This window comes from Ahaetulla prasina, chromosome 4 (genome assembly GCF_028640845.1).
Source record: "Ahaetulla prasina isolate Xishuangbanna chromosome 4, ASM2864084v1, whole genome shotgun sequence".
Lineage (NCBI taxonomy): Eukaryota > Metazoa > Chordata > Lepidosauria > Squamata > Colubridae > Ahaetulla > Ahaetulla prasina.
In genome coordinates this window covers 114210282-114282370 of record NC_080542.1, presented here as the reverse complement: position 1 = coordinate 114282370, position 72089 = coordinate 114210282, and the positions used below count along the sequence as shown (strand labels likewise).

The following is a 72089-nucleotide window of genomic DNA, read 5'->3' as shown; positions in this document are numbered from 1 at the left end:
CAAGTGAAATGTTGGCGATGTAATTGTGATGATGCTACATATTTTCATATTTGGTGGACTTGTAAGAACATTAAGGCTTTTTGGATAAGGATTTGGTGGATTATACAAAATGTTTTGAAAAAGAAGATAAAGTTCCTACCACAATTTTTCTTATTGGGAATTATTACGGATTGTACAGTAATTGAGACTCAGCTGATTTTAAACTTAATAACAGTGGCAAGACTATTGATAGGACAATACTGGAAGAAAAAAGTGTTACCTACAATACAAAAATGGATATTGAAAGTTGCTAATTTGGCTGAGATGGCTAAAATCTCAGCCTTTTTGAAAGACAGTACACAAGAAAAATATTTAACTGAATGGAAAAAATGGATTGAATATACGCAAAATAGATATCAGATTAAGAGAGATTGCCTTTGAATGATTAGGATGTATTTATCTCTGACTTGTATGGGGGAAGTTAGGATTTGAGAAAAAGGGGAGGATTATAATTTGTGTTAGGGAAAATTTAGCGTATGATTGTTTTTTCTTTTGAACTATACCTTGTGTTTGTTCTGGGAAGTCGGGGGGGGGAGGGAGGAGGGTGGTTTTGGAGGGAAGTGGATGGAGTGGGGGAGGGGGGGAAAAGGGGTGAAAATTTTTGTAAAAACTTTTTCAATAAAAAAAAAGGTGGAAAATGAGATCAGTGGCTTGCTATTTAGTGAAATCATTGACATACCAATCATGTTTTTACACATGTACTCTGTAAATGAAGAAATAAGCTTAAGAAATTTTGGCATTTCTGTTCTAGCTGATGACATGCTAAAATATAGATAGCAAACCAGATAGGAAAGTAAGCCGCTCAAAAAAAATAAAGGGAACACTTAAACAACAAAATGTACAGTAGTTGAATGTGCTGACAACACAATCACATAAAAATTATCAATGGAGATCAAATTGAGCAACCCATGGAGGTCTGGATTTGGAGTTACACTCAAAATTAAAATGGCAAACAACACTACAGGCTTATCCAACTTTGATGTAATGTTCTTAAAACAAGTCAAAATGAGGCTCAGTAGTGTGTGTGGCCTCCACGTGCCTATATGACCTCCCTACAACGCCTGGGCATGCTCCTGATGAGGTGGTGGATGGTCTCCTGAGGGATCTCCTCCCACACCTGGACTAAAGCATCCCCCAACTCCTGGACAGTCTGTGGTGCAACATGGCGTTGGTGGATGGAGAGAGACATGATGTCCCAGATGTGCTCAATTGGATTCAGGTCTGGGGAACGGGCGGGCCAGTCCATAGCATCAATGCCTTCATCTTGCAGGAACTGCTGACACACTCTAGCCACATGAGGTCTAGCATTAGGAGGAACCGAGGGCCAACTGCACCAGCATATGGTTTCACAAGGGGTCTGAGGATCTCATCCCAGTACCTAATGGCAGTCAGGCTACCTCTGACGAGCACATTGAGGGCTGTGTGGCCCCCTAAAGAAATGCCACCCCACACTGACCCACTGCCAAACCGGTCATGCTGGAGGATGTTGCAGGCAGCAGAATGTTCTCCATGGTGTCTCCAGACCCTGTCACGTCTGTCACATGTGCTCAGTGTGAACCTGCTTTCATCTGTGAAGAGCACAGGGCACCAGTGGTGAAGTTGACAGTCTTGGTGTTCTCTGGCAAATGCCAAACATCCTGCACAGTATTGGGCTGTAAGCACAATCCCCACCTGTTGACGTCGGGTCCTCATACCACCCTCATGGAGTCTGTTTCTGACTGTTTGAGCAGCCACATGAATATTTGTGGTCTGCTGGAGATCATTTTGCAGGGCTCTGGCAGTGCTCCTCCTGTCCCTCCTTGCACAAAGGCAGAGGTAGCGGGCCTGCTGCTGGGTTGTTGCCCTCCTATGGCCTCTTCCATGTCTCCTGATGTAGTGTCTCCTGGTAGCACTTCCATGCTCTGGACACTATGCTGACAGACACAGCAAACTTCCTTGCCACAGCTCGCAATGATGTGCCATCCTGGATGAGCTGCGCTACCTGAGCCACTTGTGTGGGTTGTAGACTCTGTCTCATGCTACTGCTAGAGTGACAGCACTGCCAGCATTCAAAAGTGACCAAACCATCAGCCAGAAAGCATAGGAACTGAGAAGTGGTCTGTGGTCACCACCTGCAGAACCACTCCTTTATTGAGGATGTCTTGCTAACTGCCTATGCTTTCCACCTGTTTATTTATTTATTTATTATTTAAATTTTTATACCGCCCTTCTCCCGAAGGACTCAGGGCGGTTTACAGCCAGATAAAATAAACAGTACTATTACAAAATAAATACTATTAAAATACCACTAAAAACTTATTCAATTTGGCATAATTAAAATTTAGCAAATAATAAAACCCATTAAAACCCATTAAAAACCCATTTAAAACCCCTTAAAAACCCACGAATTTAAAAACTAATCCAGTCCTGCGCAGATGAATAAATGTGTTTTAAGCTCGCGACGGAAGGTTCGGAGGTCCGGAAGTTGACGAAGTCCTGGGGGGAGTTCGTTCCAGAGGGTGGGAGCCCCCACAGAGAAGGCCCTTCCCCTGGGTGTCGCCAGACGACACTGTCTCGCTGACGGCACCCTGAGGAGTCCCTCTCTGTGAGAGCGCACGGGTCGGTGAGAGGTATCCGGTAGCAGTAGGCGGTCCCGTAAGTAACCCGGCCCTATGCCATGGAGCGCTTTGAAGATGTTCACCAAAACCTTGAAGTGCACCCGGAAGGCCACAGGCAGCCAGTGCAGTCTGCGCAGGATAGGTGTCACACGGGAGCCACGAGGGGCTCCCTCTATCACCCGCGCAGCTGTTGTCTATTCCATGTGCGCAACGGCATGTAGAATTGATTGTCAATCGGTGTTGCTATCAAAGTGGACAGTTTGATTTCACAGAGGCGTGATTGACTTGGAGTTACATTGTGTTGTTTAAGTGTTCCCTTTATTTTTTGGAGCAGTGCATATCAATTTCTCAGCCCGGCTACTGCTTACAGCAATTTATTTATTTTTATCATTTTATTTTATTATTTATTATTTTATTAGTTATTTAGTTATTCAAAGTATATAGCTACCCATAGGGCAACAAATGATGATTAAGATAGAACATATGCATATACAATATATTCAGGAAAATCAATTAAACCATATTGTATACATTGTTACATTGCTGCATCCTTAGTTCTTCTTAGGTCTGACTCGCTCCTGGCTTGCTTTTTGATGTTGACTATTGGATCAACTGATATATCCTAACTACCAGCTCACCTGAGATTGTTGCTCTTAACTCATCCTTGAGAAAAGGAAAATCTCTGTTTCAGTTGGACCCAAGGCAGCATAACTCTGGTTGAATACTGATTTCTTGTTCTCAGTAGCCAGTCTATTTTTAAATATTTTGGCTGATTTTTAGTTGCTTGCTACAGATATCACTGCTGCTTCAACTTCACTGAAAGCTACGTTATGAATAGAAGGTGTGTGTGTGTGTGTGTGTGTGTGTGTGTGTGAGAGAGAGAGAGAGAGAGAGAGAGAAAACAAAAGGGGAGGGGGAAGAGACAGGAGAGAGAAAGAAGCAGAAAGGGGGAGAAAGTGTGGAAAGATAGAAAGAGGCAGAGGGGGGAAGAGGATTGGGGGACAGATAGAATTATTAGATCTTTGCTTTCCAAGGCCCATCCTGTCTTTTTGTCTGTTTTCATTATGGTGATTGGGATTGGAATTTCTGTTATGTAAAGCAGTTGTAAATGCAATGTCACATGACTGTATTGCATAGTGACAGCAATCACAGCAACTTCCCACCATTTTCTGACAAGAAAAACAATGGCAAAAACGGTCAAGAGTTCCCAGTCATGACAAGCCTTTCCTTAGGCAGCTCATAAGCAGGCCAGCAGGTGGGTGAGTGGTCCTGTGCAGTGGAAGGCAGCGTTGCAGCATGGTGTGAGTGCGGCAATGCTGGGAAGGCAGCATAAGTGCAATCAAGCTGATGTCTACCTGCCTATCTGTGGCCTGCACTTGTTCTGCCACCTGGAGGCTCCTCAAGAGAAAAAGTGACAGGAGTAGGAGCAACTTTCCAGAATGATTTGCGAACTTTTCTGTTGGCTTCCACATTGAGTTTGCTAACGGTAATCACATGACTACAAGATGCTGCAAAAAGTAATAAATGTGAGCTGGTTTCCAAGCACCCATATCACAGTTATGTGACTGCTGGGTTGCTGGGATGGCTGTAACTTTGAGAGCCAGGTAGACAGTAAGTACTAGTTGTTCCGCACTGTCGTAACTTTGAATGTCTGTAGAAATTCTCAGTCATCCAGGTCATGGTTATCCCAAAGGTGCTTTTTCAGGAGGCAACTGGACTTTTTAGTTTTTTTTTTCTTTAAAGACATTTTGCTTCTCATCCAAGAAGCTTCTTCAGCTCTGACAGGATAGTAGGGAATGGAAGGATTTATATTCCTTGCAGACAACTGGTCATTGGCACCCTTTTAGAGGTTCATTGAAGCACTTAGGGGGTTTATCTGTGTCCTCAGGGTCACCTGAGTAGTGCTCCTGGTTGCAGACTATAGGAACCTGTCTATTATTTGTATAACTTCATGTTATGTGCTGATTTTGTCACTTAGGCCCTGGTCCTCTCTCTCCTAGATATTACAATGTGCTCTACTTGGGGCTTCCCTTAAAGAATATTTGGAAGCTACAGTTGGTGCAGAATGGAGCTACATGGACAGTCCTTCAGGGCCTTACAGTGGCCCATGTAACACCATTGTTGGGGGAGCTGCACTGATTGCTTCTGGGTCCAATTCAGATGTTGGTTACTACCTTTAAAACCCTTTATGGCAACGTCCAGGTTACCTGAGGAACTGTCTTATCCCAGTGGGATGCCCCCTCCCCCCATGCTGACAGATTTAGTCAAGGAACCAACTGATGGGGTCCAGGAGAAGAGCCTTTCCAGCTGTTGTTCCCCATCCCATGGAACTTCTGGCCCTCAAGATGAGATTGGCCCCAATCCTTTTGGCCTTCCAGAAGAGCGTGAAAACTGTTTCTGCCAATTGGGCTGGGCCCTCAATGGAGGAGTCTCATATTGGAGATGATTAATCGACTAAGAGAAAATTCTACCTCCAACTTGTTTGTACCTTGTTTGTACCCTTTGCCATTTTTGTTAATTGTAATGTTAATATTTATTATCTTAATGTTTTATCTCACTTATATTTTGTTGAAAGTCACAAGGCAAGATGGGCAGCAAATACATTTAATAAATAAACATAACATAACATAACAACAGAGTTGGAAGGGACCTTGGAGGCCTTCTAGTCCAACCCCCTGCCTAGGCAGGAACCCTACACCATCTCAGTCAGATGGTTATCCAACATTTTCTTAAAAAGAAAATATTTCTTATAAAGAAATAGAGAAACACAGATTCAGAGGCTTGTTCATTAAATCAATCACTGCATATTAAAAAAAATATGCAGAATGAAATGCAGGAACAACTACAAGCAGTCCTTGACTTACAATAGTTCATTTACAACAGCACTGAAAAAAGTGACTTATGACTGTTTTTTACAATTACAACCATTGCAGCATCCCTACAATCGTGATCAAAATTCAGATGCTTAGCAACTGACTCATATTTATGATAGTTATAGTGTCCCAGGGTCCTGTGATCACCTTTTATAAACTTCTGACAAGCAAAGTCAATAAGGAGCCCATATTCACTTAACAATTGTGTTATTAATTTAACAATTGTGGAGATTCATTTAACAACTGTTTTGCTTAGCAACAGAAATGTTGGGTTCAGTTGTGTTGTAAATTGAGACAATGTATACTGTTGAAAGAATGAAGTAGAGCATTTAATTTGGCATTAAATCAAAATATATGTCTGTGTCCCACATAGGTTAGGTTTCTGCCACAGAAGAAACCTTGGACTTGTTTTCAGAAAGTGATTCTAGAACATGCTGAGGTATCCCTACAACTCTGAGCATCTGCACTTTAACAGGGAGTTGCAGACATGCGGATATTTTCACTCCAGTATGTTCCAAGCACTTTTTAGGAATAACATCTGAAGAGCTGCACAGCTTGAACATATCAGGAGTGGAAAAAATATTAACCTTATAGGAACTAGGCTGTGGAATGTATTTTGGGGGAACTGCACATATCCTACATTCATCATCAACATCACTATCACCAATATCATTGAAATGTTTAGACTTCCCACCCACCCCTGCAAGGTGACTTTGTACAGTTTAAACTCTTCCATCAGAAAAATAGTTCAGACACCTCTTTCATGGGCTAAATTAATATTTTCATCGATTTTAATTTATGCTTGATTATACGTTTTATTTTCACTTCACATTTTCATTTCATTAATTGCTAGTCACTTTTGTGCTCTGATTGGCAGACTCAAATAAATAAATAAATATCCAGCTCTGAATATGTCTAATAGTACATTTTCAGGCTAATTTCTAATATTTGGCTATCGTAGATTAACATAGCTCTCCTCCTACAACGGTTTATAAAGTGTAACTGGAGATTATGTTAATGACTGTGACTGCATTACTAAAAAGGTACTTTTTTCTTAGGGAGATCAGCAGCATACTCACAATAGCTGAATCTTCTTCAGGTTTTCTCAAAGATTGAACGATGACCTTTCCCCCCTCAATCTTAGCTAAAGGCAATGTAATTGGATGTAATTGAAATGCAATTTTTCAGGGAAACTCAGAGCTTGTAGGGGGTCTTTGTGTAAGCAGTCAGTATTTGGATCTGTTGGTTTGGCGTTATCTGATGTGCACTAATAGATTTGACTGATAAGATTTTGCCTCTGTTTATTTTAATCTGGGTTTTTATAAACAATTAATTAATTAATCAATTGGTTAAGACCACAACATGACATAAGTGTTTAGCATCTTCTTTCCAAAGGAATCATAACTAAATACTATGTTTCTTTTTATTCCACCATTGACATTCCACCACTGACAAACCAGTGTATGTGTGTGTAATAGGAAACATAGATACACATTTAAGGTAAAGGTAAAGGTTCCCCTCACACATACATGTTAGTCGTTCCCGACTCTAGGGGGCGGTACACATCTCCATTTCTAAGCCAAAGAGTCAGCACTGTCCCATAACAATTCCGTGGTCGTGTGGCTGGCATGACTAAACACCACGGAACACTGTTACCTTCCCGCCAAAGGTGGTCCCTATTTTTCTACTTGCATTTTTTTATGTGCTAAGTTGACAGAAGCTGGGAAAAGTAATGGGAGCTCACTCCATTATGTGGCACTAGGATTCAAACTGCCAAACTGCTGACCTTTCTGTTTGACATGCTCAGTGTCTTAGCCATTGAGCCACTGCATCCCAATACACATTTAGAAAAGTATATAAAAATAAAAAAATAAATAAACATTAGTTATATGAATAGTTGATTCAGAGATTAAGGCAATTTAGTTAGATGCTGTATTTAATTCTGTGAGATGATTAGAACATTTGAATTGGTGAAGCCAACAGGATACCTCAAAATCAATTCTGACAACATTGTGCTTGCACAGATATTATTTTGTCTTAATCAAATCCAACAAAACAGGGCCAATTCAGTTCAAATGTTCAAACTGGATTGGACCAATTTTCCAAATCAACTGACATTTAGGTTAAAGTACATGATTTATACCGGGCCTCATAGATCATGTAAAGGCAAAGATAGATTCATATCCTATGCTTCAGCAGTGTGCTTCAAATAATTTAACAACCGGTTCTTCCTATTGACCAGCTGAAGGGTGTGTGTCATGTGACTCAATGGGCGTGGTCAAATCTAAGTCACTTACATGGGTGTTGCCTATGTGGGCCAAGAGGAAAGAAAGATCCAGTCTCACTCTCTCTCACTCTCTGTATGTGTGTGTGTGTGTGTGTGTGTGTGTGTGTGTGTGTGTGAGAGAGAGAGAGAGAGAGAGAGAGAGATAAAAAAGAGATGAGGGAGGGAGAGAGAGAGAGAGAGAGGGAGAGAGAGGGAGAGACAGAGACTGAGACAGAGTCAGAGACAGAGAGACAGAGAGGTGTTAGTTTTTTAAAAAGCCCAGAGGAGGGAAAAAGGAAAGAAAAGGAATCCTTGCTCTGAAAAAGGAGTATTCTCCCAAGAATGCAAACAAGCCCTTTGCGTGCAGGAGGCAGTGCGTGCTAACGTGTCAGGGAAGCTGTGCACCTTTTCCTTTGCAAGCATTTAGTGCCCTTTCCAAGCAAGTTATTTAGTGACCTAAAGAACTGAGAGAAGCGGGCTCACCAAATGGTGGGATTCAAGTAATTTAACAGCCGTTCTCTGCCCTAATGACTTCTTCCAACAACCAGTTTGCCAAACTGCTCAGAAAGTTAACAACCAGTTCTCCCGAAGTGATGTGAACTGGCTGAATCCCACCACTGCCTGCACAGCTTCTCTGAAGATTACTTACGAGCCAGCTGCCAAGCCTTTCCTTAGAGAGGATCTCCTGGAGATCTGCTCAGTGAGGGATCTGGTTAAGTTGCTAGATCAGGGTTGAGTTGGAGGCTGGAGTGGCCGTGAATGTGTGGTGGTCTGGAGGGTTGCAGCCACACACACCCCAGTTGCATCGCCAAGTGGTGGCCCAAGTGGGCTTCCCCTCCTGCCTCACCAGCTGCCAGTGGGCATTGCCAGGAATCCAATCGGTGAGCTTGTTCACTCCGTTGATGGCAAACAAAAGGCCCAGCAGCATGTGGAGGCCAGAGAAGAGCAGTGCCATCATCATCTTCACGGTTTCTCCCGCCTTTCCCGCCTGTTGGTGGGCAGCTAGAGGAGGTGGAACTGGGGGTGGAGAAAGGAGGAAGGAGCTGGAAAAGCAAAAGTCGCCGCGAGTAGGCACCTCTCTCTTGCCCCCCTGCTTGCCTGCTAACCATCCAAGCAACCCTAGGCTGCTTAGTGGGACAAAAGAGAGCACTCCTCCACATGTGCAGAGAGCTGCAGGGTGATGCCCAAGCTCCAAAAGAGATATCAGAGCTGGTGTGCTTTTTCTGCTTCTATTGCAGCCATCTTGGGCAAGTGAAAATTGCCCATGAAGAAGAGACAGCGTCTGACAACAAAGCCAGAGTTTTAATGCTTTGGAGAAGCTAGAAGGATAGGCAGCGACCCCCGAACCCTTCTGTGGCTGGTGACAGAGAGGAAGGCAAGTCAGGGCTGAGCCATCACTGCTCGGCTCCATCCCAGCCCTCCCGTCCTCTGCCCAGATTCTCCGCAGCTGCTGGGCCTCACCCGCCAGTGGGCAAGGGGGCAACCACAGAGCACAAGGCTACACCACCCACATCACCCCTCTTCCAGCCGTCCCTTGGCTGCCTTTCAGGCCCTGCTGTGGGCTGCGCTCTGCTCATCCTCCCCTCTGTTCAGGTCCTGCATCCAGCCTGCAACAAGGGGACATGCCACTTCCATGTCAGCCCGGCTGGCAGATGGAGAGGTGGCAGCCCTCAAGAGAGGCATTTTCTCTCAGGCCTCCCATCTGGAGGTCCTGCTGGGCCTGAAAGGCAGCCAAGCCTTGCCATGTCCCCCCTACATCGAGACACCCCTTCAGTTGAGTGCAGCAAGCCCAGAACAGATCTTCCTTCCCTGCCATCAGCCTTACCTTCCAGCCTATGGGCCTTGCATTATTGTCACAGCAACGGCCTGCACTTGGCTGGCAGAGGGGCAATGTGTGTGGCATAGCCCCATGCTCCCTGGTTTTCCCCCACACCATTCTCACAGCAGCGGCCCATGCTTGGTCAAAGCACGCAGGCCGGCAATGGAAGGGGTGCAGTGGCTGGTAGAAGAGGTGATGAGGGCTTCATGCTTTCTGGTTGTGACACTGGCAGGGAGGCGCAGCAGCTGCAGAGAATCTGGCTGGGGGTTGAGATTACTGACCGGTGGGAAGCCAATTGGTGATGACTCAGATGTGTCTTGGCTTCTCTTCTGCCACCAGCCCCGGGAGAAAGAGGAGCGGGGAGAGCAAGTAAGGGGTCTCTGAAGGAGGGAAAACAAAGTGGAGGTAAACAAGATGATTCAGCAAGGGGTTAGAGACTGTGGTGGAAACATGTGGAAGCAAGTGAGGCAATGGGGGAAGGTGTCCCTTTATAAAGGCAGGAACTGGCACATCCCTGACCCAAGGCACCCACCTGTAGGCCCTGGGGAAAGCCAGAGACAGGAATTGGTTCATCCCCCCAACCCACAGTGAAGGGCGAACATGCAGGTGGAAGGATGGTGAGAGCCAGGCCTGAAAGATGGCCAAGCCTCGCCATGTCCATGCTGAGGTGGCTTACCTTCGCAGGCAGCCATGGTGAGCACAGTGGGTGAGGTGCAGAGATCAAATGGGCTGCATGGTCAGCGTGGTAGGCTGTGGCAAAGGAAGGCAAATGGGCAAGGTGTGGTGATCAGCTGGGCCACATGATCTGGGCAAGCAAGTGAGTGAAGGAGTCAGAGAGTAGCAGGGTGCGGGCGTGACTCTAGCCAGTGGCCAAGGCGGTGAGGCAAGATAGGGTGGGGTGAGGTGGGTTAGTGTGGGCATTGCCAGCCAGTGGTGGAATTTGCCAGGTGTGCAAAATCTTAACAACAGGTTCGCCCAAACCCATCCTAACCAGCTGAAGCCCACCTCTGCTATGCTTGGATCATAGATAATACAATTGATTTACAGATTGTAAACGAAGTTATGGTTCAGCACATATGGAAGAATAGTAGAACAGGACTGGATCAAACTAGCATAACTGCAGGTATGTTTATCAGGGTATCGATTAAAAAAACCAAGATGGTCACCAGAATGCTGTTATGAAAAGCCCTGTTTCTTTTTTTATATACATCACATATACAGCACACATAAAAAAGAAGTGAGGCTTTAATTATACAGTTCCAGATACCATATTTAATTTTTGACACATACCCACAACGCATGGATATTCCTTATAGCAGTCATTCTGCTCTCCCAGAGGCAACTCAAAATCTGGTAAGTCTTCACTAGGATTTATGGTAGGTCTCTGTCACCTGCATTCTCCAGCAGTCAACATCAAGAGGAATATTTGATTGGGTCCTGGAGATTGTTGATTATTAATAGTGTCATCCTACATGCATTTGCTTATCTTGTTTAAAGCTATCACTATGATTTATAATAATTAATTCCATAGTGCTGGGTGAAGAAGTCCTTTCTTTTATCTCTGGGGAATCAGTTACTATTCAGCTTCATTTATTTTAGAAAGGGTTGGAATCAGCTTTTGTGTTTTATTACTTCATTCATTTGCTATTATTAATATGTAAGATTTAAGCAAGCAAATATTGTATTTAGAGAATGGTTTAAAATGTGAACGGGAAGTTTAGAACTAGCAGAAAAGACATCAGAATCTACCCAGTTACATTTGAGTTTTCCCTAACAATGAAACTATAAAGCAGTATTACCTATGCATGGTCAAAATGTAATTTGATTGTTGAATATATCCAATATATGTATTTTGTAATCTTGCTGATTTTTCTGCCATTCTTACTGAAAACTCTTCATGGTCAAAGGTACAACATAGTGGGTGGGACTTATAATTATATCACCAAATACAGTGACGTAATTTCTCATTATACTTAAAAGTAAAAGAAGAAAAAGCTAGAAAGTAAACAGCAAGAGACACTGATTGGTGCCTTATGTGTTTTCCTCATGTTTTGAGATTTATTTATATAAAAATAATATAATGGTAATAACGGATCATTATTTTGGAAAGACTACAGAGAATTCTGATACAAAATGTGCAGCTCCACTGGTATATTTCATGGCTGCAATTTGAGTGGAGATCTTGCTTGTAACTGCAATAGCACTAGCAGCCAGGGAAATGTGAGGCAAAGAGACCCTTCAAAGTTAGCTTCACTCTGATTCCTTTACCAATGGCATTCCAAAAGCTGAAGAACAAAGGAGGAATGTGTGTATGTGTATGTATGTACTGAGCTGGTGAACATGGCCTCTTGATATTTTAGTGCTGAATGGCTGTATTGTAACTGGGGGAATGAAAAAATAAATAAAAAGTTTTTGCAGCCTAGTTGTCATATTTATGGATATGTGCAGTTATATTTGAGGCAAAAATGTGAGGGGATATGAACTCTCATGTCATTTTTGCAAGAATATATTGTTTTTACAAAGTCCCAACATGCAGAATTTGATAAAGAGGCTTTTATACGGTGGTACCTGGAAATATTTATTTATTTATTTATTTATTATTCACATTTTTATACCGCCCTTCTCCGAAGACTCAGGGCGGTGTACAGCAAATAAAATGACAATAATACAAAAAACCATTTAAAATACCATAACAAAGTTAAAAATCTAATTAAACTGCTGTATACTTAAAATATTAGATAAAAATACAAAGATAAAACCCCTGTTAAAAGCCCACTAAAATCCCCAATTATTAAAATCAATCAATCGGGCCAGCCCCGCTTGATGAAAAAAGAAAGTCTTGAGCTCGCGTTTAAAGGTCCGAAGATCAGGGAGAAGACGGAGTCCCACCAGCAGCTCGTTCCACAGAGCCGGGCCCCCCACAGAGAACGCTCTTCCCCTGGGGGCCGCCAGCCGACATTGGTTGGCTGACAGCACCCTAAGAAGGCCCTCCCTGTGAGAGCACACTGGACACACCGGACAATGGGAGGGAACTGGCGGCAGCAGGCGGTCCCGTAAATATCCCGGTCCGATGCCATGGAGCGCTTTAAAGGTGATAACCAACACCTTGAAGCGCACCCGGAAGACCACAAATATAGAACTCTCTCCCAGCTTCATTCAGAAGATTCTTCAAAATATTGGCCTTCATATGTACTTCTAGACTGGTTGGATGAAGGTAATGATGCCTTGCTCCTGATGACAGATTTTGACTTTAAATAAACTGGTGGCTTTTTAATGATGAAGGGAGATCATTTGGTCTTCCAATTCTAATTTCAGTCCCATTTCATTAGTAATATTTTAACTATAAAGGTAGGTCTCACAGAATTCTTGTCTGATGTTGCAAGCTCTGAAAACTAGTTTTTAGTAAGAATTTGGTACATTAGACAAGAGAATAGGATCTGTACCAAAAGTCAAGAATCAGAAACATCAAATGAAGTGATTATTTACATCCTATAAAGACTTTCATGCCATACCTCATTCACACATTACAGCTACTATATCAGGGTTGTAAAAATTCAAACAACCATTAGAGAGCAGCAAAACATTATTGTCCTGTGTCTTTTTGTTGCTATGTTAAGTGATCTTAAGAGTTTTGAGCCCAGATACTATAGCCCTGCATTACATATTTTATTCAGTAAAGCCCTATTCAGCAGTTACACTCACTGAACTAGAAATAGGTTGGATTTGTAACGCATACTAAATTATGCAAAACTCAACATGAACTAAAATTGAACAAGAACTAAGCTTAGTATATGATACAAGTGCATATGCTAAATCTATTCTTCTGGTTAAACATTTAATGTGAACCAGCTGGTATAAGGTTCGGTTCCTACAACTTATTTATTTTATTTTTTATTTATTTATTTATTTTGTCGCAACAGTATATATAAGCATAAGCATGAAAGTAACTATATAATATATAAGCATATATATATAAGCATAAGAATGCAATAACTATATTAATTGGATATAATGAAAAAAAGCAATAGGATAGGAATGGTAGGCACGTTTGTGCTCTTATGCACGCCCCTTACAGACCTCTTAGGAATGGGGTGAGGTCAATAGTAGACAGTTTTTGGTTAAAAAACTTATGGTTAAAAAACTTACGGATATGACATCTCAGAATGTATTAAAAAGACTTCAGAACACCTCAGTCAGTACTAAAGTTGACATGATAGTAGTCTTCCAATATTTGAGAGGCTGTCACAAAGGAGAGGGGGGACAACCTATTCCCCAAAACCTCTGAGGGCAAGATAAGGAGTAACTGATGGAAACTTATCAAAGAGAGATCCAAGAACTAAGGAGAAATTACCTGACAGTGAAAACAAATAATGAGTTGAATAGCTTGCCTTCAGAAGTTGTGTGATTCATCACTGGAAGTTTTTAAGAAGAGATTGGGCAGCCATTTGTCCAGAGTGGTATAGACTCACCTGCTTGGTCAAGGGAGTTGGACTAGAAAACTTCCAAGGTCCCTTCTAACTCTATTATTTTGTATTCTATGAATTCAGATGGATTTTTTTCTTCTGGTGACAACTGGTTGTAACACTGAGCCTGGGAACACAAAGTTGTATCATGAGGATAGAATTTCCCTGGGCCCATGTTTTTACAAGTTCTCCATAAGGAAGAGGGACAAACTGTAAACTGAAGTGTTGAACCATATATTGACTGTTCCAGTATGTGTTGTCATCCATGAAACAAAGCAGCATGGGGCAAACTCTCTCAGCAAATAGTATCATGTATTTTATTCAATGTACCATAGTAATGTATTTTTAGCTATCCAGCTTTAATTATTACACAGCAGACGGGGTACATTTGGGATTATATGTTCCCTTTCTACTATGAAACTTACTGGGTGGCCTTGGGAAAATCATTTTTTTTCTGCCTGACCTACTATGAAGTGAGGGGTGGGGAAAATAGACAAAATTTGAGCTGCAATGTCATTTTAGACCAGCCGACCTCAACATTCTCCAGATGTGCAGGAGAATAGTTCCCAAGATTTCTAGGCAATATTGGACCAATGAACTTCTGACCAAGAAATGGTAGTTGGGGTCCCTGTCCCCTATGTTGGGGAGACACTAGTCTGAGGGAAGTGGCATGGTTGATTGAAAGATAGAGGAGAAATATTCCAGAATCAGAATTGTGCCAAGATGTTTTTACTTCTCTCTTGCTGTAATAAAGTCATGTTGCCATAATTCTGCATCTTCACCTTCTAATTTAGAGAAGCATGATGGGCAGGGTTTGATTTCCTGGGTAAAATTGTCAAAGTATTCATATTTTTATTACCATGTGCCAAAAGTATGGCTAAAACCTTCGAACCTGAAGCCAAGGGAGGAAGAAGTTCTTGACGTTTAGGAAACATATGCCTAAAGATCTGGATTCAGAAACCTAGCCTGAACATCTTCTTCAGTGGTGATGTTCAATCTATTTTTGTACTTTTCAGCATGGTTTTGCTTTGACTCTCCTGAGGTTATATGGGTGGTTACAATACTGGCAGAGTTACACAAATACTGTGTTCATAGCTCAGCAATCTTTGGATCCGCATTTGGAGTTCAAGGTGGGTGGCATGTCAGCAAATGCCAATAGAGAGGCTACAGCAAGGTTGCTACAGAGACTTGGTGACTCAGTATAGACCCTATGCAAACTCTCAATTAAAGGGCCAGAAGTCTTTTCTAATTACTAAAAAATGATGGGCAAATCTCAGTTCAAGGCAATTACACTAAATGACTATTTTTATCTACAACTCATCATCCACATATTCAGAAATAAATGCCAACCAAAGATGCCTTATGCACAGATTTTTTTTAAAAAAAAGAGTATTTTTTCCTTGTAAAATTGCAAAATTGTAGCTGAACATAATGTAAAGATTAATATGATCTGAAGAAAACAAGAGTATAAATGGAAGGAGGAAATCCATGACCAGGATAGAAAAGATGGAATGAAATATCACTTACTGATTGTACTGATAACAAATATCCTTTAAGCCTTAGGACTTAGAAAAGACTATACAGGCTATATATGGCTTCCCACTAGCTCAAAAATTGGTTCAAAATGGCTGTTTTTCAGACTGCAGTTTCACCATCTTTTCCTTCAAATAAGGTGAGAATAGAGATTCTAGAAGACAATAGCAAGAGCACTTAAACTTATACACTGCTTCATAGCCTTTTTATAGCACTCTCCAAGTGGTTTACAGAGTCAGCATATTCCCTCCAACAATCTGGGTCCTCATTTTATCGACCTCGGAAGGATCAGAGGCTGACTCAATCTTGAGCCAGTCAGGATCAAACTCCTCGAAGTGGGCAGAATTTGCCTGCAATACTACATTCTAACCACTGTGCCACCTTGGAAACAAGTCACTCCCATTTCCTTCCTTAAATGCCTCTCTCACTCCTGGTCCCAAATTGCAGCGCTAAAACGAAGCTCATTCCCCTAAGAAATTTTAGTGACATGATTTCAGGATTTTTTCAGTATTTTAAGAAATTTTAATTGTATAAATAGAGGAGATTTTCGTTTTAGAGGCTTCTGGCTCCCATTTCATTCACATCCTTTAAAAATCCATAAAACAGAGGTAGTAGTAGTGGAAAGACAGACAGATAACTTCCTTTTATTGAGTTCATTGCATCATCTGACTTTATCTCACTTTATCTTTCAACTTTTTGCAGGCTTACATATTTCAAAGAGTGAAACTGGGCTCTTTTACATGCAGAGTATATAATCTACCACTAAATATTTTCCATCTTGGGAGATGGTGACTAGTTGACATATGCAGAGCTAGACTCACCCACCTAGATTCCATCTCTGCCCATTTTTGGGCTTTGCATCTCTTTGCTGTGAGTGGATAAACTAGCAAGTTATTCAAAGAGAATGTAATTTATAATATTAATAAAAGATCTTACTATCAGTCTTCCTTTAAGGATCCTCCAGATGTAGTGCTTCAATTTCCACATTGCCCAACCTATCTGATTTGCAATCATGCTGGTTTATAGGTTATGGAAATTGTATGACACATCTGAAGAATACCAGGTTGGCAACTTTCTTAATTATGGTATAGGGAGAGCAGGCAGAGGTTTTTAAGCAATGTCAAACAATGCTGAAGAGCATTTAGGAAGTTTCAGTGAAAAAGGATGAAATAAGATTGGAAAGACTTACTGTATCTACAAATTCCAGCTATAGCCATGGAATTTTAATGGACAAGTGACTTTTTGGGCCAGTGACTATTTCCCCATCTAACCTATCTTACACTGTTTTTTATTGGTACATAGTGAGGAATGCTTGCAGGAAGGTCAAAAAAGTCAAGATGATGTCCACAATTATGCAAATAGTCTGCTGCTAAATTATGTGCATCAAAATGAGGCTTTGATTGTGTGGTTGTAGCCACGATCTTGATTCTTTTGAGTTTCCCTGCGATCACCCAATAGATGGCCTTGAGTTCCTGGAAAGAAGGCAAGGTAAAAATCTAAAGATTAAAAAAAATATGGCAGGTATTAGCAAGCTTCAACTTGACCATCATTAATGATCTTGTTTCCATTTATGTATCTTTTCTGATTGTTATATGAAAAGGAAGAAGGAAAAGAGTATGACCTATGTTAGAGAACTTCTTTGAAAGCAAAAAAGCTAACTCTTCCAGTTCCTTTTTGCCATAAATCCGATTGCCAAAACTGAAGCAGCCACACAGAGAGGTAAGGAAAACATAAAAATTTAGAAATGGGGGGGGGAAAGTAAACAAAATAATAGTACAGTTCTTTACTGAGAGCAGTGATCCTGCCAAAACAGTCCCATAACTTGCAGTTAAACATCCCTCACTGAATGTGTGTTTAATTAAAACAAGAAACCGGGCAATGAGCTTTCTTTTAATTTTGTTAAATGCAGGTTACTGCCGAATTTAATTTAAAGTCAGCCTTCTAGGCTAAAACTCTGTAACTATAAGCAATCAAAACTTTTATTCTATGAGTGCTTCACCTGGAGGTTAATCCTGATTTATACAGAGGGGCTTCATTTCTGAATAAACATGAATAAGGCAGCCTTTCCTTCCCTAGTGGTTCCCCTTATGTCCTGGACTACCCCTTTCCTAAATGATAACAGTGGCTGGGAGTAATGGGAACCGTAGTCCTACTCTTCTGGCCTGGTGCCAGGTTGAGGAAAATTGGAATTTCCCCATCTAAAGCAAACAGAGATGGGTTAACTGAGGTGAGAGGGATTGGATTTTGCTGTCAAGATGTTCTCAATGTACAAAGGATAAAAGAAAATTCTTGGGCCTTGAGGAGAACCACATATTTGAAGGCAAATATAATTTCTTCAGATTATATTGCTTACTACATTTTGCTGCAAAGAGAAAGGAATATCCACTGTTAAAAAAGAAGTGGGAACAGAAAAAAATGTATCATAGAGCCCTTCCTTTTTAGAATTTCAGCTCTCCCATTTCTTTACTACTATACAACTGTCAATGAAGATTCTATGGTTGTTGAAGATGCTTAATACTAACTAAGCTATTGGGGAAATGTTCTCTCTGAAGAGTTTATTCATTATCCTGAAAGAGTCTTTAACCTTACAGTAAATAAACCATCAAGCTAACACTTCCTGGTTCTCATGAACAAAACTGTTTTCAATACATTCCCCGAACTGAGATCTGTATTAACATATAACAGAGGCCATCCAAGAAACTTGTTACTAGAGATCAAATAGCAAATATATAAAATAGGCTGCATTCCTAGAAATAAATAGCATTAGCTTTAAAGAAACTTCTACCTTTAATTTAGTAGACAGAGCAAACCCAGTCTACAAAACCACGCTAGTTCTTTAGTTTTCTCTATCCATAGGATGAAAGTGATAGTCCTCCTAAACACACACACACACACACACACACACACACACACACACACACACACACAATTGAAGAGCAGAAATAAATAGTTGCTAAGATAAGGTAGGGAAATATGGCTGTTGAGAAGAAATTCTGAACATTGGCCATGCTTTCTCAGCTAATATAGATGGTATGTTTCTTCATTTGAGGTTTCTACATAATTTGGCCAGTATGGTGTTCTGTCTCTTTGTCCATCCGTTCTTCTATCCTTCTATCCATCCATCTCTTCATCTGCATTTACTCTGAAAAGAAAAATAAATAACATGTATATCTCTTTAGAGGCTATATAACAATACTGTATGCACTATGGTTGACAAAACTTATGTAATAATAAACTAATTAGCCATCAAAGTTTCTTGTTATTTTTTTCGTTAAAAGACTACCATGACAACAGCTCTGAAAATAGGGACAGTTTGATCCTGTCTACTATTGGTACGAAACATTTGAGGAATAATTGAAGACACTTCTCTTTGACTGATGTCTCTTATTTTAAGATTTCCTAAAGAATATTGGGGACTTGTATTTCAAGGGCATGTTAGTACCATGTACCCTCTAGATGGGGTAGAGGGTGAATTGGCTTGCAAAGTAGTTTCTGGATTAGCTTGCACTGAATAGCATGATTGTGCTTGGGATAAAACTGGGATTTGGTTGTGCTTCTGGTACAATGACCAAAATGCACCCAAGCTGTCCAATACTGTTCTTATTGTTAGCAAGGAATACTGAATGTGGCATGGGTTCAGTTAAGACTGATAATCTTTCTTAGGCACACTGGGCAACATATTCTGAAGAGTAAAGGGATAAAAGAGTAAAGCACAGCCTGTAGAATGCCAATGATGCTAGTCCAGCCTCGAAATCCTAGGGCCAAATACAAGTCAAGATGCCAACTCTGAATGTTGGCCTCACTAGCTTCTCTGTTCAACTTGATTTGCCTCTTATCTGTTCAGGAACCAATTGTTCCTTAATTGAGATGGCATCTCTGCACGAAGACAATATTTTTAATGCCTACTCTGCTGGGTAATTGATCAGTGAGTATATTGCCTTCCATTTCACTCTCTTCCACACTGGAATTAGTCTAATTTATCTTTGGACTTGTTTTCTTTGAAGGTTTGAAATAGCATTGTCATTCAAGCTATCAGTTGGATGGATTGTTAAGAATGAAAGAAAAAAAAAGTTCTTAGTTAAGAACTGGTTTCTCAATACAATCAGCCATGGAGAGTGAAATGCCTTTTAAACAGAGCTGGTATTCAGCCGCTTCAGACCGGTTCAGGCGAACTGATAATTGAAATTTTGAGTAGTTTGGAGAACTGGCAAATTGCACCACCAGCTGGCTCTACCCACCCTTCCCACCACACTCCACCCTATATATCTTGCCTTTGCCACGTGGCCCAGCTAATCTCCGTGCTTCGCCTCCACGCTTCACTCACTCTGCTCACCAAAGGTAAGCATGCCACCTGCTCCCCTTTCACCTTTGGTCAGGGCCTGGGGACACACCATTCCCTGGCTCTGGCATTGTCCAAGAGCCTCCACCCACTCACTGTTCACCTCAGCTGGGTTGGGGAATGTGCCATTCCCCAGTTCCATCCTTGCCTGAGTCTCCATCCACTCACCATTTGCCTCAGCTGGATCAGGGAACACACCATTCCCTGGCTCCGGCCTCGCCCCTGAGTCTCCGCCCTCTCGTCATTCGCCTCGGCTGTGTCTACGGCCCCCTGGGCTAAAGCAATTTATTTGGCCTGTGGCCTATGACCTTAGGCTGGAGGGCCATGGTGGGGGGCAGCCTGGGCATAGGAAAGCCAAAGCTGTTTGGGAATGGACTGGACGGTTCTTACCTGCAAAAAGTCCCATTCGGAAAGTGCTGCAGTGGAGATCTTGCAGCCGTTTCTTCCGTCCCTTGCTGAGCCTCGGTTGCTCAATGAGACACTCCATGCACTCTCTGGGTCAGCAGCTGCTTCTGTTTACTGCTGCTCTTGCTGGGAGAGCATCTTGTACAATTTAGTAGCTGTGAGCTGCTGCTTTCCTCTAAGTTCCATCTGGAAAGCACTGTGGCTGAGAAACAGCATTCAACATGGCTGTTGCTTCTCTGTGCTTAGAGGAAAGCAGTAGCTCACAGCTGCTAAATTGCACAGGACACTCTCCTAGCAGTGCCGAGAGGAGTAGCTGCTGCTGAGAGCAGAGGTGGACGGGAGCAGGCCCCGAAAGGCTGCTCCGTTGAGCCTCACCACGTGGTGGAAGCCGTGCTCACATTTTCAGCGAACCGGTGGTGAAATTATTTGCTCCACTGATTCTTGCTAAGCATGATCAGAATATGGAAAACAATCCCTACCAACATTTTTCTCAAAAAAGGGGAAGGAAACAGCCTAGAATATAGGCTCTAGATCAATGATGTATTGTATGTTTTAGATGCAGAAGATTTGAGGTTTAATTTCAGGCATTGCCAAATAAAGCTGGGAAATTCCCTGCTTAAAATCTTGAGGAGCCTCTGCAAGTCATGATACAGTATTCTACTAGATGGTTTGATTTAGAAGACGGCAGCTTCCTGCGTTCCAATATTGCTTGTTTATATATACAAGCACCATCTGTTTGTGAATAACTTGAATTATCTGCCAATAAGGGAGAAATGTATCTGATTCAAACAAAAGCTTCAGGAAAACAAACCAGTTACTTGTACTTTGAACTTTGCTTGACATTATGTGTCCTTGGCAGTAACAGGATTCAGACGCACAACTAAAAAGGTCTTTCAGAGGAAAAGGTAAATTTCCAACAGCCTCTGGAAATAAAGAGCTTCTTTTTCCTTTCAAACAAATCTATGCAACTGATCAAATACAGAGACTTAAAATATTTTTTAAATCAACCTACAACTGGTTTGGAGCGAAATAGTTACAAACAGTACTTGTTTGGCATGATGCTGGGGTACATTCTGTGTTGCAATTTTGTGTGATACTTCCCTCTTGAAATAGGATTCCATCGTCTCCAACAGAAAAAAAGTATTGTGTGATATCTAAGAATGTTAATATCAAGTTCATCCACACTGATTTTTTTTTACTTGCCAAGTGATATGCTTTTCTGTGTCAAAGTAATAAACTGTAATAAACTAAAATGCATGATGGAATAACATAGCATGTGCCCTGATCCTGCACAATGGTGTATGAAGTTAAAGAAAAAATGATACTGCTTTCCATTACATTTACAGAAGCCAACTGGACTGTTTCTTGAATTTTGCTTCACCATTACACTACAATAAGATCCTATCCTGACAGCAGCAGATAACTGAGGATTACAAGAGAATGTGTGTGATATCATTGTGTCCAAGAGAGAGGAAATGTTAATTAGTTACTTGTTATTTGAACCAGTTGCTTTACTGCCAATAATATAATCAATTCTACCATTAGTCAAAAATCCGCTATTATAAAGTGACCTCCCCCCCAAAAGCTCATGGTTTCTCTACATGAGACGTTTTTGCTGATCTAACATTGGTACTGACTTAGCTTGTATATTTTCACAGCATTAGTATTCTCTTCAGTCAATTAGCTTAACTTCCAGCATTAGAGTATAGTTTTGCAATATTAATGCTGGAACTGAAATATGGGCTGCTTCTTATCAGCAAGAACTCTTAATTTCATCCCACTTCCCTGCTGTGAAAGCAGCCACTTTGATATTTTACCATGCTTTTTAAAAAAATAAGTGTTTCTTAATTTTGCTTTTTAAAATTAAATGACCCCTTTGTTTCTCCTTCCTTAAAAAAAATGGCACAACAAAGCAGGTCTACAACAACTCACCATGGACAACTCACTGTGGGACAAGAGTTACATTAATATCAAAGAAATAGTTGAATAGAATCATTAAAGCAAGGATGCCAAAGGAGGGACAAAATAAAATGTAAAGGACAAAAATTAAAATATTTTTAAAATTATTTTAAATAATTAAATTGAATTGTTGAATTGGCTCTGGCGAGTTGGCTCAGGTGAGTTGGCTCTGGTGAGTTGGATGAGGTGAGTTGTCCCATTTTGCAACAAAGCATTGATAAACATGAAACTAGGGTAATGCTACATGCCAAATTTGGCACTCTTCTGTTGGTCAATTGGAAGGATTGGGGGTTGATTGAAGGGAAGGAATGATCATTGCAAAAAAGTATTAATGAAGACAGATGCTTCAGAGTTTGCAGATTTCGGGGAGTTAGAATGCCTCTTTGGAAGTGTCCGCTATCCAATAAAGCTTAGAAACATAATTTTTTATATAGGATGACAAATCACTATGTAAATTTAAGATTCATTTCTGGGAAAATGTGTTAAGTATACCTTATTGAGCTCCTGGAGGAAAGATGAAATGTAAACCTACAAAAAAAAATCAGAGAAATAAATAAATAAACTAAATAACAAAATATATGCTGACAAAAACTGAATTTAGATATAACTTTTATTTCAATCATATGATTTTCAGCATTATACTCAGGCTTGCTGACTCTCAAAATATGTGTGAGTTGCACTATTAAAGAAATGACTCAAAATGTATTTAAAGCCACAGAGGTCAAGTCAGGGCTATATATGGGAGGTGACCAGAAACCAAGAGTTCTATAGCAGCAATGTGGTGATCAGAAATAGGTCAGGTCCAGCTTTCTACCTATCCCAAAAAGTAAATAAACAAAACGTAAATACAGAAATATCTGCTGTATGGAAATGCAGTACCAGCATTCTGTAATGTTCCTTAGCATCCTAACAGAAGCACTGTTCTTCATTCTGGGAGTACAGTAATTTCCCTATGAGTGAGTTCTGAAATTTTCTACCATGTACGGTATAGATATTTTGTAGCAGCTATACGAGGAAACAGTGAGATAACTGCTTCCTAAAACCAAGTACTGTTAAAAACAGTAGAATGGCTCTAAAAATGTTCTTTGTTTAGGTTTGACAAAGCTGGGAGAAGGTATTCTCCTGCCCCCAAGTGGCTGCACTGTATAATCCACTTTTGCCATAAACTCATGTATTTCAGGCTTAATTCTGATGAGACGTAGATAGACAGATAATACTAATTTCAGTCAGTGATCAGATGAAACAAAAGTAATTTATATAAATTAAATATAGCTAAAAAGAAAACCAACCAACCAACTATCCATATAACCATCAAAGATTTCAAAAATGGAAAAGATAGATATCTGTATGAATCTACTCTGAGTTCTAATTAGTCAAAACTATTCGAGATTCTAATATTCTAAAACATTTGAATAATTGGAGTTTGCATTTCATTCCCATGACTCAAATAGATATTTGCTTCAAGTGAGGAACCTAACCCACTGAAAAGGCAATGTTAGGTAACAGCCTTTAATGTTTATCCTTTGATGGGACACAAAACACTATTTGCATTAAACACATCAACCTTAGCTCCAGACATTATCTAAATAGCCAGCTTATCATTAAATAAAATAATGTTAAGTGTCTGTGGTATAAAGGAAACCATATATATGTGGCACATAATACATTTCTAATATTTTATTTCATAGTATTAAGTCTATACAGTGTACCCTACTTATTCTCCTGCTTCCATTTTTTCAAAGATATCCCATCTCTTATTTGATTTTTATCTTTTATCTTTTATCCAATTCATTGGGCAGTCAATCAATCTGAGCGACAGATATAAAAGTCCTTTTTCTCCTTCTCCCTCCCTCTTCCCCCACCTTCAATTCAATTCAGAGGAGAATACGGCAGTGCTGGAGTGACAGGAAACACCAAGAATTCAAAGGCTGTAAAAAGATGACACTTTTTCAAAGGAGGAAGGAAAGGCAGAGAATACCATTTATGAAATGATGGGATCAAGTAATTTTAGATACCAGACCAGAGGGCTCTTATGCCTTTCTAGCCATAACTTTGACAGGTGAATAAGCACAATTTTGTTGCAGACAAGAATAATCAAAAGTCAAAACTAAAACATGAACATTATATGGCCCAGATTATAAAATGCTTTTAAAAGAAAGCTTGTATTGTGACAAGGATTTGGCAGCCTTTCTCGATCAGCCTCTTATTGACATCCCACCCGTTTATTTTTTTTTTATTTTTTTTGTCACACAGTATATATAAGCATAAGCATGAAATAACTATACAATATATAAGCATATACATAAGTATGAGTATGTAATAACTATATTAATTGGATATAACGAAAGGAAACAATAGGACAGGAACGGTAGGCACGCTTGTGCTCTTATGTACGCCCCTTTTTTGCCCCCACCAGCTTCTAGGTGAGCTTCTAGGAGAGTATTTGCTCTTCTCATTTTTTGCGGGGGCCTGGCTTTTTGCTCACAGGTCGTGTCCCACGCGAGGGTCGGGATGCAGGAGCAGAGATCTCCTCCAAACAATCAACGTCGTGCGTGTCCCGCTGCCTTTAACACGGAGTTTAACTTTTTCACGGCGTTGCCATCTATTTTGAGAGCTTAACAGAGGCTACAGGTCTGAGCTATGAACCTCGCGTGTAACCGTGCGTGTATTGCCCACGCGGTGTACGGTTCCGCCAGGCCTTGAAAGGACAGCAGTTATCCTGGACCCCGGCTAAGAGACGGTGGGCCGGCCCTTGCAGTCTTGGGCGAATAAGGCAGAGGTCTTCAAATTGGCAGCTTTAAGACTTGTGGACTTCAACTCCCAGAATTCTCCAGCCAGCCAGCTATGCTATGCTATGCTACGCTGGCTGGAGAATTCTGGGAGTTGAAGTCCACAAGTTTTAAAGCTGCCAAATTTGAAGACCTCTTGAATTAGGGAACGCGAGTTTCCCCTCTGCAGATTATTTTCTCGGCAGGTTTAGCTTTTTCGCGGGGACGAGCCGCTAAGCCGGAGAAATAGCTTTGTCCATCTATTTAAGTTTTCCCAAGCAGCGAGCCCCAAAGGAAGAAGACACCAGCCTAGGGCAGAACACGGCGCGGCCTTCCGGTGCTGTGGGCTAAACCCGCCCATGTCCAGCGCTCCGCAGTTTGTCGCCTGGCGGCCACCGTCTCCTCCATTCTAGGCAGCCCCCCCGCCCACTTCAACCGGGCGGAGATTAAGGAACGCTCGGGGAGTCGAATGTCATCTTCTCGGTCGCAACGTCAGGTAGCCGAGCAGCGCAGCTCTCGATCTGTAGAACAGCCCTCCCTTTGTCGCCTGGGCAACGAGCAGTGAACTTCGCCGGGCAGAGTTTGATGGGGCCGATGGGGCCTTGGGGACATTCATTCTGCAGTGGCGAGGTGATAGGTAGATAAATAGATAGATAGACAGACAGACAGATATAGTCTGACATAGATCGATTGATCGATAGATATAGACATAGATATGTTGATAGATATAGACTATTTATTTATTTATTTATTTATTTTGTCACAGTATATATAAGCATAAGCATGTAATAACTATACAATATATAAGCCAGGGGTGAAATCCAGCAGGTTCTGACAGGTTCTGGAGAACTGGTGGCGGAAATAGGGCCTCTGGTGGCTCAACAGGCTAATGCAGCCTGTTATTAACAGCAACTGCTTGCAATATTGCAGGTTCAAGTCCCACCAGGCCCAAGGTTGACTCAGCCTTCCATCCTTTATAAGGTAGGTAAAATGAGGACCCAGGTTGTTGGGGGGCAATAAGTTAACTTTGTATATAGTATACAAAATGGATGAAGACTATTGCCTAACATAGTGTAAGCCGCCCTGAGTCTTTGGAGAAGGGCGGGATATAAATGCAAATAAAATAAATAAAATAAAAAATAAAAATAAATTTTGAGCAGTTCGGAGAACCGGTAGTGGAAATTTTGAGTAGTTCAGAGAACCAGCAAATAGCACTTCTGGCTGGCCCCAGAGTGGGCTGGGAATGGAGATTTTGCAATATCCTTCCCCCCATGAGTGGGGTGGGAATGGAGATTTTGCAGGATCCTTCCCCTGCCATGCCCACCAAGCCACACCACACCCACCACAGAACCGGTAGTAAAAAAAATTGGATTTCACCACTGATATAAGCATATATATAAGTATGAATATGTACTAACTATATTAATTGGATATATATATATACATAGGCAGACAGATATATTCAGACATAGATCGATAAATCAATTGATAGATATAGACAGATATAGATAGATATAGACAAGATATCGATATATTCAGACATAGATCAATAAATCGATAGATATAGACAGACTTAGAGCGATTGATCAATAGATATCTGTTGATAGATTGATATATGTAGACAAACAGACATAGATCGATTGATCGATAGATACAGACATAGATATCTATGTTGATAGATAAATAGATAGATAGATAGATAGATAGATAGATAGATAGATAGATAGATAGATAGATATAGACAGACAGACAGACAGACAAAAAGACAGATATAGCCAGGCATAGAGCGATAAATCGATCAATAGATATAGACAGACATAGATTGATCAATAAATAAATATAGACATAGATATCTAGGTAGATAGACAGACAGACAGACATAGACAGATATAGACAGATATAGATCGATAAATCGATCAATAGATATAGACAGATCAGTTGATCAATATATATCTATGTTGATAGATGGATGGATGGAGGGATAGATGGATATAGACAGACATAGACAGACAGATATATTCAGACATAGATTGATAACTCAATAGATAAATATAGACAGTCAGACATAAATCGATTGATCAATATAGACATAGATATCTATGTTGATAGATTGATAGATAGATATAGACAAACATAGACACAGATACATAGGTAGATAGATAGTGTTAGGGATAGGTAGGTAGGTAGTCTCTCTCTGAGTGAGCATGCATGTGTGTTTTCTGTGTCTATATGTGATTATGTGTCACCAAGTAGTTTTATATCCTAGTAATCATATAGATTTTCTCCATGCTGATGTGCCCCTAATCTGTTCTTTCAAGCCTCCCAATGACGTAACCATTGTAACTGAATGGTGTAACAATGTAACTGAATCCATCCACCTTCCTGCTGATCATTCTCTTCCTCTGTTTCTACTTTTCACAGCGTTGGAGTCTTTTCTTTTTTTCTTTTTTTTTATTGAAAAAGTTTTACAACAACAATTAAATTTTTCCCCTCCCCCCTCCCCCACCTTCCCCCCTCCCTCCAAAACCCCCCTCCCCCCCTCCCGACTTCCCGGAGCAAACACAAGATAGTTCAATAAACAAACAGTCATACATTAAATTTTTAAAATCTAACACAATTATAATCCTTCTCTCTCACATAACCTGACTTCTTCCATTAAAATCAAAAACAACGTCCTTCATTCAAAGGCAATCTGAAATTTCTTAATCTGATATCTATTTTGAATATAATCAATCCAATTCTTCCCTTCATTTAAATATTTTTCTTGAGTACTGTCTTTCAAGAAGGCTGAGATTTTAGCCATCTCAGCCAAATTGGAAACTTTCAATATCCATTCTTCTATTGTGGGTAATTTTTTTTCTTCCAATATTGTCCAATCAACAGTCTTGCTGCTGTTATTAAGTTCAAAATCAGTTTAGTCTCAATCACTGTACATTCTGTTGTTATTCCCAAAAGGAAAAATTGTGGTAGGAACTTTGTCTTCTTCTTCAAAACATTCTGCATAATCCACCAAATTCTTATCCAGAAAGAGTTAATTTTCTTACAAGTCCACCATACATGAAAATATGTAGCATCATCGCAATTACATCTCCAACTTTTCGCTTGCATATCTGGATACATACATGATAATTTCTTAGGATCTAAATTCCATCTATAAAACATCTTATAAAAATTTTCCCTTAAATTCTGTGCTTGCGTAAATTTAATATTTCTAACCCAAATTTTTTCCCATGTTTCCAACATTATTGGTTCCTGAATATTCTGTGCCCATTTTATCATACAATCCTTTATTAAATCTCTTTTAGAATCTATTTCTATCAACACATTATACAATCTCTTTATATGTCCCTGGATTTGATTTTTAATTTGTTTAACCAAATTTTCTTCATTTTGAATAATACCAATTTTTTGATCTTCTTTCCATCTAGCCTTTAACTGTCCATATTGAAACCAAGTATAATTCCTCCCTTCTTCTTTTAATGTATCCAAAGATTTTAGTTGTAAATTTCCCCTCTCATTATATAAAAGATCTTTATAAGTAATCATTTCTTGTTCCTGTTCTATATTTATATTCTGTACTGCGTGCCAAGGACTTGCCCATATAGGAATTTTATAATTTAACTTATAATAATATTTTTTCCAGACACGCAGAAGATAAATTCTTAACACATGATTCTTAAAAGCTTTATCTACTTTCTTATCATATAATAAATATGCATGCCAACCATATAAAAATCATAACCTTCTATATTCAAAATCCTTTCCTTCGTCAAATTAAACCAATCACTTATTACCGAAAGAACAACTGCTTCATAATACAGTTTTAAATTAGGCATTTTAATCCTCCTCTTTCCGTGTATCTTGCATTATTTTCATTTTGACTCTCGCTTTTTCCTTCCCATATAAATTTATTAATTCCAATCTGCCATTCATCCAAATTTTGTCTTTCTTAATTATTGGTATCATCTGAAACAAGAACAAGAATTTAGGCAAAACATTCATTTTATAGCTGCTATTCTCCCAACAAAGATAATTGTAATTTTTTTCCAAGTATTCATTTCCTTCTGAATTTTTTTCCATAACACATCATAATTATTCTTATACAATTTTACATTTGATGAAGTAAGAAAGACTCCTAAATATTTAACCTTTTTTACAATTTCAAATCCTGTTATTTCCTCTAGTTTTTCTTTCTGGTTCTTAATCATATTTTTGGTTAACACTTTTGTTTTATTTTGATTCACTTTAAACCCTGAGACCCTTCCATATTGATTAATTACTTCCAACAAATATACACTCGAATTTATAGGCTGAGTCAACATAACAACCAAATCATCTGCAAATGCTCTGACTTTGTATTCATGTCTTCTAATTCTAATACCCTCTATCTCCCTTAACTCTCTTATCTTATCCAATAAAGGTTCCAAAGATAAAATAAACAATAAAGGTGATAAAGGACACCCCTGCCTTGTTCCTTTCGCAATTTTAAAACTATCTGTCAAACTACCATTAATTATTATCTGAGCTGTTTGCTCTCCATAAATTGCCCTAAGTATTCGTATAAAACCATTTCCAAATTGCATTTTGTCTGTTAATTTAAATAAAAATTCCCAATGCAAATGATCAAAAGCTTTCTCTGCATCCAAAAGTATAAACGCTGCCGGAATCTGATTTTTCTTTTCCAAATATTCCAATAAATTCACTATCTGCCTAACATTATTCCTCATTTGTCTCCCTTTTATAAAACCAGACTGGTCAGTATGAATCCTTTGTTGTACAATTTCCATTAACCTATTTGCCATTATTTTCGCAAAAAACTTATAATCATTATTCAAGAATGAAATCGGTTTATAATTCCCAGGCTTAGTACAATCCTGATCCTCTTTTGGTATCAATGAAATAAAAGTAGTCCTCCATGATGGTGGCACTCCTCCTCCCATCCGTATCTGATTAAATAACTCCATAAGTGGACCAACTATCTCATCCTGTAACTTTTTATAATATTGCTGTAAGTCCATCTATACCTGGGGATTTCCCTATTTTCCTTTATTATCAAAATAATTTCCTCAGAAGTTATAGGCCAATTCAACTCTTCCCTTTGTTCATTAGTTAAACCTTTAACCTTATATTCTTTCAAATATTTATCAATATCCACATTCAATATTGTATCTCTGGCATATAAATTTGTATAATATTCCAAGAAAGCTTTTTTAATTTTATCCTGTTGAAATCTCACTTTACCCTTGTATTCAATTCTTTCAGTAGTACGTACTTCTGTCTTTTCCTTAACATATAAGCCAACCACCTCCCTGATTTATTGGCATTACAAAAAGTATTATGTTTAGCATATTGTATATTGGTTGCCACCTAATCTGCCATTAACATACTAAATTGACTCTGTAATATCTTTATCGCCTCATTAATTTTTAAATCATGTGGATTATATACCAGTAATTGTTGTTTCCTCTGAATTTCCTCTTCTAAATCCCTACGCTGTTTTTGTAATTTTCTCCTCTGTCTACTATTAATATATATCAAATTTCCTCTCATAAAGGCCTTGCTAGCGTCCACACCATTTCTATCGAAGTTCCCTTATTCAAATTATAATCAAAAAATTCTTTCATTTGTTTTTTACATTGATTTACATTATCCTCATATCTAAACAAATTTTCATTTATTCTCCATGATCTTCTTCCTCCTTCATATTGCAACTCCATCCATACCGGACTATGATCAGTTAAACACCTTGGAAATACCCTAGAAAGCAAGTCATTGGTAATTAATATAAAATCAATACGTGAAAAAGATTGATGCCTGTCCGAAAAATAAGTATAGTCTCTATCATCAAAATTCTGCCTTCTCCATATATCTTTCAATTCAAAATCTTCCATCAAATCAAAAAAAGATTTAGGCAGTTTTGCATGCGTAGGAATTTTCTTAGAAAGAGTTCTTTTATCTTTTCTAATATCCATTAAACCATTCCAATCCCCTAATATAATAAATGTTTTATAGTCCCAAAGAGTCAATTTTTCATGTAACAGTTTATAAAAATTTTCTTGTTGTTGATTAGGTGCATATATGCCAATCACAAGTGTCTTTTTTCCTTCTAAAGTCAATTCAATAGCAATATATCTTCCTTGAATGTCCGTTTCAATTAATTTAGCTGATATATTTTTCTTCAAATATATAACTATACCATTTTTCTTATTCAGAGTAGAAGAAACAAAATGTTTACCTAATTTTGAATTAATCAAATATTTCTGATCTGATAATTTTATATGTGTCTCTTGCAAACATATCACATCGTTTTTAAATTGTTTGAAGTAATAGAATATTTTTTTTCTTTTCTGTGCTGAATTCAAACCATTAACATTCCATGTCAAAAATTTATTTGCCATCACTAGTCTCTTGAAGCTTCTGAGCAATTGGCTGAAGACTCTCACTCTTCGGCTTGGCTCCTCCTACAGCTTCAATAGTAGAATCCTGTTCCTGTCTTTGAAGTCGTTCCTCTATCTCCTTATGCCTAATAGCTCCCCTTGTCACTCTTTGTTCTTGAGGTTCTGACATCACAGGTGCAGTTTCAACTTCCCCACTCTGTTTCTCTTGAAGACACTTATCCACTGTTTCTACATCCACTTTCAATACATTAAAAAGAAAATCTTTTCCTTTCAACTCAGTATCAATTCGATATCTCCTGCCTTGAAAAAATACTGTTAAGCCAATTGGAACCTCCCATCTATATTGAATCTGATGCTTCTTAAGCTCTTGTGTAAAAAACCTAAAGTCCCTTCTATCCTTTAACATTTTAGCAGGGATCTCTTTCAAAACCAACACCTCCTGTTCTCCTATTTGCAATTTCTTTTGGTATGTAGCTTGCAAAATCTGATTTCTTATTGTAGAAGTCAAAAAATAAATTACAATGTTTCTTGGGAGCTTTTTCTGCCTCGCTACCCAAGAATTAACCCTGTATGCCTTATCAATTTGAAAATCAACTTCTTGAGGGTCCATTCCAAACATTTCAGCTAAAGCTTCTGATATAACTTTTTCAAGATCTTCTTCCTTCTGATCCTGGAGACCCCCAATTCTCAAAGCCTTCTCCAACATTCTATATTGCAATACCATCACATGGTCCTCATTTTTATCCACTTTATTTTGGAGCTCTCTGACTTTATTATCCAAATACTGATTTTCTTGACTAATTACTTCCACTTTATCCTCCATTACTTCCAATTTTTTTGCCAAACCTTGAAAAGCCATCAATAAATCTTCTCTAATTTTTTTATTAGTCTCTTTAATTTTCTCCCTAAGTTGATCCTTCACACCATGAATATTATTCATAAGTTCTTTAAATCTTTCTTCAGAATCTCTGTTCTGTTCCTTTAACATATCTTCTAAGTTAGTTTCAGACCCCCTTCTCGTCATAGGAACTTTTGGTGGTTTAAAAGCCATTTTAATTTAAGTAAAGTTTCTAATTAGAATTGTAAAATCTCAAAGTCTCAAAAAGTCTCAAATTAAAGTTGTAGAATAAAAACTTTCACCTTGCCTCCTATGGAGAGCTTCTATTCAGCTAAAATCCACAAAGACGAACTTCGCTTTCTCTCACAAGCAGCCTCCAATCCACTTCCTCTCAGATGCCATTTTTTCCTTCACTAATTTAAAGTGAGAAAAAGTTTTCCCCTTTTTTAAAAGTAGAAGTCAGCTCTCTTCTTGCTTGTAATCAATGTAATCAATCAATCTTGTAATCAATCACTTGTATTTGTCCCGTCTGCTTCTAGTATTCAAAACGGAATCAATTGAGCAGAGGTGGGCGTCTTCCTCCCTTCCTGCCTAATTAGCAGGATCGAGCTGAGTCTGGAGTAGGGCTGGGTTAGGCAGGCACCCCTCCGAGACTCTGCATAACAAAGCAGAGTCCCTGGGGCAATCTTCTGCTCTCCAGCTACTCTTCGCTATTCTCTTTCACCCAGAGAAAAGCTTTGAAGCTGGCTAACAGCTGTTCTCCGCTGTTTCACCAGCTTTTATAGGATCTCGGTTCGGGACGCCATTCCAGACGTCCTCCGGGGAAGACGGAAGCCACCGGAAGTCTGGAGTCTTTTCCAAAGAGCTGGGTCTTCCTATTATTTGTAAATAGTAAAAAGCTGTTTCTGGGCATTTGCTCTTCGGATGAGAATTCTGGATTGATTTGTTCTATGATCCATTTGTTTGTTTTCTTGGCTGTCCGGGGTACTCTCAGGAATCTTCTCCAACTATATTTATACATATGTGTGAATGGATAGGTGGACAGATGGGATGAATGGATTGATGGATGGATGTGTATATCTGTATATGCGTGTGTATGAATTTTGTGTGAGAGAGAAAGGGCTATGAAACTCTGGCCACCTTACATAGTGAGATTTCTCATTTCAGTTTAGATACAAATATCCATGAGATCAATGCAACTTGCAGGCAGATGCCAAATACTTCATTGTTGGCCTGAGTCATATTACTCATAAAGTCATAATGTGGTTTCCTTGGTTACTGTAGGAATAAACCCAGCCATTGGGAATGGTGATCAGGATGTTGTATGCTCTTAGCCAGTTTATTCAAGATCTAAAAATCACGACTTAACAACCATTTGTTTAGTGACCATTCAAAGTTATAACAGCACTGAAAAATGTGACTTATTACTTGTTTTCACCCTTATGATCATTGCAGCAGCATGATTACGTGATCACACTTGGCAACTGGTATGTATTTATGACAGCTGCACTCTTCCAGGATAATGTGATCTCTATTTGTAGTCTTCCCAGCCAGCTTCTGACAAGCATACAATGGAAGAAGGAGAGTGCAAAAATTGGCTTGAAACTCAACATTAAGAAAATTAAGATCATGGCATCTGGCCCTCTCAATTCCTGGCAAATAGATGGGGAAGAAATGGAGGTAGTGACAGATTTTATTTTCCTGGGTTCCAAGATCACCACAGATGGGGCTGCAGCCAAGAAATTAAAAGACACTTGCTCCTGCGGAGGAAAGCTATGGCAAATCTAGACATCATACTAAAAAGCAGAGACATCACCCTGCCAACAAAAGTGCGTATAGTCAAGGCTATGGTTTTCCCAGTTGCAATGTATGGCTGTGAAAGTTGAACCATAAGAAAGGCTAAGCGCCAAAGAATTGAGGCCTTTGAACTATGGTGCTAGAGAAGACTCCTGTGAGTCCCTTGGTCTGCAAGGTGATCAAATCGGTCAGTCCTAGAGGAGATCAACCCTGACTGCTCTTTAGAAGGTCAGATCCTGAAGATGAAACTCAAATACTTTGGCCACCTAATGAGAAGGAAGGACTCACTGGAGAAGAGCCTAATGCTGAGAAAGATTGAGGGCAAAAGACAGAGAATGAGGTGGCTGGATGGAGTCACTGAAGCAGTAGTTATGAATTTAAATTGTTTCCAAAGGATGGTAGAGGACAGGAAAGCCTGGAGGAACGTTGTCCATGGGGTCGCAATGGGTCGGACATGACTTCAAAACTAACATCAACAAATGCTATTTTACATGTTGTATTATGACATAAATAAGCAGTTCACACCAAAATTTAGTTGTTTTAAACATCAGTAATATAATAGCATCTATAACAATCCAGGCTACTCTCTCACTTGAAAATGATAGCTGTAAACATTCAAAATGTCAATGGAACATTAACCATGATGCATAAAAGCATATTCACCCGAACTGAATGAGATTGGCCAATTTACTAAGCAACAGCAACTGGTAGTAATTTAGCTGATGTTTCACCCTACTGTCATCTGATTGTACTCCAGTATTCTGGTGTTCCAGTATTCAAATTTGGGCATCTTGAATGTTTCTAGAACTGTACAGAAATGACTGAATTCTCAACCTTGTGTCATCGCAACATAATAGACATATGCCTTCATTTCTTTATATAGATCTTCCATCATGCTGGATGAAAATTCCCAACAAAATTCTGACTTATCTAGAAGACTTCAGTTTGGAAAGCACTTTCCAATGCTGCATTTTAGATCAATGTGCAATTTAGGAGGCTGCCTCCATGTTGACATTGATCAAAATTTGAGAAGTGTAGTGCAAATTTATGCCAGGCAGGGAGTTTACAGACTAGACTTTTGTCTTAGCAGAAAATATGAGAAATATAAGAATGTAGAAGAAAAATTTGTTGATATAAAGCAGAGTCCCGAACTCCTGGGCTGCAGTCCTGTATCGGATTATGGCCCATTGGGAATTGGGCCAAGCAAACTGTGGGATCGTACATGAAGCTTCATTAGCGCATGCATGGGATTTAAGTTGCATGTGAAACCATCCCCTCCTACCGCCACTGACCTCTGCTACTTCTGCCAGTCCATGGAGCTAGAAAGGTTGGGGACTGCTGATTTAGAGAATGCATATGATACAAGTGCATAGATTTGAGTGATTGAATATTTTGTATGAGTATGAAATACAATAGGATAGTTTTTAAGTGTAGTAAAGGCAGTATATGATGAAAGTAAAGCATGCATGTGAATAAATGGAATGCTAAGTAAATTGTTCAGGGACTAGAAGAACAAAACATTATGTTCCATTCATTATTTAAGATTTTTTTTATGGATAAAAATTATGAAGAATATTTGTGATGAAGTTAGGAGAATGTTCATTATATGTGTGGAAAGCATCATCAAAGTCCCACACATACCCTGCTTCATCTATTTTACACCCATTGCATAAGGGTGTCTGTCCAACTTACTTATTTTTAAATTGCTTCCTTAGAACAAATACTGAAGCAAGCAGCAACAGCATAGTCCAGTGCTCTTTCTTGAACATTATGCCAGGCAATATACACTATCATGTGTCCCAAGTAAGGACGCTGTACAAAAAGATCCTTCAGCTTCATCGTGTGTTGCCACTGGAACTGAAAGCCTTGGGAGATCAATATGTGAAAGATGAATTCAGACGACACAAATCCATCAGTCTTCAGGAGGCCCAGCACTTCCTACAGGAGTGGGAGGCAAGTGATTTCTTCTATACTTGGAGTTACCTTGCTTTAATTTTGGTGCTTCAGATTAGTGTCAGATAGAGTGTGTCTAACCTTCATCATTTGCACCCCAAAGGCCACATGCAATTCTCCCAGATACTCTTGATCTCCTTAAAAAGTTGATATTGAATTGAAATGCTTAATATGACATCAGTAGAAAATTGTTAAGTGCTCAGCAAATAAACATGCTACTGTATTTAATAATTAAAATAATTTTAAGGAAATTTAAAAGAAAAAGAAATCAGATGATGTAGTTTTTCTCCTGAGTTTACCACCTTATTTATTTTGGCTATTTGGACTTTTACTACATCTTTTTATATTTTACTTAGGTTTAAATGTGGCCCTTTATCCAAATAAAATTTGAACTTTATCTTACTGTGCAGTCTTTCTGGTAATCTTAAATTAAAACAATGTCAAACGCTTTTTGCTTGTTCCATAAATGCAAATGTATGTTGCAGGGCACCAACTTCATTTGTTTTGTTTTTTTAATAATTAGAACGAGGGGGTACAATAGCCCAGGGGTTAAAAACGCTGAGTTTTGTTAGTAGAAAGCTGACAGCCCGGGTTCAAGACCCAAGTGCTGTGCCATGTGACAGGGCTTTGTGGAATTTACAGATGATTCTTTTGAAACCCTGATTAATACTGGAATGGGGAAATCACTGGGGGTTAGATGTTTGAACAACTGCTGTTATTCGCAATGACCCTTTGGTTCTATGATAATGAAATGCCTTGGCAAATGGCTGGATCATAGAGAGAAACCAGAGTTCAAGCAAACTGAACAGGTTGGATCTCTTCTTTATTGTACAATTGTACTATTTTAAATGGATATGCAGATTTACATAAATTTATTTCATTCTCAACTGCTTCAAATGGGCTGAAAAAATGGAGCTTGGATTTTTGGGATCTGAGCTCTGTTTTCTCCACCTGGCCAAAGGAATTCAGCCCCCCCCCGCCCCCCTTGGCAGACAGGTCTTTCAGGCAGTCACAGCCAAGGCCAATCACATGATTACGGGGCACTTGGCAACTGGCAGTAAGTGTGAAAAGGTTGCCAAGCATCCAGATCATGATTACTGTGACTAGAACTGCTTCAGGGGGCCATGAAATACTCTTTCTGAAGGAATAACTTTGAACAGTCATTAAATGACTGGTTGTAAATCAAGGACTACATGTAATATGCCAGCTTTAAGGTTTATACTGCAGCTTCATCTATTTCTTATTTTAAAGTGATGGGAAACTGTTTTTGTTTGTTTGTTTGTTTTAGCAATTGTGGGATTCCGTGGTTGCAAATTCTTTTTTTGGATCACATGATGTCCTAGTTTCAAATGATCTAACTTTATTTTACATCAAGGGAGGAAAACTTATTTTCTGAAAGCCACATCACCACATAGATAGTTCGTTGAAAATTGTATATGGTTGACACTAGAGCCAAAAGTAGATGGAGAAATAAACATCCTCTCTCTGAAATCTTTTCTTTTGTCTCCCAAACAGAAGGGAATTGCAGATATTTCTTACTAGAGACTGAGATTGGCTTTTTGAAAGAACTTTTGAAATTTAGCCTAACAGCTGTTTGAAAATAGACTGGAAATTATAAGATACACGTCCATTTTACAGCTCTTCATGTTGCATAAATCATGTTTAAAGTTATGTAAGCTGTAAGATAGATGTAATCAAGAAGCAGTTCTCCCAAAGAGAGCTGCTTTGATTAATCAGTGAATCTGACCTGGAAATATTTATGGGATTGCAGAATATTATTGGTATCCCGTCCCCTTTGATCTTGATGCTATAGGGATGTCTTATTAAGCCAAGATACACAAACCTTTGGACGGAATATCAGCCTCTTCTCTCTTTCTTTTGATGTGAATCGTAACTAAACTAAGAAATCTTTGATTAAGAAACTAAGAAGTTTCTTTTGTCTAAATCAGGAAACTAAGGTTATATGCTTTGGATCTATGATGTGAGGTAATATTTTGCTTATTCTAAAGCTTATAACTAGAGCTTTAGTTTCTAAAGGAAATGGGAAAATATAGTTAATTAACAGCTTCCCAGTTTCATTACAGCTTTTTATTTAGATAAATAATTGAAATCTTGATATTTTGGCTTCATTAAAAAGTTATTATTGTCAATACCAGATCATTTTTTTGTACTTCCTCCCCCACCCCCCAAACTGGCAGCTTGCATCCAGTCTGTACTTGTCAGCCCTTAAGCTCACGTTTCAGAATATATTGTGGATCTGGTTCCTGAGATATACATAACTCTAGATTTAAAATTACCATGGTTTCCTTATAAGTATACTGTGTAATGAATTGGACTGAATTTAGATATACTTACCTATACTTACCTATAACTTCAGTAACAGAACTCGTTCCCCCATGCTCAAAGTAACTTTCTATAGTTACTTTAGAAAGTAACTATAGAAAGGTAAAGTAGTATATTAGTTCAGAAAAGGGAAGAGGTAAATCAATAGAAAACAAATTCTGTTGTACTGTTGCTATAAGCTTTATTCTGCTGGAGATTTTAGCCTTCCTAACCTAGTGTACTCCAAATATTTTGTACTATAAGTTATTAAAATGAAATATAAAAGAAGAAAAGATGTGTATCATGAAACATAATTAAAATAGATTTAAAGCTGAGAAGTCCATAAATTATTTTATCTGCAGAAATCTACTGGAAAAAATAAACTGAGATAAGTTATATAATTTTCTCATTCATACCTTTTCTTCTTGTTTCTCAAAAATCATTATCTTTACATTTAAAGCAACAGATGCTGGATTTCCCCCCCACATATGTAATGGTTTCCTAATTGAGGGTTCTAGAACAAGACAAAAATATCTCAGCAGTGTTCTTAAGCAATTGAAGGAGTTCCTTCTATTAATCTATTAATTGGAATCAAGTGCTAGAGGAAACTTGCTGGGAATCAGGTAAATATATGCCATGAGGCATGGAGCAATGGGATTAATTAAGAACTGAATGTATCTTTCCCAAATCTATCACTATAGATAGATGAGATGTTCACCAGCTTCTGGTTGGGAATTATATTCTAGATTTTTGATTAGGATTTTAGCTTATTTTACTTCAGAAATAATTATTAAGTATCTAGAATATCCTATCTGTAACAAAACAATAGGTGGCTAAGAAATTTTCCTGAAGCTGCTAAAGGTGAGGCATTACAACCTTAACTTCTGCAACTTTAAGTTGTGTGATTTCAACACCTAGAATTTCTCAGCCAGCATGAGTTTAAAAAATCCTGCATTAGTGGATAGACTATCTATTCTTGGGCAAAGAATGATGTGCAGTAAGATTATCAGACATCTTGGTTTACTGTAGCAGGTTCAAGTCTTTTTACTTCTAAAAATCACCTGTAATTGAAATTTGTTTTTTGGTATTTCTTAATTTCTCACTGAATAGTTCTATAATAGAGGGATGGTTTCCAAAAATAGTTCCTCTGCACAGGTGGGTACAACCCAGGTGTATCAGTTGGCAGTTAGAAGAAACGTATCTGCATACCCTGTATATGCCATCATATATACATGGCTAGCATTGATCAACTGATCCATGTTTCAGTGACGAGCTGATTTGCATAAATAGACCTTTATGGCCAAAGGTTAATATATACTACAGATTGCTCCCAACTATTGATTGGTAACAGAGTAATGGAAAGACAGCAGCTTTTGTAGTTGATCCCTGCAAAATGTCCTTCTATTTGCAGAAAGGTAGTAAATCTTCTGAAGCTCCAAAGACTGAAGAGAAGATATTTGAATCAGCTAAGGAGAATATAAGACCCAGCATTTTAAATTCAGGAACTAGAAACTTGCAACAGAACAGAACAGAACAGAACAGAACAGAACAGAACAGAACAGAATAGAATAATAGAGTTGGAAGGGATATTGGAAGTCTTCTAGTCCAATTCCCTGCTCAGGCTGGAAATCCTACACCACTTCAGACAAATGATTGTCCAATCTTTTCTTAAAAACTCCCAGTGTTGGAGAAACCACAACTTCTGGAAGCAAATTGTTCCCCAGAACAACTTCAGAACAATAGAATGGATTTTTTCTTCCAGTCAGAATATTCATGCCACTAATATCTAACCAATCATTTTGTCAGTTTATGTTGGATCTGCTTGTTGTAGAAGTTCAAATTGGCATTTCATGACAGTTTTTTTTAATTGAAAAAGTTTTACAAAGAACAAATTTTTAAACCATTATTCCCCCCCCCCCACTTCCCCCCCTCCCTCCTCCCTCCTCTCCCCCAAGATTTCCCAGAACAAAATGCAGGGTATTACATTTATCAATCATAAGCTAAAATACCACAAAAATCTTAACTCATATCCACTCTCTACTTTTCATGACAGTTTTATTGTCTTTTTATATAAGGTTGCATTTTCTGAAATGACCCACATGAGGGCACCACATACCTGCTTCAAGGCTTTTTTGGGGGAAAAAACCAATTAGTTTCTGTGTAGGCAGTAAGTAGTCACAGGGCTTATGGTAAAGTGCATTAACCTGGCCCCCGTGAACTGATTCATAGCAAAATTGTTTACTCCTGTACTGGTACAAAAACCAGACATCACCTCATAGTTTAAAAACTCCCATGAATAGAAGCAGGAAGAAAATATTAGGGGATTGGACTGGGAAAAATATCTTAAATATCATCAACATAGGACACTGCCTATTAGCAGTTCAGTGGCTTGATAAAATGCTAGGTAGTGAATCTTTTCCATTACCTTATCCTTTCAAATGGAAAGGCCACTAATTGAATCAGGGCTCCTTGACATAAAACATAAAGGCTTAGCCATTCTACTCGCATCACATTCATTAGGGATTTTAAATTTTGTTTATTAATTCAGTGTACAGACTGCCTAATGGAAACAACTCAAAAATAGCATATGGCAGAGAATGGAGCTGATTTTTTTTTAAAGGCTAAGTTTTCTACCTGCGTAGTTTCTTGTGTCCTTTTATATGAGAATGCATAAAGGACTAATGATTTTGATTCTTTTTGGAACACCTGTTGAATTAGATTTTTAAAGTCTCTGAACTCCCCTGAGAATTATAGTTCAAACACTTAAGAAGATACAAGTTGAGGAAGGTACTCTAATGATCAGGTACTCTAATGATCAGGTGCCGTGCCATTTGATGATAAACAAAGTAGGTTCTCTGGCCATTCGTGATATAAACATATTGTCTGTATTCACATACTGGATGGAGGCTTTAAGAGATAATCTGAATTACTTTGATTAATAAGTAAAATCAGCCATTGTGTTTCATACAGGCACTGCTGCACCTATCAGTACTGAATCTGTTTGAATTTTGCATAGCATGAATAAGAATTTCTTTTCCTCTGTATTGAATCTTCCATTATACAATTTTATTAAATAACCATTTAGCAAGTCTTATTCTTATTTATCTATCATTTATTCATCTTCCTACATTCTTTCCAGCATCCTTTTCTAATGTTATTTAGAAACCCATATTAAAAATTTGACAATATTGATTCTGGATTATTCTGGACTTATTCTGGAGATTCTGGATTTAGACTTCACACAAAGTCATGTGACGTGACAGAGATAAAGTCATTTTTCTCTCCATCTCTAAATTGGGGATATCCAAGTAGAGTGAAAGAGAATGGGACCACCATTCTAAAATAATTTCCTTCATCTTGAAAATTGTAATGGGTGTTGATGATGGCAAGAGACTGGCTGAGCCAGGGGAGGACTAAAGTGGGAAATTAGGCTGAAATCTCTACATAGGCATAAGAGGGCAAGGGTCGATCATCCTGAACCTTATCTACTCTGGTCCAGTTACAAAGAACCAATCTGAGAAGATTGCTATGTTATATGCATGAGCAATACAATAGTTAATTTAAATGTTCATATGTGAATCTCTCCTTATACCCTGCTTCCCCCAAAATAAGACATCCCCTGATAATGATCCCAATTGGGCTTTTGAGCCCATGGCAATAAGGCCAAGCGCTTATTTCAGGGTTCAAAAAAATATAAGACAGGGTCTTATTTTCAAGGAAACATGGTAGCTCTGAAGAGAAGAGGTTAACAGTTTTGGTGTTAACCTTTTCTGTACACCTTTTTTCATTCAAATATCAATGATATTAAGAAAAATATTTCTATCTCTGGTATGTTAACTGTAAGGTTAGAATGTTTAAAATACCTACATATTGTTATTAATAGTATATTTTATAATACATTTTATTTATATTGCTTTTAATGAATTGATCTTTGAAAAGCTTGACAATGAAATATGTACATCAAAATCGGGTTATTTTTGAAATGAGTGAATAACATAAGAATAGATGCTATATTGCTATGTTATAATTGAAAGTTCTTTAAATAAAATAATTAAATGAGGTAAGAATGCCTATATGGTTTTATATATATGAATAATAGTAATATATATAAAATAATTAATACTTTTTATTTAACAAATGTGTTAATCTCTCCCCTTTTTAAAAATTAATCTTGATATCTATTATAATTACTTTATACAGCTCAAGAAAATGCATTTTTAATTTCATATCTTTACAATGTTTCAAACCATACTTACTTAGATAATGTAGTTAGTTAATGGAGTAAATTTCAGAAGTATTGTTTAAGTATTATTTTCTTTATTTAATGCTGAAAAAGAAAAAAAAATCCCAATGATTCAAATAAAGAACAAGTTTACCATGCACTGCACATGGGATACGAGCTATAAGTTCAAAGTATTTGGAAGGCATGAGATTGGAGATAGCTGGCTATTAGCTAATACATAGTATAACAATAAATCAGTTTGATATGTTTAATGATTTGAAACTTCTAGTATGTATGTATTTATTTTGCACAGTTTTGAACAACCCATCTTCCTTAGAGAGAGATTCTGGGCTGTAAATAAAACAGTATATAAAAATTACAAAATTTAGAAAGACGCAAGGATGTTAAAATACTATTAAAATTAATTTAGAAAGTGAAGGCAGGGTTTTCAGGGCATCAGATAGCCCCATGGCTATGTGGCTTCTCACATGAAGCCACAGAGCCATGTTTGACTCCTTTTTAGAAGGTCAGGAGAGTAGGGACATGCCTTACCTCCAGGGGGCAGATTATTCCACAGGATGGGGACAATGACAGAAAAAGCTCTCTTCCAGGAGCCCACTTCTCAAAGTTCTTTAGCTGATGGGGTCTGCAACATACTTTTCCGGACTGGCCAGATGGGACTGGCAGATGCAATGGGACAAAGATGGTTCCATAGTATATGGTATGTCACATGTATGTATGGTGAATTGTGTTGAGATTCACAGACTGAACAATCAGTTAAAAACCTACCATTTGCCATCCACATATTTAGAATAATATTTTTGCTCTTGTCTTTGCCCTAGGTTCCTTTAATTTGTCTATGAAAAGTGAGTTTTATCTCCAAAGCAAACATTATGCTAAAATTAGTTTTTGTATCCAGTGATGCAACTGGCCTCCAATTATTGTTATATAAGAGTCCAGTTGTTTTTATCCTGTTTTTTCAGATACTCTATTCTATTCCTTCCTGCCTCTTGCAGTCATATTCTCAGGAGCCATCATATTTATGTAGCTACCTCCAAATTCAAGTGTGCTTTCTGTGGAATCTGACCTGCATATCTAACTGCTCTTCTAAACTACTTTTGATAGTGTCATGCTTCTTCTTCCCTATTAAGGCAAGTAGTTTGGAGTGTTAGCAAAAGAAAATCTCCATGCAGGGCAGTCTTAGTATTTATTATGCAATGAATTACTTTGGTGTGTTCCATAACGACAATGAATATAAAGAACAATGATTCATTTTTAAATTTCAAGGGAATTGAAGTCTAATGCAGAGCATTGCAAATTTCCTCAATCAGCATCAGTGACAATGGAGCTTAATGGCAGAACAATTTACAATGGAGGTTTAATGGCAAAACAATTTATAAACAGCTGGGCAGCAGTTTGAATTGGTACAATTTGAACTGGACCTAGAAACAACCTGGAAGCATTATAGATCACACAGCATCTCCTACTATGATTATATCAGCCCTCACTCTTTTTTTGGTTAACCAGAGCTCAGTAACACAATAGCTATATATGCAAGAGTATCTGTTGCATCCATAACTGGCATTACTAGCCCTTCAAAATGGATTTTTTAAAAAAATTAAAAGACTGAGATTCTATGAAAAAAACAAATAGTTAGGATGAAGTTGATAAAATCTCTAGAATTTTTTTTAAAAAAGAACTTGGGCAACAATTTTAGATGAGTGTGGAAGATGCATTTAGGCCATTACTGCACTTAGTTGCAAAGACAGCTCAAAATACAAAGCATTGGTATCATCCAAAACAAAAGATTGCTGGCTTAAGGAGACCTATTTTATCTGTAGATAAACAACATTTTTGACTGAGAGATGCAATCTTTTACTGTGCGCAATTAGCTACAGTATATAATACTTTTGGAACATTGGTTGTATTTGTTTATGCTTCTTTCCAGAAAATAACCAAAAGGTTTGTATTTCTTTCCTAATCGAAAAGTTACTTCACTTTTCCTAACTCAGGGATATAACGGTTGTTATTATGGGATAGAAATGTAGCCATGGCAACAGAAAAAGAAAAGGATGTTTGAGTTTCCATATTTACTTCTAAAACAGTGTATTCATTTTAAGCCATCCTTTATTTCCGATTGCCAGAATAGCATGGCTTTTAAGACAGCAAGGCTGGCACATTGTTTGATTTCTGTGAAGAGCTTAAAGAGGGTTTCAAAGCTTTGCTATCAAAAGAGAAAGAAAAAAATGGTTTAACCCTACAAATATGTATTGAAATCTAGGTAATGGTAAATGGAATTCTGAATATAAATGAACAACAATTTACATAAAAATTACCTCTGTGGGTGTTTCTACTACTCCTTGAAAATCATAAGTGCACAGGACAATGGCTTTAGAAGAATGCTTGCTTTCCAAAAAGAGGTGTTTTATTCCTCCATAAATTTCAGCAGGTACAGGACTTCTGTAGTATTTGAATGGGTACCTAGATGGTAATGCATTATTCAGAAACAAATAAGATATATTTTTATTCATTCCATTTTTTCTTTAAGATGCCACAACATGCTTTTAATGTGTTTGGCACAACACAGTATCCTCTGGAAATTGTTATATGGTTCCTTTAGTAAGGAAACTCTGAAGAATGCCATGTCATTTATCTAGGGACAGATAAAAAGTGCTTAGCTAAACCAGTTAAAGTTAAAAAATATCAGAAGATATATTCCATTGCTTTTTGAATAATAGTAGTTTTTCTCCTGCTAGCTTCATAAATCATGTACCCTTTATTATTATATTTTTTGACAGGGATTTAGTTATCAGCCTAGCAATGAAACTGGGTTGGCTATGAATTCATGACCTAAAAACAGGACATGATCAGCCTCTGCTAAGGAGGTTCATGTGAAGACTCCTGTGGGAAATTCAGAGTTTTGTATTGTATCTGGATTCTAATATGACAGCATTCATCTATATATATCTCTAAGACAAGCTGAAAACAGGAAAACAAAATTCCATAGCAAATTCTTTAAATCCTGGAAACAGAGAGGTACCTAAACATAAATGGAAAATCAACATGTCTAGATGCCTAGTATCCACAGAACACAATATTCTCTAGAAAGGCCTCAGCTCTAACATAGACAATGCTAATCAGTTAGAATTCTTGTAGCCTTAGAAGCAGCATTTGAAACCCTAGAACTTGCCATAGAAATCCAAGAAAATATAGGTCAGACAATCATGCCATAGACCAGAAGAACACAGAATCAAAGCAGTGGAAAAAGCATCCCTCAAAAAACTAAAATAAAACTAAAAAACACCAAACCACCACTATCCTTCCAGCAGACAAAGGATGAACCTCTGTTGTGGATAGAATACAACACATTCAAAGAGCATTCAAAGAGCATCTACATCTACTGGAGGACAAAGAGAACTGCATCCAAGTAAACACCTACCCAATACAGAAACTAGACCAGTGGTTCTCAACCTTTATAGTGCTGCGACCCCTTTAATACAATTTCCCATGATGTGGCGACCCCTTTAATACAATTCCCCATGATGTGGCGACCCCTTTAATACAATTCCCCATGATGTGGTGACCCCCAACCGTAAAATTATTTTCGTTTTGAATTTATTGCGCCTGAAGCCATATTGGCTAGCGATCTGAACTGCTTGTGATTTGCCTTGAGGACGGAGGCATTAAAGTGGAGACTCCTCCCCTATTAAGTTTATTGCCTGAAGCCAGATTAGGCTAGAGATTGGGAGTGATTGCAGCTGGCTTGAGAGGGAGACATCAGAGCAAAGATTTCTCTCTTTTTTAATTGATCATGCCTGAAGTCGAATTCAGCTAGCGATTCGAAGAGCCTGCAGCTGGCTTGTGAAGTCAACCATTGGAGCGCGATTCTTCAACTCACAAGTATACTTCCCATATTTCCAATGGTCTTAGGCGACCCCTGGCAAATCATCATTCGACCCCCAACGGGGTCCCGACCCACAGGTTGAGAACCGCTGAACTAGACAATCAAGAGCACCATTTATGTAAGAAAAGTCAGATCACAAAAGTACAACAGTTGTGGATGAAAAGTAGTACATCCACTACCCAGATTCTATCAAAACATACAAGCCTGATGTACTTCTTTGTCTTATTGTATCATTGCCAGGGACCCCGGCATACAACATAGCCAAAGAAAAGCTTGAATAGAGGAATAGAGAGGAGTGGGTGTTCTATCAATTGCCAATATAGTTCTTCCAGAAAATAAAAGATTTAAAAATAGAAGAAGATTAAATTATGGTTTCATTCAATGTCAAAACATTTTTATGTCCGTAGATCCAGAACTAGCAAAAAATTCATCACAGTAGGACTATACAATAAAGTTGACCCCAAAAAATACACTAAGATCAAAATACTCAGAATCATGAGCCTCCTCATCTTCTGCCTAATTGTCTATTTCAGTTTGATGGACAAATATGGCAACAGGTTAGAGGAACATTGTTCACCACTCTCATAGCAAATATTGTAATGTAGCATCTGGAAATTATAAGTACTCCCATACATACAAAGTATTGATCTAGTATATAGAGGACACCATCATAATAAAAAAGGAACAACCTGAGAAGGTTGTAACTTCTTCAAAGGAACAATATTCACAACAGTAGAAGGAAATAATAATACGTTAGCTTTCCTGGGTATCCTCATAAGTAGAAGAAATTATGGCAAAAAATGGGAATGCAAGTCTATTGAAAAAAATCTACTGTCTTCCTAAGACCAAGAATAATGTGGAACAATTGGACCCAGGAACATCTACAGTGTAAGGACCATAACAACCACTATGTTGGATAGACAGGTAGAAGACTAGCAGAGTGTATCCATGATTAGCTGTCAATTAGCTATCAGAAGATTAGCTGTCAGAAGATACAATGAAAACTCCTTAATCTCCCAAGACATGGACAGACCCAACCATAGTTTTGATTGGGAAACTGAGAGTACCCAAAAGCTAAATCCAAAAATGCTAGGAAAATACTGGAAGCTTGGCATTCAGACAAATTGTCCATCAATAGATACTGAGAGATAAACCACACACATACACACACACACCAAAAAATAGTCAACATCTTAAGAAACCCCAAAGACAAGATCCAGCTAGAAAACCAAGGAGTCTATGAAATACCATGCAAAATCTGCCCAGCCACATACATTGAACAAACTAATAGGACAAACTAATAAATGCACATATCACAGAACACAAGAACCCAGTCAAAAAAGAAGAAAAAACTTCCTCCCTTTTCCAGCACCTTAAAACCACAGGATATGAAATTGATTTTGAAGGAACCAAATTAATCTCCAAAACTGAACACTACAACAAGAGAATAATTATGGAAGCCATCGAAATAGAGAAATACCCCCACAACATGAACAAATGTGACGATACCTCCCGCCTACCAGACGTCTGAAAACTAGCCCTAGTCAACAAGCAAGTCCCAGCCATGAAAATTGACATCGAACCCAGGATAACACATGACGCCACCACCAATCATCCTCACCAGATTCAAACCCAAACCCATCCCACAGATGAAATACAACCACCATCCAAAAGCCAAACCACGTTGGCATCACCAGCTGCTGCACCCCCCTCTGATTTCCACACAAAGCAAACTGACACACACCATGAACACATGACAAGACCTCAAACTCGGAGCCAAACCAAAACCCAGGATGCTGCATTAGAGCCATCTCTCAGGACATTACATCACAGAACTCAAGAGGTCACAACTCTAAAGCTCAGGACGTTACACACAACCAACCATGAGGATGTTACAGCACAAGACTCAGGAGGTCACAATACCAGAGCTCAGGACGTTATCACACAGCCCATTACCCAGGTCCTTACAGCACAGAAGACTAATGGACACACAACTAGGACTACACCCACACAGGATGCTACAAAACAGCCGACTAATCTGCAAACATCCACTCCACCTACCAATCAAGATGTAACCACACAGCCAACCAACCCACTTACAGCAACAAAGCCAACACTCCCCACCTCCCCACCAGTATTTATAGAGACACAGCAGCTGCAACCATGCTTTGCTCACACAAGCATGAAGCTGTAAAAACCAGCCTGAAGATGATGAGTGAGATCTCGTCGAAACTTCACCAAGATACTCTCAACCTTACATGGGAAAAGATCCGAATGTGCCAAGACCTACATATATGTATGTATGTATGTATGTGTGTGTGTGCGCGTATATATATCTATATCTATATCTATATCTATATCTATATCTATATTTGTTTTCTGAAAACCCGAATAACCAAAGACCTACACACACACACACACACACACACACACACACACACATATGTAAGTCTTTGGTTATTCGGGTTTTCTCCCGCGTAAAATTGGAAGTGTCTTGGCGACGTTTCGACAAAGTCTCATTCGTCATCTTCAGGCTTCAGCTTCGTGCTTCTGGGAGCAATGTGTGATTGCAGCTGTTTCTTCCTTTTTAACTGCTAGTGGGGGTTTGAACTGATTGGGTGGGAGCTTACAAACACCCGCAAAAACCTCAGAAAACAAATACACACACACACACACACACACACACACACACACACAGTATATATATATACAGTATATATATATGTCTACAATATATATCTATATCTATATCTCAGAAAATATATATACCTCAGAAAGCAGTATGTGTGTATATATATATATATATATATATATATATATATATATATTTGTTTTCTGAAACCCGAATAACCAAAGACCTACACACACACACACACACACACACACACACGTATGTAAGTCTTTGGTTATTCGGGTTTTCTCCGTAAAATTGAAGTGTCTTGGCGACGCTTCGACAAAGTCTCATTCGTCATCTTCAGGCTTCAGCCGTGCTTCTGGGAGCAATGTGTGATTGCAGCTGTTTCTTCCTTTTAACTGCTAGTGGGGTTTGAACTGATTGGGTGGGAGCTTACAAACACCCGCAAAAACCTCAGAAAACAAATACACACACACACACACACACACACACACACACACACAGTATATATATATACAGTATATATATATGTCTACAATATATATCTATATCTATATCTCAGAAAATATATATACCTCAGAAAGCAGTATGTGTGTATATATATATATATATATATATATATATATATATATATTTGTTTTCTGAGGTTTTCACGGGTGTTTGTATATAGGTCTTTGGTTGTTCAGGTTTTCTCCCGTGTAAAATTGGAAGTGTCTTGGCGACGTTTCGACGAAGTCTCATTCGTCATCTTCAGGCTTCAGCTTCGTGCTTCTGGGAGCAATGTGTGATTGCAGCTGTTTCTTCCTTTTTAACTGCTAGTGGGGGTTTGAACTGATTGGGTGGGAGCTTGGCTGTGCTCTGATTGGATGGGGTTTTTTTGTGCTCTGATTGGCTGGGGGTGTGTCCTGTTTGGGTGGGGGCTTGGTTGTGCTCAGATTAGTCTGAGTTGCAGGGGGATTTGAGCTGGTGAGCTGCACTGCTGCTGTTTGGCTTCATGTTCGTGGTCGTGCTACATCTTCGTAGTGGGTGTCAGTCTGCTGCATGTATGGATTGGAGGGTTTTTTTTTACAAGTGCACGCATTGAAGAACACAAGAACTCAGTCAAAAAAGAGGAACCAACTTCTTCCCTGGTCCAACACCTTAAAGTCACAGGACACGATATTGACTTTAAAAAGACCAGAACTATCGCCAAAACTGAACAGAATAATCAGAGAAGCCATCGAGATAGAAAAACGCCCACACAGCATGAACAAACGAGATGATACCTCCCGCCTACCAGCCATTTGGAAACCTGCCCTTATTGACAAACGAGTCCTTAACACGAGGAATGACACCAGACCCACACTCACGAGGTCCACACAGGATGTCACCACCACACATCCATCCAGAAAGCAGACCCAAACCCACACTGATCAGGAAGCACGACCAAGGACCAGAAGCCAGACCGCAGCTGCAACATTAGCCATTTCAAACCCCTCCAATCCATACATGCAGCAAACTGACACCCACTACGAAGATGTAGCACGACCACGAACACGAAGCCAAACAGCAGCAGTGCAGCTCACCAGCTCAAATCCCCCTGCAACTCAGACTAATCTGAGCACAACCAAGCCCCCACCCAAACAGGACACACCCCCAGCCAATCAGAGCACAAAAAAACCCCATCCAATCAGAGCACAGCCAAGCTCCCACCCAATCAGTTCAAACCCCCACTAGCAGTTAAAAAGGAAGAAACAGCTGCAGTCACACATTGCTCCCAGAAGCACGAAGCTGAAGCCTGAAGATGACGAATGAGACTTCGTCGAAATGTCGCCAAGACACTTCCAATTTTACGCGGGAGAAAACCCGAATAACCAAAGACCTATATATATATATATATATATGTATATGTATATGTATATGTATATGTATATGTATATGTATATGTATATGTACATGTACATGTACATGTACATGTACATGTATATTATATGTATATATGTATGTATATATATCACCAAAAGGCAACAAAACTTAAGAAGTAAGCAAAAGGACCACAATATATCTTCTCCAGTAACCAACATCCAAATAAAGCATAGATTAATACCACACATTCACCACTTTTATCATCAATATACTGTTTGTTTGTTTATTTATTTATTTATTTAATTTTGTCATAACAATATACACAGGCATAACACAAAAAGATTATATAATATATAAACATATATATGAGGAGAAACAAGGAAGTATAAGCATATATATACATACATATATATATATATACATATACATATACATATATACATATATACATATATACATATATACATATATACATATATATACATATATATACATATATATATATATATATATATATATATATATATATATATATATATATATATATATATATATATATATAAAGAAACAATAGGACAGGAATGGTAGGCACGTTTGTGTTCTTATGCACGCCCCTTAAAGTCCTCTTAGGAATGGGGTGAGGTCAACAGTAGATAGATTTTGGTTAAAGCTTTTGGGATTATGAGAAGAGACCACAGAGTCAGGTAATGCATTCCAAGCACAGATAATTCTGTTACAGAAATCTTATTTTCTGCAATCCAAACTGGAGCGGTTGACATTAAGTTTAAATCTATTGGTAGCTCTTGTGTTATTATAGTTGAAACTGAAGTAGTCATTAGCAGGAAGGACATTTCAACAGATGATTCTATGAGCTAAACCCAGGTCCTGTCGAAGGCGACGGAGTTCCAAGTTTTCTAAACCCAGGATTTCAAGTCTGGTGGAATAAGGTATTTTGCTGGTTACGGAGGAGTGGAGAACTCTTCTCGTAAAATACCTCTGGACACGCTCAACTGTATTGATGTCAGAAATATGGTACGGGTTCCAGACAGGCGAGCTGTAATCAAGAATCGGCCTAGCAAATGTTTTATATGCTCTGGTCAGTGGTGTGGTGTTTTTGGAAAAGAAGCTACGTAAGATTAGGTTAACAACTCTTAGAGCTTTTTTTGCTATGTAGTTGCAGTGGGCTTTGGCACTTAGATCATTAGATATGAAAACTCCAAGGTCTTTGAAAAGGTGACAAGGTAGCTCCTGACTTACAATGACAACTGAACCGAAAATTTGTGTTACTGAGTAAGACATTTGCTTAATGAGTTTTGCCCATTTTATGAAATTTCTTCATTTTTAAGTGAATCACTTCAGTTGTTAAGTTAGTAACACAGTTGTTAAATAAATCTGATTTCCACATTCATTTTGCTTGTCCAAAAGTCACAAAAGGTATTTGTGGGATACTGCAAACGTCATAAATATGAATCAGTTAACAAGTATCTGAATTTTGATCACATGACCACAGGGATGCTGCAATGGTTGTAAGTGTGAAAAATGATCATAAATCACTTTTTTCAGTGTCATTGTAACTTCAAACAGTTACTAAATAAACTGTTGTAAGTCAAAGACTATCTGCACTGATTGGCTGCATAAAGACCTGAATTCAGAAACAGAGACTGCCATTTTTGTAGACCAAGGTTGTCAAACTCAATTTCATTGAGGGCCGCATCAGGGTTATGTTTGACCTCGGGGGTCTGGGTGGGCATGGCAAGGATGGGCATGGCCAGTTCGATGTCACTTGTGTCACAGTGGTTTCCTGCAGCCCTCTGCCAGTGAAAACAGAGCTCGGGAGAGCAATGCTCTGTTTTCACTGGCAGAGGGCTGCAGGAGATCATCACAGCCGAAAATGGAGTTTGAGAGGGCTGTGCATGGTCCCCTGAGCTCTGTTTTTGCTGGCAGGGGGCTGCAGGGGGCCATCACGATGAAAAACTGAGCTCAGGGGTCCCTGCATGTAGCTGTCTCCAGCTCAGTTTTTGGCTGATTTTGCTGGCAGAGGCACTGTGAGCTGGTCCTTTGCTGTATCCAGGGTGGCCCTGCAGGCCAGATCTAAGCACCCCACGGGTCGGATCCAGCCCCAGGCCTTGAGTTTGATACCCCTGTTGTAGATGATATTTCAGTACTGTATATAACTTTTTTCAAAGAAGTGTAACTACAGTTTTAGACTTGTTGGTTTGAAAAATTTCCTTGCTTTTACTATTGTGAGAATAAATGGAGCACTCTGTATTTTTGTAGGTTGAGTATCTTTTTTATTTTCATACTGTGTCTTAAAATCTTAGTATTGCCATTGAATTAGCTATCCTTGCTGTGATCATTTTTCATGCATTTGATGTTTTTTTTTCTCCCGGCAGTGAATCTTTATGACAATAAAACATAACAGGATCAAATCCTTCAGGGAAATAAAGATTTTAGAGATACCGACAATAGTATCAAATAAATGCATGACTTTATAGTGTTGCCTAGAATTAGTAATGTGTAATTTTTTGTGTTGTGCAGCTGGGAAGCTATAATGTTGGATGAGAAATAGTATTTTTTGTATGTTTAAAAACGTATCAGAATTGGTACACATGAACAGACAGTCCTTGACTTACGAACACAGTTGAGCCCCAAATTTTCATTGCAAGCAAGACAGTTGTTAAGTAAGCTTTGCCCCATTTTACAACCTTTCTTTCTACAGTCGTTTAGCAAATCACTGTAAGTGAATTGTGTGGTCATTAAGTAAATCTGGCTTCTGTCATTGACTTTGCTTGTCAGAAGATTGAAATAGTGATCACATGACCCCAGGACTCTACAATCATCATAAATACATGCCAGTTGCTAAGCATCCAGCTTTTGATCATGTACCATGGACATGCTGCAATGGTCATGTGTGGAAAATGGTCACATTTTTCAGTGCCATAATTTTGAATGCTCACTAAATGAATGGTTGTAAGTCCTGAATCTGATGCCTGTGCTAGCTGTGCTTGCACCTAGCAGTATCCTATTGAAACTGCTTCCTTTGCCTTTCTCTTACTTTGCTAGTAAATACATCTTCAGTGTTCTTCCTACCTGGGCTAAGTGTATATAAGTAGTATCAATTGAATTGGGCCTTCAGAGACTCTGTTTTGGAAGTTGGGCAAGGGACAGCTTTCAAGTATAATAATTTTATTTGATGATCAAATTACTATACTGTCCATCATACTTGTGTGATTCTGGGCCATTTATCATCAACATCATACCTCAGTTATAAAATACCTTCTTATGCAATGTTTGTTACCAATGTAAATAAAAATATCATTCTGTTCTGATACAAAAACTAGTGCCATTGTCATATGTAGTGATTTGAGCTCTTTCTCCAATCTGAAACCATCCAACTGTGTTGGATTTCAGTTCTCATAATATCAGTGATCACTTTAGATGATTTACTCATTCTCTTTCTAATCTATTTTTATTTTTTTAATTATCATAACATTAAATATAAATGTAAATAAAGGATAGAAAATGGGAGAAAGAAGGGTGTAGATACGGGGTGGGGTGGGGAACAAAAGTATCCATTTCCAACATTTTTCAGTGCAGTAAAATACAGAATAAAATTACCACCTCAACTTTTTAGTTTATCAATTTAACAAATATTAGCCATTTCTATAACAACAAACTATATTAATCAGCAAAACCGAATGTCAAGTGTTCATTTTTTTTCTATCTTGAGCACAAAATCCATAAACGGTTGCCAAGTAAAAACAGAGCTGGATATGTTATTTTCTCTAATTAAAACAATCAATTTTGCCATTTTTACTAGCTCCATCACTTTTTCTATCTATTCTTCTGTTGGGATTGATAGAGCTTTTGATTTCTGTGCATATAGAATTCTTGTTGCAGTCAACATATACAATAACAAAGCTCCAAACGTTTTGCCCAACTCCTTATCTAATACTTCTAAAAGAAAAACTTCAGGTTTTGATTTTATGCTAGTTTTAAAAATCGTCATTATAACATGAATGAGCCCAGTATTTCTTTGTTTTATTATAAATCCACCAAATGATAAAAAGTACCTTCTTTAGATTCACCCTTCTAACATACATTTTCTAATCTCTCTAGTAATGTTTTTTTCAGCTCTGCTCTACAATAACATCAGTTATAAAATTGCAAACACTTTCAAAGGGCTTTATTCTTCATTTTGATAATCACAAAGCAATGCTTGCATATATAAATCTGTTATAAATCTGTTAGACCGAACAAGCAAGAGTTCTTGTTTCTAAACTATTTGTTTCTAAACTAAAATAAAGAGTTCATGTAATGCAGTGCTAATTTGCATTGAAGCTTGAAAGATTTTTGCATATGAACCTTTGAAAAGCATTCTTTCCATACTTCAGATATTCCAATGAAATCCACATGCTAATGTCAGGCCAAAAGAGAATTGATTATATCAGTTGCAAAACAGACATACAATCCAATGTGTTTGTCCAAAAAAATAAACAGTAGTATAAATCAAAAATTAGAACATCTATATTGTAGAAAGATACATTCATCAATGGGAATTGGAATGGGGAATTTTATACAAAAGAAATAAAGTAGCTTAACTTTGGATCTCTAGGCTGCTTGAATCTTGAAGATAGCATTTTCAAGAGAGAAGAATTAGGATAATGATATCCTATGTGAAGTGAAGATCATATTTTATTGTCTTGCCATTACCTGAGTTCATTTAAAACATGAGTACTGGCATGTAATATGATGGGATTTCTTTGCTACCAAATCTGATTCCTGCCTTTAAAGTGCTTGTGTTGAGCAGCTAGGTTGATAAAACTCACTTGTCATTTTCATTGGTTCTTATTAAACCTACATTTCTTCATATAGTCCTGAAATAGGCAGTTGCTACGGGAGAAATAAGTGCTCTCAGATTGCTTTCATACATTTTTAGTACAATGCAATAGAACCAGAAGTGGCTTGTAATAGTTTGCCTTTCTCACTATGCATCAGCATTAATCTTTGATTACAAAATTACTATATTTTACTATCTGCATAGTTCATATGTAGTATGTGATGATTCTCAAGATCAGTTCATCTATACAAAACAAAATCTTCCCTAACTAAAGGCGAGCCGTATTACCAGATTGACCTTTGATTGTAATATTAATCATGCTAACAAAACTTCTTACATCTGTCTTCTTATGCTCTTTACACTCTGATAAAAAAGTGATATCCCATTAGTATGGACTACAATCACACTTTGAACAATTGTTATCTCCTTTCTGACATTAGAAGCTATTACATAAACTTTGCCACATTGTGATAGCATCTTATCCTTATCTGATAAATGTACAAAAAAAGAGATCTGAATTGTCTGAGATTTTCAACAAAAATGGAGTTATGTACTATCTCTATAAAGAACAATTTCTGTAAAAATATACAATATAAAAATGTGTGGATAATATTTTCAGTTACTCCAGATCTAAAAGGGCAGAAATGCTTTTTTTAAAAAATTGGATTTTTATTTTTTCATCAATATCAATACATGAATGGGTATAATTCATTTTGATACAAACAGCAATGATAATAACAATATTAGTTGTTACATTAATCAAACTTAGGTAATCCTAATATTGATATACATGATTGTTTTAGAGTAGTTTTTTAATATTTCAAGGTTCCATTTTAAAGCCAATGATATTATTAAGCATACATAGTAATACCATATTTCAGTCTCTAATCTTTCCATCTAGTTATTACTTATATTCTATTATATAAAAATTATGTCTGCTAATATTCCCCCTTTTCTTATTTCTACTTCTATTCTAACTTCTAGTCAGGCCATCATTACTAATCCTAGTGTTAATACACTTATTTATATTAAGACATAGTCCTTCATTATTTGTTTATTCAAAGTCACAATATGCCATTCAAGTATCAGTCATTCTATTATTTAAACATACCTAATAATCCCATCTTTCAACCTCCAATCCTTCCATCTAACTATTGCTTTATATAAATGTATGTATTATTATTTCTACCACTATTCTAGTTTTTAATTGGGCCATCATTATGTTAGAAAAAAAGAAAAAAAGTAATAATAATTCCTTTCTATCCATCATCTCTTGTCCGTTTTAATACTTCAATTCTTATTCATTTTTTGGCTTGCCTCCCATACTCCTCTCTTGGATCTTTGTCTCTATCAGCATCTTGTCTTCACCATTCAGTCTGAATATTTCTCCCATTTCTATCCTCCTAAGCTGCCAGGTCTCCAAAGTGTCCACCCAAACCCCTATCTCCCTTTCAAAAATATCTTCCAGGTTATCCGATTCCATTTTTAAATCTCTTAAATTACTTTTCCCTTGGTTTATTTAACCAGTCATTGTTATCTTTATTGTCTTCTCCTTTTCATCTTGCTTTGTTTGCTGGTTTGTTCTATCTTTTCCTCCATTCTTTCTGCTGTCTATTTGATCTTCATTTATTATCAGTTGTAGCATATTTTCTATTTTCTCATTTATGTCTTGCATTAAGTTCTTTATTTCTTTGTGATTCTTTGCCATAGTACCCCTAATGCTTTGAAACATCAATGCCATTTCTCTTGAAATCTTACTCATTTCCCCCTGATAGAGCATCTTGTCTTATTTTAATGTCCCGCTCTTACTCAGGTCCAAAAACAAAACATTCAAGTCCAATGTTCCTCCTCAGAATGTTCAATAGTCATAGTTCTTTACATCTCAGGATTATTAATCAATTCCATTTAAGTAGTACAAGCAGCTTCCATAAATCAAGAGTCACTTTATTTAAGAGTCTTCCTTATTCTCATAATAGAGTCTTCAGTAATCATAAAGTAGATAGTTATAGAACAATAAGTATCACCACAGTCCTCCAGATGAATGTTGCTTATTTGTTTTACCAAGAATTTTCCTAGTCTTGTAGGGATATAGTATTTTTTCCATTCACCACAGATGGCGACCTCAGTTTAGGTTTCAGGGTTGTTTCAAGTCTGATAAATTGATTAATCCAGATTTAGTTCAATTTATGGAAGTAGATCATTCCAGCATTTTATAATGCCTTTCCAAAACAATGCCAACCCAGTTTGAAAATCCAGTTTTCTATGTTTTAAAAGGTCTTTAGCTTTTCTCTCTTAGTTCCTTTCTTTTGGGTCTAGGATTTTTCTCTCTATAGTTGTTCGCTGCTTTAAGAAATAGTTCTAAGAGTCTATTTTCCTGGATTTTCCTCTTTTTTTTTTCTTTAAGGTTAGGGTCTAAATAAAAAAGGAATCTTCTCACCTAGCTCCAGTCACTGTTCATCTACAACGCTCCTGCATATTTCTTTGCTGCTTTGGCTTCCCAGCTTTGTGTCAGCCATGATAGCTGCCTCTTCTTGTAGATGAGAGGGTGGCTTTAGCCCTGAGTCAAGCAGAAGAGTTGCTGCTCTCTGTGTTCTGCAGGGTGCTCCTCTTTTCTTCACCACCTGTACACGGTCAGAGCCCTCCAACGGGGAGAACTCAGTGCAGGAGCGCAGAAACCCAATCTTCACATCTAATCTCGCCGCAAAGTCAGTTGGAAGTTCTCTGAAATGTTTTTTTTGTATAGAATGCCTACAACTGTCTTATAAAAATGCTGATAATAACATACCAAATATTGTTTCATAATAAATTATTTTGGAGATAACAAAGAGAGAAGGTAGGAAATAGATTTCCTTCTGTGTGAATGACCCAGTCTCAGATTCTGCTATTTTTAAGGATGTGATATCTAGCTGGATCAATATTTTAAGAGTGTTGCCTCGTGACCTCCTTGAATTGCTGCATGCTCATAACCCAAAGGAAAAAAGCACTTTAAGAGATCAATTTACTAAATGCAAGTTTAACACTATGGTCTACTTCTACCTGGATAAAAGCCAAAGATCAATAACAAGTGCTGTTCAATTTGTTTGAAATATGATTTTGAACGTATGGAAGCAAAGATGAAACACTTTTTTGAACAATGAAAGTAATGGATTCTCTTCTTTTTCTCATATTAGTGCAACAGAACGGCATCTGCTGATTCTACATGCATGATGCACATAGGGCCTCTTCAATTTATAATGTCTCTTGCTACCTTCCCACATGCAGACTGTATGTTCACTCATGCACAGAAACAGCTGAAAGCAGATTCTGAAGCAGCTCCAAGAGCTTGAAAAAAGATGCTGCTATTTTAATAATCTCAAAGGAGGTGTTCTTGCATGAACTCCAGTGTCTTTTAGACCAGCGGTCACCGGAGATGCCATTTACTGCTCTGAGTCTCAAGCAGCAGGAGACGAGGGCTGCTTTGCGCCACCGACTGGGCAAATATACCGAGGCAGAAACTGATGCCATGCAAGTTCAAGTAATGCTTCGTTCCTGCATTTCTTCCGGCTCTTGTTGGTGCTCTGTGCACCTTGGTCTCTCAGGGAGATGCTTGACTTCCTCTCAGCTCCAAGACACTGACTGGCCCATGAAATGAAAGAGAAAGAGAATGAGAGACAGAGAGAGAATGAGAGAAAGAAAGAGACAGAGAGAGAATGAGGGAGAGAATCAGAATGAGGGAGAGAGAGAAAAAGACAGAATGAAAGAGAGAGGGACAAAATGAAAAAGAGAGAGAGAAAGAGTGGGAGAGAGAGAAAGAATGGGGAGGAGAAAGAGAAAGAGAGATGAGAGAGAATGAGTGAGAGAGGGGGGAGAGAGAATGAGTGGGGGAGAGAGAGATAGAGGGAAAGAGAGATGAGAGAGACATAATGAGAGAGAAAGAGTGGGGGGGGAGAGAGAGAGAGAGTAAGAGAGAGAAGGGAGAGTGCCTGAAGGACCCCATCCTGTCACTGGGAGTCCAGGCGTCTCAGTAAGTGGCGCACTCGATTCGTATTAGTGGTCTGCAGGATTTAAAATTATGAACTTGATGGTTCCTGAGGTCCAAAAGGTTGGGCACCTCTGTTTTAGACTACTTCTTTTAAAGGATTTGCCTAGTCTTATTTGTAATGATTTAACAAAATAGGAATTGGAAGGGACGTTGGAGTCCAAGACCCTGCTCAAGCAAGGGGATCTTATGCCATTTCAGACAAGTGGTTGTCCACAACTTCTGAAGGCAAGCCATTCCATTGATTAATTATTCTGTCAGAAAATTTCTCCTTAGTTCTAGGTGGATTCTCTCCTAGATTAATGTCCATCCATTGCTTCTTGTCCTGTGTTCAGGTGCTTTGGGGAATATGATGACTCCTCTTCTTTGTGGCAATGCCTTTAGGTATTGGAGGACTGCTATCATGTTATTCCTATGCCTCCCCCCCCATTAATTTATACCCAATTCTTGCAACCATTCTTCATATGTTTTAGCCTTCAATCCCCTAATCATCTTTGTTGTTCTTCCATGCATTCTTTCTAGAGTCTCAACATTTTTAAAAATATTTGTTGTTGTTGTTAGTTGCGAAGTCACGTCCGACCCATCGCTACGCCATGCACAACATTCCTTCAGGCCTTCCTATCCTCCACCATTCTCTGGAGTCCATTTAATCTCACGCCTACTGCTTCAGTGACTCCATCCAGCCATCCCATTCTCTGTCGTCCCATTCTTCTTTTGCCCTCAATCTTTCCCAGCATTAGGCTCTTCTCCAGTGAGTCCTTCCTTCTCATTAGGTGGCCAAAGTATTTCAGTTTCATCTTTAGGATCTGGCCTTCTAAAGAGCAGTCAGGGTTGATCTCCTCTAGGACAGACTTGTTTGTTCGCCTTTCAGTCCAAAGGACTCGCAGGAGTCTTCTCCAGCACCAGAGTTCAAAGGCCTAAATTCTTTGGTGCTCAGCCGTTCTTATGGTCCAACTTTCACAGCCATAAATTAGAACTGGGAAAACCATAGCCTTGACTATACACACTTTTTTTGGCAAGATGATGTCTCTGCTTTTTAGTACGCTGTCTAGATTTGTCATAGCTTTCCTCCCTAGGAGCAAGCATCTTTTAATTTCTTGGTTGCAGTCCCCATCTGTGGTGATCTTGGAGCTCAGGAAAATAAAATCTGTCACTACCTCCATTTCTTCTCCATCTATCTGCCAGGAATTGAGAGGGCCGGATGCCATGATTTTAGTTTTCTTAATGTTGAGTTTCAACCCAACTTTTGCATTCTCCTCCTTCACCCACATCAAGAGGCTTTTTAGTTCCTCTTCGCTTTCTGCCATTAGAGTGATATCATCTGCATATCTGAGGTTGTTGATATTTCTCCTGGCAATCTTAATTCCAAGTTTTGATTCATCCAGCCCCACCTTTCTCATGATGTGCTCTGCATATAAGTTAAATACGCAGGGTGATAGTATACAGCCTTGCCAGACTCCTTTCCCAATTTTGAACCAATCAGTGGTTCCATGTCCAGTTCTCACTGTTGCTTCTTGACCCACATACAGGTTTCTCAAGAGACAAATAAGATGGTCTGATACACCCATCTCTTTAAGAACTTGACACAATTTGTTGTGATCCACACAATCAAAGGTTTTAGCATAGTCAATGAAGCAGAAGTAGATGTTTTTCTGGAACTCCCTAGCTTTCTCCATGATCCAGCGTATGTTGGCAATTTGATCTCTAGTTCCTCTGCCTCTTTGAAATCCTGCCTGTACTTCTGGTAGTTCTTGATCCACATACTGCTGGAGCCTAGCTTGTAGGATTTTAAGCATAACCTTACTAGCATGTGAAATGAGTGCAATGGTGCGATAGTTTGAACATTCTTTGGCATTGCCTTTCTTTGGAATTGGAATGTAAACTGACCTTTTCCAATCCTGTGGCCACTGCTGAGTTTTCCAAGTTTTTTGACAAATTGAGTGTAGCACTTTTACTGCATCATCTTTTAAGATTTTGAGTAGCTCAGCTGGAATATTATCACCTCCACTAACTTTGTTGTTGCTCAGATTTCCTAAGGCCCATTTGACTTCACATTCTAGGATGTCTGGCTCAAGGTCAGTGACCACCCCATCATGGTTATCAGGGATGTTAAGCTCGTTCTTGTATAGTTCTTTTGTGTAATTTTGCCACCTCTTCTTAACCTCTTCTGTCTCTGTTAGGTCACTGTCACTTTGGTCCTTTATCGTGCCCATCTTTGCATGAAACGTTCCCTTCATATCTCCAATTTTCTTGAAGAAATCTCTGGTCCTTCCTATTCTATTGTTTTCTTCTATTTCTTCGCACTCTTTGTTTAAGAATGTATTCTTATCTCTTCTAGCTATTCTCTGGAATTCTGCATTCAACTGGGTGTATCTTTCTTTCTCCCTTGCTTTTTGCTTCTCTTCTTTCCTCACTATTTGCAAAGCTTCCTCAGACAGCCATTTTGCTTTCTTGCCTTTTTTTTCTTTGGGATGGTTTTAGTTGCTACCTCTTGTACAATGTTGCGAACCTCCATCCATAGTTCTTCAGGCACTCTGTCTATCAGATCTAATTCCTTAAATCTATTTGTCACCTCTACTGTATATTCATCAGGGATATGATTTAGTTTATACCTGAGTGGCCTGGTGTTTTTCCCTACTTTCGTCAATTTAAGCCTAAATTTTGCAAGGAGAAGCTCATGATCTGAGCCATAGTCAGCTGCTGGTCTTGTTTTTACTGACTGTATAGAGCAGTGGTTCCCAACCTTTTCTTGTTTGAGGCACAACCTTTTCTTGTTTGAGGCACCCTTGGAAAGCCTTTCAAAAGTTCCCGGCACCCTTATAAGGAAATAGATATTTAAAATCTCCGTAGCTCAAAAGTTCCCGGCACCCTCAAAAGATCTCACGGCACCCCTTAGTGCCGCGGCACACTGGTTGGGAACCACTGGTATAGAGCTTCTCCATCTTTGGCTGCAGAGCACATAGTCAATCTGATTTCTGTGATGTCCATGTGTAGAGTCGTCTCTTGGGTTGTTGGAAAAGAGTGTTTGCTATGACCATCATATTATCTTGACAGAATTCTATCAGCCTGTGCCCTGCTTCATTTTGTACTCCAAGGTCAAACTTGCCTGTTATTCCGGTTATCTTTTAGCTTCCTACTTTAGCATTCCAATCCCCCATGATGATAAGGACATCATTTTTGGTGTTAATTCTATAAGGTGCTGTAGGGCTTCATAGAACCAGTCAATTTCATCCACTTCAGCACCAGTGGTTGGGGTATAGACTTGGAGTACTGTGATATTGAATGGTTTGTTTTGGATTTGAACTGAGATCATTCTGTCATTTTGGGGATTGTATCCCAGTATTGCTTTTCCTACTCTTTTATTGATTATGAAGGCTACTCCATTTCTTCTGAGGGATTCTTGCCTGCAGTAGTATACCTGATGGTCATCTGAATTAAATTCACCCATTCCTGTCCATTTTAGTTTACTGATTCCTAAGACGTTGATGTTCAGTCTTGTCAACTCTTGTTTGACCACATCCAGCTTGGCTTGATTCATGGATCTTAACATTCCAGGTTCCTATGGAGAAAAAATCTTTTATAGCATCGGACTTTCCTTTCACCACCAGATAGATCAACAGCTGAGTGTCCTTTTGGCTTTGGGCCAGTCGCTTCATTCTTTCTGGTGCTACTAGTACTAGCCCTCCGCTCTTCCCCAGTAGGATATTGGACACCTTCCGACCTATCATAGCGTCATATCTTTTTTCCTTTATGTACTGTCCATGGAGTTTTCATGGCAAAGATACTGGAGTGGGTTGCCATTTCCTTCTCCAGTGGATCACGTTTTGTCAGAACTCTCTGCTATGACCTGTCCGTCTTGGGTGGACCTGCACAGCATAACTCATAGCTTCACTGAGCTACACAAGCCCCTTTGCCACGACAAGGCAGTAATCCATGAAGGGGCGAGTTTTAATATTGTGGTGTTCAAAATTGGATGCAGAATTCCAAGTGTGGTCTTATCAAGGAACTAGAAATTCATATTAACACTTCACATAATCTTGATTCTTTCCCTCTGTTAATGCAGCCTAAGACTGTGTTAGCTTTGTTGGCAGCTGTAGTACACTGCTGGCTCATATTTAAGTGATTGTCCACTAATTCCTTTTCTCAGTTACTGCTATTGAGCCAGTTAAATTTGATACAGCAAATAAGCAGTGGTTTGGGCACAGATATTTTTAATTCAAATTTAGTAGAAAAAAGTTTACCAAAAAGCATGGAGAAGAGAGATTTTAATGGAGCTACTTCATTTTCAGAAACAGCCTGAAGTGGTTCAGTGATTCATTGCTGCAGAGTACAGCAATCAAGAGTTCAAACTGAAATGTAAAAGATTGTCAGTTTTTATTAGCTTTCTTAATTCTATAGACTGTTTTTCTTAACTTTTTCAGTTAATATTTTGAAAATCTTTTAAATTGGTGATTGTGTGGAAGTTCTATCATGTTAAGTTGATGCAGAAGTGAAAAAAATATTGACTAGCAAATGAGACAGTGAAATTACTAGTGCTCTTGACAACGGATGATCTCCAAATATAATTAATTCTGAAACCAAATGAGACTGAAATTTGCCAATCAAGTTTCTGAATGTGTAAATAATTGCTTTAGGTTCCTGTTATATATTACAGGGTTAAAGTAATAGATTTTGACCTTAAAATAAAGAGGATAGAATAAAAATAATGCCAGAGCTTCTTTAAGCCCTTGTCAACAAAGACAGAAATAGATGTGTATTTGTTCAAAAAAATTGAACTTGAAGACTAGGGGCTTTTGTAAAAGTATCCTTTAAGCACAGTGAGACTCTTAAATGCTTATTGTTACAAATTAAGATGATATGATAGCTCACATTTCCAGCATTAGATTAAAAAATTGGATTTGAATTTCTGGGTCAGGTTACAAAAAGGGATTTTGCTCAAACACTGATCTTTCTGGAGCAAGATCTTTTTTCCTGGTGTTGGTTAACAGTCAGATTCATTTGATCTACTTGATATTTTTAGTCATGTAAAAATGGTCATAAAAATAAAAGTTTGGGGATGCTTCAAAATTATCTCTCCATTATTCTTTAAAGTATGATTAGCTTATGATTTTAAATAATTATTTTTAAATAAAAAATGATGAGGTCTATATTCCTTTGGATTGATTTTACATTTCTATTTTTTTAAACTACTGAAGCACTTAAAAAAAAAACCTTTCTCTATATGATAAGGTTATCCATCATCCCTGCAGTCCCTATCTTGAAAAATTATGCCTCCCACCAAATTGTCATCAACTTTAATCATTTGTTTTTTCTCCTCTTCTTAGAACTATGCAATGATGCTACAGCAGCAGGCTAATCAACATGTGCAAAACACCACTGATCGGCCTGATTTTGGAGCACATCTCACAAAGGAGAAACTTAATGCCCTTCGAGATGAACAAGTTGGACAGCTACATGAACTAATGCAAGAGGCCACCAAACCCAAGAGGCAGTTCAGTATTTTAGATGATGGAGACTGCAAACATTAATACATTTTCTGAATTTCATTTTATGGTGTTCTTTTTTGTAGTTTTTTCAAAATGGTGTTATTCTAAAGAATAATGGAAGATGGTAAAGATATGGGTAATGAATGATCAAAAGTAGCCAGTGTCATCTATATATTATGTACAGCCTGCACTAAATGTTTAGAATAGTTCAATGTTTGGGAACATTTCAGCTGTGTTGAATTTACCATATGCAGGAAATAGAATTAAAATGGCTTTGAACTAAGAATGTATTTTGTGGATGGTCAGAACATAAAGAGAGGGAAGAACTTTGAATTGCATATTGATGCATTCAAAGTTATTTTGCTTTTTAAATATAGAATGCAGTATGTATGTATTTAACATAATTTATTGTTTGATTCAAGTGTCTTGAAGATCTATGAAATTATGCCTTTGAACTTAACTTTTAAATACCAAAATCTGCCTTTTTTTGCTCAATATTTCTTTCCTGCAAAAGAAATTTTGGTTTTTCTATTTCATTTTAAAGCACTGAAGTAGCAGATGGCATTGTTACTCTTCCTGTAGTGCACCTTTGCATCATTCTTCAGCCTCCCATGCTGCTCTTGCTTCCTGTTCTGATAAAAGTTCCCTTGCCATATCTTCCCTTGAGATTTAATTGGAATATAACAAGTCAAGCAAGCTCCAGACTGCTGGGAAGAGGATTGCTCAATGTGAGAAGAATATCTGCATACACAGTCCAGCTGTTTCTTAACTAAAAAAAAAACAAAAACGAAGAAATTCTGCATCCAAGTTTTAAGAAGAGAAGTTAAACTCAATTTTATTTAATATCACAATTTTTCAGAATCCAATAAAACTCTCCTTGTTTAAAAATAGTTGTGCTCTGGGGATTATTTTTGGTAATACTTCCATTTTTAAACAAATCAAGTATGAATTCACTGCTGGTGAAAAATAATCAGGTTTTATAAGTGGCAACTGAAAGTAAAAAGAAATTGATCTCTGTTTATATCAATAATGCTACACATAATTTTTAGATGGGGGATATCTGTTAGGGTTTGATAAGAACTAGGTGAATATAGTGATGACTTTAACCCAGAAGATCTAGATTCAGAATAACAGAGTTGGAAGGGACCTTGGAGGTATTCTAGTCCAACCCTCTGCTCAATCTGGGGACCCTATACCATTTTAGACAAATGGCTGGTCAGACTCTTCTCAAAAGCCTCCAGTGTTGGAGCACCCACACCTTCTGAAGTCCATCTTCAGCCATGAAAGAGTCACCCCAAAGTAGAATAGAATAACAGAGTTGGAAGGAACTTTGGAGGTCTTCTGGTCCAACCTCCTGCTTAGGCAGAAAACCCTACACCACTCCAGACAAATGGTTATCTAATCTCCTTAAAAACTTCCAACGTTGGAGCATTTACAACTTCTGCAGGCAAGTTGTTCCACTGGTTAATTGTTCTAACTGTCAAGAAATTACTCCTTAGTTCTAAATTGTTTCTCTCCTTAATTAGTTTCCATCCACTGCTTCCTGCCCTCAGGTGCTTTTGGAGAATAGTTTGACTCCCTCTTCTTTGTGGCAATCCCTGAGATATCAGAACATTGCTATCATGTTGCCCCTAGTCCTTCTTTTCTTAAGACTAGACATATCCAGTTCCAACAACGGTTCTTTACGTGTTTTATCCTCAAGCCCCTAATCTTCGTTGCTCTTCTCTGTACTCTTTTTAGAGTCTCAACATTGTGTTTACATCGTGGCAACCAAAACTGGATGCAGTATTCCAAGTATGGCCTTACCAAGGCATTATAAAGTGGTATTAACACTACATGTGATCTTGATTCTATCCCTCTGTTTATGCAGCCTAAAACTGTGTTGGCTATTTTGGCAGCTGCAACATACTGCTGGCTCATATTTAATAACATAACATAATAACAGTTGGAAGGGACCTTGGAGGTCTTCTAGTCCAACCCCCTGCCCAGGCAGGAAACCCTACACCATTTCAGACAAATGGCTATCCAACATTTTCTTTAAAAATTCCAGTGTTGGAAATTTAAATGATCATCCACAAGGACTTCAAAGTCTCTCTCACAGTCATCACCATTGAGCAAGGTACCACATATACTGTACCTGTGAATTTTGTTTTTCTTGCCTAAAGTAGAACTTTACTTTTTTCACCATTGAATTTCATTTTGTTAGATAGCGCCCAATGTTCGTCTTTTATCCTGTAATTTACAACTTCTACACTGCAAAAACATATGGACTACAAATCTTGATCAAGGCAAAGCAATAGGTGCAATTTACATAGACTTCTATAAAGCTTTTGACTCTGTGGTACATGACAAACTTCTCCTTAAACTAAAATCCTACGGCATCTCCGGACCCCTCCACAATTGGATAACAGCGTTCCTGTCAAACAGACAACAAGTGGTCAAAAAAGGCAGTGCCCTATCAAATCCTGTTCCTGTCAATAGCGACGTTCCCCAAGGCAGCGTTCTTGGACCAACATTCTTCATATTATACATTAATGATCTCTCTGACCATATTATAGCAATTGTGTTCTCTTTGCTGATGATGTTAAACTATTTAACACTACCAACAATACAGCTACCCTTCAAAAAGATCTTGACTTTGTGTCGGAATGGTCAAAAACTTGGAAACTCCAAATCTCAACCAACAAATGCTCTGTCTTACACATTGGAAAAAAGAATCTGAACACTAAATACAAACTCGATGGACACTACCTTATAGATGACCCCCATGCCGTTAAAGACCTTGGAATTTTCATATCAAATGATCTAAGTGCCAAAGCCCACTGAAACTACATTGCAAAAAAGGCTTTAAGAGTTGTAAACTTAATCTTGTGTAGCTTCTTCTCCAGAAACACTACATTACTAACCAGAGCATATAAAACATTTGCTAGACCAATTCTTGAATACAGCTCACCTGTCTGGAACCCATACCTCATTTCGGACATTAATACAATTGAGCGTGTTCAGAAATATTTTACAAGAAGAGTTCTCCACTCCTCTGATCACAACAAAATACCTTATGCCACCAGACTTGAAATCCTGGGTTTAGAAAATTTAGAACTCCGCCGCCTTCGACACGACCTGAGCTTAACTCATAGAATCATCTGTTACAACGTCCTTCCTGTTGAAGACTACTTCAGCTTCAGTCACAACAATACACGAGCACACAATAGATTTAAGCTTAATGTGAACCGCTCCAATCTTGATTGCAGAAAATATGACTTCAGTAACAGAGTTTTTAATGCCTGGAATGCGCTACCAGACTCTGCGGTCTCTTCCCAAAATCCCCAAAGCTTTAACCAAAAATTATCTACTATTGACCTCACCCCATTCCTAAGAGGTCTGTAAGGGGCATGCATAAAAGCACCAACATGCCTACTGTTCCTGTCCTAATGTTCCCTTTGATTGTATCCAATTTCATATAGTTATTACATATGGTTATATATATGTTTATATATCGTATAGTTATTTCATGCTTATACTTATATATAATGTTGTGACAAATAAATAAATAAAAAATAAAAAGATCCTTCTGTATCTTAAGCCTATCTTCCGGAGTGTTTGCTATTCCTGCCAGCTTCGTGTCATCTACAAATTTGATGAGTTCCCCATCTATCCTCTCATCCAAATCGTTGATGAATATGTTGAAGAGTACTGGGCCTAAAACAGAGCCCTGGGGTACCCTACTGCATCCCTCCCTCCATGTAGATGCATGATGTACCTGTCATGATGAACATGATAAATTAATTAAAAACCGGCAGAAAAAAGAACCATTTTTACTTTGATAATAGTTTGTCCAAGATTTAACTATTTCTTTCTTGCATTCCAACTGAAAACACTTCCCATGCTGACTGAACATGGTCTGAAGATTTAGGGAAAGTTCCCATTGATACTAAAGTTTTTTTTAAAAAAGAAAAAGCTCCAAACCAGTTATAGAAAACAGGTTTTGTTTAAAATATGAATGAGGATCAAGAAAGTAAGCACTCCTTTGCTACATGTTTTAGGAATAAAAATTTCTGCTTTCTTGTAATTAATTATTGATATTAATTAAGAAAAGATAGCTAAATCTCACTACATGACAAATATAATGCATATTTTGGCTTTCAGACATCAGCATGATTCTGATTTATATAACCTAGATTGATGGGTGCAATAAATAAATAGTCCATTTAGTGTCACCATCCAGAAGCATGATGCCACATCTAGAAGCATGATCTGTTCGCAAAGTTTAGGAGATTGTTGGCTTGTAAGTACTCACTGTTTGGAGGATGGTGTCCTGGAGAATGGTAGCAATATTTTCCCATGTGCTTCATATCTTAGGATCTCTCTTGACATTCAGTTGATGTGGGGTTGGGTGGGTTGTCCAAGATATTATATAGAGATCATGGAAAAATGAAATGAAAATCATTTGCCTGGTCTGAGTCCTTTATCATCCAACAGCTATTAAAAATCTCTCAACTATTGTAAATAGAAATATGATTTTTTTCCAGCTTAAAAAAAAGTAATCACCTATTTCCAATCTTCCCCTAACATTATTTTGATTTTTCTCAAAAACAATATTTTCACTTTGAATTCCTATTTTAAAAATGATTTGGTGTAGAAATAACTTCATTGCAAGATTAAATTAGAAGTGACAGTGATTAAAATAGCTGAATTAGTTTCCATTAAAATGTCAAAAAGTACAAGTCTCCTGAAAATTAGTCCAAGTAATTAATTCAGTTTTCAATTTTCTTTTAACTTTGAATGTTAGCTAAATAAGTTGTTTTTACCTAAAACAATTTTATGGTAGTTATTTGTCATTTTTAGTGGGAGTTAATAATATTAATAATATTCTTTACTAAGTAGATAAGCAGGATCCAGATACATTATTTCCTCAGCTAGAGAAAGATCACTATATTTCCTTAGGCATCAATATCAAATTACTGGAATATACAATAGAAAGAACTAGTTTGTACATTTAGTTTAGATTTTCATTTTCCAAGAAGTATGTTGAATTACCTGTACTTATTTTAGGATGGGATAGACAGCATTTTAGTGTTTCATTTCTGTTAAGGGAGAATTCACTGATAGTTGTAGGCTTAACTTTAGTAGGTAGGGCTGAAATACTGGTTCTTTTGGGGTAATGATAGGAATTTAAAAAGTAAATGAGTATATTTATCTTGACGTTAAGCCCTTGTTTTAGTAAAAAACTGAAACAGAAACTAACCAACCAACCACAGGATATTTATTTAGGTAGTTGTTAATTGCATCCAGACCACAATTTATTTATTTCAATCCATAGATTGGTTACTGGAATGCAAATCATATCTTCAGCCTGAAGAACCAATGATCAAACACATAAGAACACAGTATGACCATTGCTGTTATTACCATTGTTGGAAGAAATGTCCATCTGGGTTCAGTTGCAAGTGGGGAAGAAAGACACTGGAAACATGGAGACTGCTTGGAAATATGGTTTTTAATGGTGGACCGGACCATATGGTTTGAGGGCCTGGGGAGAAAAGGGAAGAGATGCTGAGAGTGCCTCAGTTTTATGCCCTCTCTGGGCTTTTGAATTTGAGCTTGTATTCTGATTGGTTGTCAGACTCCCATGGGGCCATGCAGGGGCAACTCTGTAGGCTGCCCTGAAACCCAGGCTTGGTTGAGCCTTCCTGGGTGATGATGTAATGAAAGGGTTTTGGGATTCCTATTATGGCTCTGGCTTTAGGCTTTAATGGCCCATTGACAAAGGTGGGGTGTGGCTAAGTTTCTGCCCTTTTAATATTTCCTAAAATATTTCATTTTTCTAGGAGAGGGGTGGGTGCTAACTTCCTACACCAGTGAAGAGAAAATTTATTTTCTCCACTGTACCCCAAAAAGGACATACTGGCATATGTTAAATTCAGTAATTAATATTGGGACAGTCCATTATTGACAGACTTGGAATAATAATATTCTCATGCATCTTTGATTTGGACAAATGTATTGGTCTCCTATTTGTTTCCAGTCCAAGTGCAAAGAACCTTCTTTTAAGGTTCTACACTGCTTGCATCCTGCTTCTCTCACAATCTTCCTCCCCATTATTTTGATACTCTCAGGTTTTCTTCCTGCAGAATTACTTCCCAGGAGGAAGCTTAAGAAGAGCGATAGAATAGAATGAACTCCCTGTTTTCCATTAATCTCTCCCCCCAACTTCATGGGTCCTGATCTGTTAGTGAATTCGTTTAATAACCTTCCTATTCAGTATATTAAATGGAAAATTCATAAAAGGTTTGTAATTTAGTATAAAGGCAGTTACATCTTTCAGATATGGGTTTTAGTGTGTGTGGGGGTGTATGCTTTTAAAATAAATTAGCTTGAAAATACAAGTAATCATAAAAATATAGTTTGATTATAATAAAGCAATCTACCTAATAAAGGAAATGAGTGGGACTTTGAAATGTCACAATAATCATAAAGAATTCTTAGAAAGGCTGCCCAAACTTTCTGTCTATTTCCTGGAATAACTGTGGCCAGTCAGAAAAACATAATCAGAGCCCAAAGTGGAGGTTTCTCTGGCTTCATTATGAATCTGCTTGCCTAGAAGAAACTAATTTTGGAATGAATAAATGATCTAATCCACATCTGCTACTTTTAAACTTTTGAACAATTCCAGATTTTAGACCTAATTTCTTTCCTATAACGCCTTTCCTATTTTCTGTCCTGCTATTGGTTAGCTCTGCAAGATAGACAAGATAAGAAAACCAACTCCA

At 38.1% G+C, this 72089-nt stretch overlaps 1 protein-coding gene and 1 long non-coding RNA gene across 6 annotated transcripts; one reads left to right on the top strand and one right to left on the bottom strand.

The window, feature by feature from the left end:
• Nucleotides 1-14801: 14801 nt before the first annotated feature.
• LOC131197438 (uncharacterized) lies at nucleotides 14802-25075 on the bottom strand. Its single transcript, XR_009154951.1, has 3 exons — nucleotides 24707-25075; nucleotides 22786-22821; nucleotides 14802-18732 (listed from the first exon to the last, which is right to left on the bottom strand). It is a non-coding gene; the product is annotated as an uncharacterized LOC131197438 (long non-coding RNA).
• Nucleotides 25076-25405: 330 nt separating this feature from the next.
• SDHAF3 (succinate dehydrogenase complex assembly factor 3) lies at nucleotides 25406-68885 on the top strand. 5 transcript variants are annotated; one of them, XM_058181506.1, is made up of 4 exons: nucleotides 25524-25557; nucleotides 34011-34126; nucleotides 35810-36047; nucleotides 65158-68885. In XM_058181506.1, exons 3-4 carry the CDS (start codon nucleotides 35865-35867, stop codon nucleotides 65359-65361), a joined length of 387 nt encoding a protein of 128 aa, XP_058037489.1. In that variant the 5' UTR covers nucleotides 25524-25557; nucleotides 34011-34126; nucleotides 35810-35864; the 3' UTR covers nucleotides 65362-68885. The 5 variants fall into 5 exon arrangements, with proteins under 5 accessions (XP_058037487.1, XP_058037489.1, XP_058037490.1 ...); XM_058181504.1 differs by lacking the exon at nucleotides 34011-34126 and having other exon boundaries at nucleotides 25406-25557; XM_058181507.1 differs by lacking the exon at nucleotides 34011-34126 and having other exon boundaries at nucleotides 25553-25691.
• Nucleotides 68886-72089: the final 3204 nt, after the last annotated feature.

Coding starts and splice junctions, on each gene's coding strand:
- SDHAF3 (XM_058181504.1), top strand. CDS start 35,865: ATGCCAGGCAATATACACTATCATGTGTCCCAAGTAAGGACGCTGTAC. Junction 36,048..65,157: donor ACTTCCTACAGGAGTGGGAG/GCAAGTGATTTC, acceptor TCCTCTTCTTAG/AACTATGCAATGATGCTACA.